Source organism: Cavia porcellus, unplaced genomic scaffold, assembly GCF_034190915.1.
Source record: "Cavia porcellus strain 051 isolate PalLab524CR breed Dunkin Hartley unplaced genomic scaffold, mCavPor4.1 scaffold_28, whole genome shotgun sequence".
Lineage (NCBI taxonomy): Eukaryota > Metazoa > Chordata > Mammalia > Rodentia > Caviidae > Cavia > Cavia porcellus.
The window spans coordinates 48,307,836-48,374,069 of record NW_026947511.1 but is presented as its reverse complement, the minus strand read 5'-3'; the positions used below and the strand labels follow the sequence as shown (position 1 = coordinate 48,374,069).

The 66,234-nt window shown below is 41.7% G+C and overlaps 2 protein-coding genes and 1 pseudogene across 3 annotated transcripts in view; all 3 read right to left on the bottom strand.

Annotated features, from left to right (window-relative positions):
* Positions 1 to 8,518, bottom strand: part of LOC100720894 (HLA class II histocompatibility antigen, DRB1 beta chain-like) — a 23,194-nt gene extending 14,676 nt beyond the window's left edge. The window contains exon 1 of the mRNA XM_063239107.1: positions 8,339 to 8,518. Coding sequence (XP_063095177.1) covers positions 8,339 to 8,438 — 100 coding nt within the window. The 5' untranslated portion in view covers positions 8,439 to 8,518. The remainder of the gene's footprint in view (positions 1 to 8,338) is intronic.
* Positions 8,519 to 24,945: 16,427 nt separating this feature from the next.
* LOC100720632 (H-2 class II histocompatibility antigen, I-E beta chain-like) lies at positions 24,946 to 42,009 on the bottom strand. 2 transcript variants are annotated; one of them, XM_013156543.3, is made up of 5 exons: positions 41,812 to 42,009; positions 28,006 to 28,275; positions 27,378 to 27,659; positions 26,045 to 26,154; positions 24,946 to 25,309 (listed from the first exon to the last, which is right to left on the bottom strand). In XM_013156543.3, the coding sequence occupies exons 1-5, from the start codon at positions 41,906 to 41,908 to the stop codon at positions 25,301 to 25,303; spliced, it is 768 nt and encodes a 255-aa protein (XP_013011997.2). In that variant the 5' UTR covers positions 41,909 to 42,009; the 3' UTR covers positions 24,946 to 25,300. The 2 variants fall into 2 exon arrangements, with proteins under 2 accessions (XP_013011997.2, XP_063095176.1); XM_063239106.1 differs by lacking the exon at positions 26,045 to 26,154.
* A 6,324-nt stretch (positions 42,010 to 48,333) lies between these two features.
* LOC100720079 (DLA class II histocompatibility antigen, DR-1 beta chain-like) lies at positions 48,334 to 59,148 on the bottom strand (annotated as a pseudogene).
* Positions 59,149 to 66,234: the final 7,086 nt, after the last annotated feature.

Here is a 66,234-nt window from a genome sequence, read left to right as displayed (position 1 = left end):
GACTGTTTCAGCAACCTAGTACTTCACCACCATATAACCCGACTTAATAGTAGTTACCATAGTGTCTGTCTTTTTCCTTGAAATGTTTGGATAAAACTTCATATACTCTAGCTTCAAATATTTCCATATCAAGAAGCCCAGAATAAAGCCTTTCTAATTAATGAGTGAAAACTTTATAAGGCTTCAAGGCCACCTCATGGGGAATCATGATTACCACATATTTTTATATATTTGAAACATTACTTACATTAGGGAAACTATTCGGTATTCACACATGCGAGATTGATTTATTTCACTTATGAGTATGGTCTCAAGCTGCGCCCATTTATTGATAAATATCTCAATGTGATCCTTCTTTATAGCTAATCAATAGCATTCCTATACACGAACAACAAAATTACAGAGAGGGAAATAAGAGAAACTGGACTATTCACATTAGCAAGCAAAAAAATGAAATATTTAGGAATTACTCTTACGAAAGAAGTGAAAGACATACAGTGAAAATTATAATACACTGAAAAAGGAAATTGAAGATGATCTCAGAAAATGGAAAGACATCCCTTGCTCATGGATAGGAAGAACAAACATTGTGAAAATGGCCATTCTCCCAAAACTGTTATACAGATTCAATGCAATCCCAATAGAAATACCATCAACATACCTTATAGATCTAGAGAAATCACTCCTAAATTTCATCTGGAACCAGAAGAGACCTAGAATCGCAAAGGCAATTCTAAGCAGCAAAGACAAAGCAGGAGGCATCACAATCCCTGACTTGAAGTTATACTACAAAGCAACAGTAGTAAAATCAACATGGTATTGGAATCAAAACAGAGCCGAAGATCAGTGGAATAGATTAGAAGATACAACCACAACTACAAACACACTCAACCACCTTATCTTTGATAAAGGAGCCAAGCAGGTTCACTGGAAGAACGACAGACTCTTTAATAAATGGTGCTGGAAAAACTGGCTCTCCATTTGCTGAAAACTAAAGCTAGACCCATGTCTATCACCATGTACTAAATTAAAATCTAAGTGGGTCAAAGATCTGAATATTAAAACAGAAACACTAAATCTATTGGAAGACAAATTGGGTAGAAACCTTGGAGACATAGGAGTAGGTAAAGAATTCATGAACAGGACTCAAACCGCATGGGAAATACTTCCCAGAATCAATAACTGGGACCACTTCTTATTAAAAAGTTTCTGCATGTCAAAAGAAATCTCCAGCATAGTGAAAAGAAAACCCACAAACTGGGAAAAGATTTTAGTGAACTCTCTCTCAGACAAGGGACTCTTGTCTAAAACATATAAAGAATTAAAGAAACTCAGACCTCCAAAATTCAAAGATCCAATCCAAAAATGGGCATCTGAGATGAATACACAATTCTCAGATGAAGAAATGCAAATGGCAAATAAATACATGAAAAAATGCTCATCATCATTGGTCATTAGAGAAATGCAAATTAAAACCACACTGAGATACCATCTCACTCCTGAAAGAATGGCCAGGATCAAGAAAACCAACAAGAAATGCTGGAGAGGCTGTGGGGAAAAAGGAACTCTCCTGCACTGCTGGTGGGAGTGTAGACTGGTACAGCCTTTGTGGAGATCTGTCTGGAGATTTCTCAAAAAGTTGGGACTGGAAATCCCATTTATTCCAGCTATTCCACTTCTAGGCATATTCCCAGAAGAACTGAAAGCATCATACCACAGTGATGTATGTGCACCTATGTTTATAACAGCACAATTTGTAATCGCCAGATCTTGGAAACAACCCAAGTGTCCATCAACTGAGGAATGGATCACTTACCCTCTTCAGATCAAATCAGAACATTTGTCAGGTAGCAAAGATTTCCCGAATACTAAAACCAGTGCATTCACTTCAAGCATCAATTTAGCCTGATCACCAGGGCCTACCAAACTAGGTCTTGAGATCTTTCCAATTAAACCACATGCTTGTGGGGAACATGGTGGCCCAGGCACGGATGTTAACTTCTGAATTGGAAACTGCTTTGGGGATTTAAAACCAGCTTCCAGGTAGGATTTGGTAAATCAGAGGAGAGCAGCTAGGCTAGAAGGGTTAGTCCTTGGATTTTTCTCCCATCAGAGATAAACTGGAAAGCTGTCCAACCTTGAACCCCCCTCCCCCAAAAAGGATGCATCAGTCCTCAATTAATTTCATAAATTTGAACAAGGCTGTCACGAAAACTACTTCAACTTGGTCTTTGTGGCTGGACTTTCTCAGTCTCAACACTCTATTTGAACAATATGGTCTCCACTGGTAGACAAAATGGCCTGTGAAATAGCGCCCCCTAGCTAACCAGCTGTCGGGCACCATTGAAAAAGGAAAGGAACCAAGAGTTGCCAGAGCCTTACATTTCCCAGCTAATGGCCTTCCAAAGGCAGGTAAAGAGGGTCACCAAGCACCCACCAGCTCAGACCAAAAGGCTACCTTCTCTGTGAACACGGGGCACTTCAACGTGGACTGTCTTCAGTTCAAATGCAAGCTACCACCAAACCCTGACAAGTTACTCCCACTCTCCATCCAGGCTGACCTGAATTGGTCTGGAGGCAATTGTCTTACTTAAAAACAATTGAAGAAATGAGCTATAAGGCTGGGAGCAAATTATTCAAAGCTCTGGTGATTAATTTTCAAGCTATGCTGTCTGTCCTTCACCCTGACAGAATTTCAGTATCTTCCTCTCCAGATTTCTTGTTTATCAAGATGTTCATGGGGTTAACCAATTAAGGGCAGCTCCAAAATCCCTATCCATTTCTTTCCAGGTAGGTTTTCCTTTGAAAAGTTACTGTCTTACACACTCTGTCAGTACCCATACATCTTTTGAGGAGACCTTGGTCTCTACAAGCTCATCAACCTCTATCATCTCCTCAACCCAAGCCACTTTCCCTGTGGCTGAAAGAGGGAAATGGGAAAAAAACCATTTGTTTGTTTGCTTAAAATAGAAGTCTTTGGATGGACCCCTATGGTGTCCCAGTTTCCCAACTGGCCTACAAGAAGGACTTTTATATTTGATTCATGATCTGACTCACTGGGATACAGACAAGATGTTCCAACAGGGAAAGCAGTATTATTGCAGGGCCTCACTCACCATTGCATCTCAGGGTTACCAACTTCATCATCATGCTCATTTACAGTTTGTCAGACGACCTTCCCAACTATAGAATGTCTTTCCCTGTCTGTGTACAAACATATTACCCTAATTTAAAATTCATTCCCCCTCAGTTTGTTTTACTTTTGCATTTTTATGTATTAGCAATGTTTGAAGTGCATAGTATTTTCATTCTTTGTGGGGAGTCGGTACATGTGTGTAACACACCTGAATTCTTTATTTCATCCCCCTGCCCTTCTCTCCTTTCCCTCTCTATCCATCTCTTGGTCCCTTCCCTTTTTTGGTACATGTTTGCAGTCTCTCTCTCTCTCTCTCTCTCTCTCTCTCTCTCTCTCTCTCTCTCTCACACACACACACACACACACACACACACACAAGTATAAGCACAAGCATGAGGACAAGCACAAGCACATAGTAGGAAACACCAGGAAAGAACAACTCTTCTTGTTTGGAACAACAGGAACGATCTGCTCACACATACTCTGCCCGACCACTTCTCCCACTTAACTTTTACCAACACCTGTTACAGTGCCTTTGATAACTGACTAATCTTTATTGTGGCCTTGTTTAGACTATGAAGTTGAAGTGATCATTAAAAATATGTACTACAAAGTTACTCGCTCATGGTATAGTTCCATTTTATTCTTCCTTCCCATAATTCCCTACTTAATTTTTAAAAACTTCTTTGGAGTATTATGTGTTCCCAAATGATATACTTTTATTTCTTTCTTTCTTTCTTTCTTTCTTTTTTTTTTTTTTTTTTTTTTTTTTTTTTTTTTTTTTGGTACCAGGGGTTGAATTCACTACCTTGTTAGGCAGGTGCTTATACTGCTGAGCTAAATCCCTGGCCCAATATACTTTTATTTCTGGACAAGGGGCTGTCATACAACTGCCTTCATAATTGGAGAATTAGAGGAACTTGCCTTTGGGGATGATTCACAACCCCATTGATAATATTGAAGGTCATTATAAGAAAGCCTTTCTTCACTTCAGAGAAAAAAGGGTTTATTCTATTACACAATCATTCTAATGGAAGCCCTCAGATTATGAGCGTGACAGCTGAGTTTTAAGTCAGAGTAACAGATTTGTATGTGAGTAGTGAGGGTGTGATTTACCAGGCAGATTTGGCCCAGGTCCTTGGCTTGATACAGTACATAGAAATCCTAGGATCCTGTCAGTTGGCGCTGCTTAACTTGTGTACAGTATGCTCAGAAACCTTCCCAGCACCATCAGTGGAGCTGTTCTGTTGCTCAGTCCATGAGGGCCCAGCAAGGACCTGTGGATTTCTTTACCTAAGCAGTCTGGATAACTGTATTGCATTACCTCCTTGTCACACAGTGTGGTATCTGTGCTCTTTTGATGATCTCATGTTGTACTTGGATAAATACATCTGGACAGAGTGTTTTGGGAAGTTCTAAACCTTACAACATTCTAAGTTCCTGAAAGGAAAATCTTAAAAGGTCCTCATGGCTGATGAAACTTCCAATTATCAGATACTTTCAGTTCATACCTCTCTGGAAATGGTTCCCTATTGACTTCTGCTCGGCAGTTCTTAGTGACCTTTCTCATATTCAGGCTAAATATTTGATTCCCACTTGAAGTCTTTGTAGCGTTTTTTTAGCAAATGTTTACCAGAGACCCCACCAGCACTTCAACCCTCTGGAATCACTAGTCCTAGGCAATGGGACCAATTTAGCTCACGAGATTTAAATTTAAATTTAATAGGGGTTGGGGATTTAGCTCAATGGCATAAGCCCCTGCCTTGCAAGCAGGGAGTCTTGAGTTTGATCCCTGGTACCAATAAAAAGGAAAAAGACAAAAAAACAAACAAAAAAATTTAATCAATATCTGGAGCCCCTCATTAGGAAATGGCTCCAGTTCCTCAATTTCCTAACCAAAATAAACTAGGTAAGAGACAGGATGGATCCAGACCAGATAACCAAGCACAGTGGCACCATGGTGGCCCTGTTGTGGCTCATAGAGACATTACTCAGTCACTGATGCTGTCTGACAACAGATTTTGATTAAAAGAAGGAAATGTTAACTTTAAGACAAGCTGACTCTCTAAGAAGAACCCCAGCTGGCTACTGAGTTAGTTTCACAATGAATTTAACTGTCCTTTACTGACTGGACTTCATACATGGTAGCCTGTGTTCCCACAGGAATCACAAACTAAACTTTGTGGCAGTTGCGTGTTCTTTCAGTTGGTGAGGTCAGCATCCTCCACAGTGTCTCATTTGCTATCTGCCCTTGACCAGTGAACTGTGACTTACAAATGTACTCAAGTATCAACCAGCCAGAAACAGGCACACGTGCATTCCTCCTTTACATTGAACAGACCAGAATGAAGACCTGGGCACAAAATTCCCATCTGAGCTGTTTCTTTTCTATTCCTTTTGAGTCCCTTTTGTTTGACAGTAAAGCCTGCGACTCCTGAGTTTGCAAATTGTTTTGTTTCATTAAAATAAAGCCCTTTCTTTCTTGAACTCTTTCTTAGTGCGTTTTTAGTTGCACAGGAAGTGCTAAAGAGCTTAGTGAATAGTGTTTATCTGCTATGATTTTTGGAAGGCAGATTTTAAAACTAAGCTATGTGGCAGAAATCCTGTCTATGCAGTAAAGTGTTCCCAAGTTCTTGGAAGAATTTCTCTGGCTGTTTGTTTATAGTAAAATGATAGAAAGAATTAACAGCCAGAATTTATGATCAAAAAGAGGTAAAATGGCAACATTTGGGAAATTCTCACTTATTGCTGTGTGAAAGATAATTTTCAGAAGAGAAGGAAATGGTATGCCTAGCCATTGTTTGCTAAATAAGTCAATAGAGACAGGAAAGCCAGGCTGTGTTATTAAAACAAAAGCAGAACAGTCCTGATGCTTTGGAAGCTAAGGTTCCTAGAGAGTTGCACATATATGATCTCAGCATCTACTGCCTTGGGATTCTGCTTTGGGAGTTTCAGTGTCCTTATCCTGCATGCCTCAAGTGGGTTAATTTGTGATTCAAGCCAACAATCTAGAGGTGTAAGCTGTGAACCTTGGTGTCTCTGATATGTACTAATTCTCCAGGTTCACAGAATACAAGAGCTATAGGATCACAGTGGTCTACACCCTGGGAACCCCAAAGGAGACTTGGTACAGGGTCAGAGCCGCTCCTCATTGTCAACCAAGACAATGTCAAGAGGAAACATAGGACAGAGGCCACAACAGAGCCCCCATTAAGGCAGCGTCTACTGGCCAATGGCATGGTCCACAGAAGTATAGGGGCCCAGATATGCAGTTGTAACTGTGGAAAGTTTAGATACTAATTTTCAGCTTGGAAGCTGCTGAGTGAACTGAGTTCAGCAGAGCACAGGGAAAGAGCTGCCTTAAGATCTATAGAATGAGAGGCGTGGAGTCAAGGAAGACTGTTTCCCAGTGTTAAGAATTTCCCAGTTGGGTTTTGGAATTAGTCGGGACCAGTCAATCCTTTTATCTTGCTTCTCCCATGGATAATGGCAATATTTCTTATACTTGTCCCATCACTGTATTTTGAAAGTTGAAAACTTTGTGTAATTTCGAGTCTCATAGCTGGATGGAAATTTACCACAGCATGAATCTCAGTTATATGTGAGCTGGGATAAGGCTCTGGTCTTTGGAGTTCTAATACTTTTAAAACTTAAGCTCTAGGGTTTTGCAATATAGAATGAGTTGTTTTGCATGGGAGAAAAGTACATATTTGGGGGGCAAGGGTCAGAATGTTAGGGGTAAATGTGTCCCCCAAAGTGCATGTCTTGTAAACTCCAACGCAGCAGTGGTGAGAGGTGGAGAATTTAAGAGATGATGTAGTTATGAGCATTCCACCTCATAAATGGGTCAATGGCTTCGTAACAGGAGTAGGTTTGTTTGTGTATGTGGGGCTGTTATAAAATCCAATTTCTCTCCTCTCTCTCTCTCCCTCTCTGTCTCTGTCTCTCTCTCTCTCTGTCTCTCTCTCCTCTCTCTCTCTCTCTCTGTCTCTCTGTCTCTCTCTCTCTCTCTCTCTCTCTCTCTCTCTCTCTCTCTCTCTCTCTCCTCTCTGTCTCTCTCTCCCCCTTGCCATTCTGTTTCTCTCCATGAGATGATCAACAAGTAGGCATATGCCAATTTCGAACTCCTAAGCATTGGATTGCAAAAAAGAAATTTAAAATCAAGATGTAGCTGGTGTAAAAATTAGAGACAAGCTGTAAGTATAGGAAATCTTACACAGATAACTAAGAAAAACAGAAGGAATGGTGAAGGAACCTAGGAAATGTGGGGGGAAAACTTCAATAGGCCAAATGTCCTTGTTTACTGGATTTTAGTTTCATAAGATGTTAACCTTTACACTCTTACTGTACCTCTGCTAGGGTACATACTTTGAGCCTTATGGAATGCCTGGATTTATCTACTTTTAATTTACAGAACAATTTCACATACTTTACCCCCATTTGTGAGTCTGTTCCAATAGGGTCAAGCCAGTGATGCGCAAGGCATAGGATACGCTCAGATGAGGGTCATTATGAAAACTAAAACGTGCTAGGTTTTCAGAAGACAGTTTAAGCACTTTAAGGAACCAAACAATAACCCACAGTTGCTCCTTATCTCTAGGTTATTTTGAGCACTTACTGTTTTGCATCACATGAAGGGTACTTTCCACAGGAGAAAGAGATTGTCCTAATCCCAACTTCATCAGAGCACCTCCAGCACAGAGGCACAGGCTTCATGAACGTTACATTCAGAGAAAAGAGAAGATAATGAAAGATACCTCTTGCTTTGACTTCACACCACACACAGGCTGCAACCTGGGAAGTTCTTCCAGGGGGAAGCTTGCAGCTCCCTGTGACTCCACATATAATTTCCAGAGAAAGCTTCCCTTTCCTGGTATAACTCAACAGGAAAGAGGGAAGCGCTGAAGAGGAAATTAGCACCATTACACTTCTGTCCTTTCAAACTCCAAAGGGAATGTGATGCAAGGCTAGAGAGGTTCTTTGGAGCAGAGTTAGGGCCATATGGGCTCCGTATAGAGATCTTAGGGAAAAGACAAGAATCAGGGCTCCTTTGTGGAAATAATTTGAGACTCAATGATAGTAAGTGGTCACAGCAAAAAACAGCAGGATTTTGTAAAGGACTTGGCACTGACAAAGTGAAATATGACCTCCTTCCTTCCCCCACCCACACGTAGTAGCTCAGCACCTGAGGTGTGCACTTACGTTGTATGTCCCTGACCAAAGCCACAGAAGGACTCAGCACCATCAGTGTCACTGTCAGAGCTGCCACACAGGAGCCTCTGGGGAGCCACAGACACAGCATGCTGGAAGACAGGAGAGAACTGGGTCAGAGAGGAGCAGACTAATCTCACTCAGTGAGCTCTATTACCCTTCTTAGGGCTCCCATTCCAAAAATACTGAGAAGCAAGATGCTTTTCATGTGTTGCTGGGTTGGGTAATTTCAGAGTCGAAGAACCAATCAGCATCAGAGTTGGATGACATCATTAGTTGATGGTCAGAGATTTTGTATGAAGATACTTTTCTGAAACTTTCAGTGTCTTTCATTGAGACATGGTTTTAATTTAGGGCTTCAAAGTTTTGATCCATTTTCACGTGAAACACATATTTGCCACTATGATGAGCCAGCTCTGTTGACCCGAAGTTGGTCTTTGACACAAAACCTTAGGATAATTAATATTTCATATGTGTTCAATCCCTCAGTCCTGGTTCCTATGGTGATTTCCTCATTTTATTTAGAATATGATTCATCTTCCTTTTTCTTCAACTTTATCTGAAGATGAGATACGAAAGTATTTTGCTAACAAAATTATTATAAAATTTTCAGGACATAGAATGCTATGATCAAATTTTAAAATGTAATTATTCTATTAGATCATTATTATATACACACATATGTATTTATGTATTACATTACTTAAAGTCTCAGACTCTGAATGCACTTTAAATGACAACTACACATATACAAGTTTACATTAATTCCCAGTCTCCCACAGTGCTCATAAGAGGTCATTCTCTATGTATTTTCACATTTCTTGTGGCAGGAGTCATTGTATTGTAATTAAATTACCAAAATCTGCTGAGTGTGTTCTGAGCACTTTGCATTTCACTTAGAATTACCTTTATGGCTTTTAAAAATGCATCATATACTTTTTAAAATTTTATGATCACCTCGGTACAGTAAGGAAAGTAAGTCTCTCATTACCACGTATGGAGGAAACAAATGAGGGTGACTGAACAACTCCTGCAAGAGTACAAAATTATGAAACTATATACTCTAGGTTGAACTGAGTTATAAAGTTTAACTGCCACAATTCCTGTTATTACATTACACTATTCACCATCGGTCTCTAAAGAGAATAATGTCCATTATATTAAAATTAGTTCTGCAACTTTGGATCTTGGCTATATTTATTGATAATAAAAACTACTAGTTTTTATAAATGATAGTGCTTCATATGATTTGGTTCAGTGACTGCATAGGAATTCCAGTTCTTTCAAAAGAATCAGTACATCACTATCATTACCTGTCTCTTGAAATGACAGTATTTGCATCTATGACGTGTAATGACACCCATGGTTCCATATCAGTTCCCTTGGTACAAAAGTTAACAATGTTCTCAAAATCCCTACATCCAGCAGTCTGACGTGTGGCTCAATAGATGAAGCCTAGGAACTAAATTCTGTATGTGGTATACATTTATGAGTTCTAGAAATGTTCTACTTTGTTCTACTTTGAATGAGCTATATCTTCAATACTATTTAATATAAGGTCAGTTTAGGTAAAATAATATGCAAAGCATCACCTATGTGAAATCTTTAGGTCAAACTTCATTCATCACTGCAAGCAAGGGAAGAAGTAGTCTTCTGCACCTCGGCTGTGGGTGACAGATGCCAATGATAGCTTATTTCTTGAGGACAAGGAATTTAAATTGGTTTCTGATAGAAAGTGGTTATCTGACCTTGACATATGAAGCCATGGGTCTGTTTTTAGTTAAATGTCACAACACCTGAGAATAAACAAGTAAAGCCTGAATGCAGATTTGTTGAGTAATACACAGATTGCAATTTGTTGCAGTACACAGGTCCTGAGTCCCATCAACCCCCACAGAATGGGACTCAATTGCAGTGAGCCTGAAGGGTTGCAATACATCATGGGAAAATGGACCTGTGTAGTCTTCAGCAAGTTACTTCTTGTAGCTAATTTCTCATTGTTGGGACAAAATACCTGAAACCCACAAGTTAAAGAAGGAAATGTTTATTTCAGGTCACAGTTTGTAGAGGTTTCAATTCATAGTCAGAGGTAGCATGGCAGAAGAGCACTACAGAGGAGAAACCATTAATAGCAGCAGATGCAGAAAGCAGCAAGCAACAAAGCTTCATACTCCATCAAGGTTGGAAGGGTATGGATTGTTGCCACCCACACCCAAAGTGAGGCTTCTGCTGTTATCCACACCCAGAATTATGCTAAACCAGTTTAGCTAACACACATCTTCAATCCGGTATCACACACCCTAATCCAGGATCACACACCCATGACCCAGCTGTCTCCTAAAAGCCTGACTGATGAATGCATGAGGCTTTAGGGAGCTATTTAAACAGAAATTATGACACTTCAGTGGAGAATGTCTGTCCCTTGCCCAGTGGTCAGGATATTCTCAGGAGTTTTCAGAAGGGAAGCACTAATCTGACACTTAAATCACAAACACGGATCCATACACCAAAGGAAAAAGTTACAATAGTAGTAGAAATATTTTTATAAATGTTGCTGAAAGAAAGCCAAATGTACTTTGAGCTTCCATTGATTATAGCTAAGAGGCACGGGTTTATGTGAAGCCCATAAATCCTTGGGTTAGGAGTAATCCTTGTTGTTTCTGTATTGATTGAGATAAACAGTCAGGAAATTCCAGATATATATAAGGTGCTGTGCCTCAGCCATCTGCCAAACGTGATTTAAGTCAAGGTTTCAACAGTAGGAGTCCATTTACTGGTTTCACCCAAACTATTAACATAACTTCCCCTTATCCCCCTCCTTTTAAAAATTATTTTGAAGGTGGTAAAATACAACAGAACAAGACAAAATAAAGCCAATCAAGACAATGCAGTGAAATCGGTACAGAACTTCACAGCAGGTTACCAGAATAACAGTGATAGGTACCACAATATATCTCGTTATCTTCACAGTAGTTGTCCGTTCAATCAGGTATAGCAAAATCACATCAAACACTGAACAACATAAAACCTATCAAAACAAAGTATTGAATAGAGCAAAAGAATTAATCAAAACAAAGCAAAACAGTGATAATATTTGCCTTCAAAGAGATGGTAGAAGGAAATCCTCCATATTTGCTATATTACATATGATCACCCTCCCAAGAGATGCTCAGACCTCTGGCCCCCATTTGCTAATGTGGGGGGGGGGATGTTTGATTCTCAGCCTGCACACCGGTAGGCTCATGGCTGCCTAGCAGGGAGGTGAGCAGGCTGCTTTGTTGCCCAGTGCCCTAAGTTCCAACATGGCGCAGATCTCGGGAGACACTGGCTGGCTGATTCTCTTCCTTCCCTTATCCCCTTTCTGAAAATATTATCTGATTAATTTCCCTGTCCTCTTCTTTCTTTCCTCTGTTCCAATAATTAATTTTGGAACATTTCAGAATTTTTATTTTTTATCAACTCATAGCCACAAAGTGGAGGTTCCATTTTAAAATATACTTTTATTAGTGCATTGTTATTTTATAAAATATTGGGTTTTAATGTGGCATTTTCTTATTTGCATGTAACATGTTTTGATCATGCATATTCCTCCTCTTACCTTACCCTTGATAGGTCTCTCTTTATTAAATATGTAGATCTTAAATTTACACCTGGATATAAATCCCAGTCCTCTCAGAAACTTTTTAGAATTTCATCTAATATGTTCACATAACATTTCATTGAAAATGTTCTTATAATTCTAAATTTCTAACATCTTGGTGGTCCTGTAATCAAAAAGACTCACTAGAAAGCAGTTTCTGTCATCACATCCATTAGGTGTTTCTCAAAGATTTTCAACAGACAGTAAGCTTTCCACAGGACTTGGTCAATGTTATGAAAAACATCTGGGTTAGGTAAACCATCATCTTATCTGTGTCTAAATATTCAAATGCAGGAAAAAATATATCAGCTTTATAATAGGGTAGTAATGATGTAAGTTTCTTACAAGTTTTCAAGAGTTTCTCCATGCCAGATCTTATGCATAAAATTTACTTTGAATCTGCATGTAAATAAATATGTGTTGCTTGTGAAAGTGGAGATTGTCTGAGACATAAAATTCTGAATTGATTATTTACTTTCTGACTTACATTCATAACTGACTTTTCCTGGCAAAACACAACAGCATAACCCTGTATGCTTACAAACAATTTTCATTCCTTTCCTGGAAACTCATTCACAGTTTATAATAATATATTAGTGAAACCTATGCATTTAAAGCCATACCTTAGAGTTATACAGTCTATCAATTAAGGGCAAAAGAAAAGTTTTGATTTACTTTTCTGGATTTTTTACCCTATGGTATTTTCTGCTAATTAAGTTTGTTCTAATACGTACAGTGTGTGTTGATATTTTAGGCATTAGCTTTTTAAACTTTTAGTCTAATTTTTAATTTAAAAATATATAAATGAAAATCATCGCAGTATTGTGATGTTATTCTCTCTTTATCTTTTCTATCTCTTTTTCTCATGTAGATGATCTTTCACTCCATGTTTATCTGACAAAAATACAAGGCAATGTAGCAAGGTGAGTTCAGGTACAAGGAAGGCAGCAAAGTTGAACACAAAGGGGCCAGGAGAGAAGGGAAAAGGTCCTGTGGTGTGAACTAAGGGTGGTGAAGAAACCATCAGGAAGGATACGTTCTGTCTGATCAATGTTATGGTTTGTGCCTGGATGTCCCCACAAAGCCTATGAAGTCAAGAAGAGAGGGCTTTTTGGAGGTGGCTGAATCTAGAGTTTGTGACTGATTCATGCTCTAATGCTGGGATTAAGGTGTGAGTGCTACACTGCCCCAGGACTGGTAGCCTGCACACAATGTGGGGGAAGAAAGAGGCTTTTGCTCCCCCGGCCTTGCTTTTGTGTCCCTCACAGCATGAGCAGTTGCTGCTCTGCCATGACACCCTAGCTTGGAGCCAGCCAATTATGGACTAAAACCTTAACTGTGAGTTAAATAAATCTTTCCTCATTTAACTTGTGGGTGTTGGGTATTTTTGTCTCAGCAATAAGAGAAAAGACACTAAGACAGAGGACAGTGGTGTTTCCAGACCTAAATTGCACGCAGCCCCTTTCCCTTCTCAGTATTTTTCATTACAGCACTATAGTAAGAAGACAGATGTATTCTCAGGTCTCCAGAGCCAAAGCTGCTCCAGAGTGCAGGCCTTCTACTAAGTGGGCAGAAAGTTTAGTGCAAATTACTTGGGCAGAAATTTGGATCCAGACTATTCCTAGTACTTCTGTCTTATGTCTTGTCACTGATCGTCCACTGTAGGGAAAGAAAATCTCTCTCAGAGAGGCTTAAAGAATGTAACCTTTTGGCTGGAGTCTAGAGTGTCCTGAGAAAGAGAGTAAGAATGTATTTAAACAACATGGAGCTAAATCTGCCTCCCAAATACCAAGCCCTCAGCCTCAGATCTGCGTACTGAGATTTACGTAGCACACAGCAGCCAGGGCAGAGAGAGGAGCACCAACTCAGAGCTTGTGACCCACGAAGCTTTGGTCCCACAAATCTGGTGTTCAGTGGTTCCTCATTATTTACTCTAGGGTCTCATCCCACCAAATCTAAAGCTTGTTTTCCTTTCTCTTAGCTCTATAAATCATAAACCTTTAGTTTTCAATGTAAGTAAACATAAAGAATTGATTTCTGAATTTGTAGGAATTTGGGGGTGTTGAAAGAAAGGCCACTTGACAATGCTGAAAACTAACCTCAGAAAGGTTCATTCCTCCTCTCCAAAAGTTTATGAAGAGTCTCGGGCACCAACAAGCTCCTTACTTGGTTGACTCCTAAAGTAGATAAATATCCCCACCACGGGAAAGCGCAGACCCAACACAAAGCACCTGACTCCACTCAGCATCTTGCTCTGTATAGGTCCAGTCTGCTCCCCTGAAAGAAGTAGGAGGTTAGTAATTATTCTCCCAAGTCCAGTTTTCCTCATTAAGATACTGATATTCAGAGGTTTGAGGCTGGAGGAAGAGTCCTTCATTGGAAGAGCTACAAGTGACCAGTTGTGGAAAGAGAGAGATAAATATCAAACAGCAAGGCCTACACACTAAATACACTTGACCACCACAGCTCTAAAGTAGCCCTGAAATGTAAGTGTCTCTAGCTCAGGGAATGTAAATAACCTGTGCAGGATGACAGAGCAAATGAAATTTTCCTATAAATGGTTCTACTGCCCTTCTTTCTGGATAGTACCCCACTGTGTGTAGACAACACTTTCTGCATGCGTCGATCTGCTAATGTGCACCTAGATTGTTCCCCTACGTTAGCTATTTTGAATTGCACTGTGTGGGAAGCCGCCTATGATGGCGCCCATTTCCTGCTTCCGGGTTCTTCCCGGCCTGAACAAGCCCGCCAAATTGTCATGTCTGCCCAGTTACCCGTGACGCTAGCCTATCAGCTTGTTAGACGCGCTTCTCTGTGATTGGATACTGCTTCCCCTTATAAGAGGTTGTTCCTGCCCCCAACGGGCAGAAGAGGAACCAACGTTGAGGGTGGCGGACCTTGTTAGGTCCGGTTCGCTGTACGCAATAAACTTTGAGAGCTGATCCTGCTCGAGTCTGGCCTCCTGTCTCCCGCGGCTCCGGTCATCCTGTGGCCCGTACGGGGAAAAAGGTAAAAGACTCAGCGACGTGCCTCTTCGGCCGGGAGGTGCGATTGCTGTCGCCTGCGGTACGACGGAGGACCTGGCCCAATAACAACGGAAGGCCCCGAGCGCCTCTTCTCTTCACCCTGATCAGCTACGTGAGATACAGCAGTTCCCGGGACAGGTGAGTACTGGATCGCCTGGGTTGGGTGGACGCACCTAACAGATTTTGAGCGCCACACGGGTGGACGCCGGTCTTTTTTTTTTTTTCTTTGCATTTGTTTCGCTTTCGCTTCGCCATTGTGGGCAACGCTGCTCGCAAACCCCTCGCTGACTCCCTAAGAGTCCTGCTGCGGACCCGAGGCATCTACATAAACCGGGTCACCCTTTCGAGTTTTCTGGATAGTGTTAATGAAATTGCCCCCTGGTTTTGGCCCACGGGCTCTCTAACCCTCCCGTCATGGGAGAAGTTAGGAGGGGATCTTAGATGCGCCCGAGAAGAGGGACGCTTGGATCCCATGGTTTTACCCCTGTGGGAACTGATTAGGGCTTGTCTGACGGACGAACAAACCCCCAGGCTTTGCTCAGCCTGACAGGCTCTTGACAAAGCTTGATCCAAGTGCTCGGAGGAGCCCGAAGTCACACCTGACTTTGGGCCTCCAGAGAAACACAAGGGCTCCGAAGCTCGCGACCCATGGTCGCCCCCTTCAGGGCGCCAGGCCCTACTGCACCGCCGTGGCCGGAAGAGGAGTTGCTCCCTGGGCTGCCACCTCCACCCGTGGCCGCCAGAGGGCACCCACAACCTATGGCACCGCCCTGGTTAGAGGGAGAGCTACTTCCTGGATTACCTCCTGCGCCCCCTTCTGGGGGAGGAGGAGGACGTTCCTTCCGTATGTGGTAAATGCTCTCCAAGTTCTGGAGACGGCGGGTCCCATTAAACCCTCTTCAACGGTAGCCTCCATATTCCTAGGTATTCAACATCAGTTATGGAATAGAACCTCAAAAGTGTTCATCTCACATATCAGAGCCCATACTAATTTACCTGGGCCCTTGGCGGAGGGCAATGCCTTGGCAGACTCGGCCACGTGCCCGATATGGGTCTTCACCTTTCCCAACCCTCTGGAAGCAGCCCAAAAATTCCATTCTCAGTTCCATGTTAATGCCCGCACCCTCATGGCGCGCTTCAACATCACGAGAGCACAAGCACGACGGTATTGCCCAGCTTGTGTGATCTCTTCACCCCAACAATCTATTGGTGTTAACCCAAGAGGACTTCGACCAAATCATATTTGGCAAATGGATGTTACACACATCCCAGAATTCGGAAAACTTAAATATGTTCATGTTTCGGTAGATACCGCCTCCCAGGTTATGTTTGCCTCGGCAGAACCCGGAGAAAGGGCCACCCACGCTATTAATCATTGCCTGGCAGCCTGGGCTGCTTGGGGAAAGCCCAATATACTAAAAACAGACAATGGTCCTGCCTATACCAGCAAAATTTTTATGACATTTTGTCAACAAATGGAGGTCACTCTTAAACATGGCATTCCTTACAACCCCCAAGGACAAGGCATCATTGAGAGATCCCATCGGACACTCAAGGGTGTCTTACAAAAACAAAAGGAGGGAATAGGCCACGGCCTAACGCCCAAAGGAAGAATATCATTGGCACTCTTTACCATAAATTTTCTCAATTTAAACCACAATAATCATTCCCCTGCCATGGAACATAGCAATCCGTCCCCAACTGACAAAGGGCTGGTTAGATGGAAAGATGTCCTTACAGGACAATGGATGGGCCCGGATCCAGTGATTAGCTGGACCCAAGGTGCGGTTTGTGTCTTCCCACAGGAACCAGGCTGCGAACCGCTGTGGGTCCCGGAAAGATTGACGCGAGCAGTAAACTCCCCACCAGTTCCGATAAAGCACAGGAGGATAAGCCCGCGGACACAAGTCAACTCGACCCTTCTGGGACCGACGCTCAGCGCCCGAGACCATCTACAAACTAAAATGTCTGGTTTGGAGCTTTTTCTATTCTGTGGGTTCCTATTAATCACCCCTGTCCGCACAAATTTGACCAACACTGTTAAAAATATGACAGCTTGGCTGCAAGACACCTACCTACCTAAGTTTCACAATTTGTCCCTCATAGTCGGTCAGGAACTTGACCATATGGATGGTATCCAACTAGGTCCAGTCAGGTTTGATTTATCAACTTTAGGCAGTGTTATAGCCAGTTTGTGGGAACGCGTCACCCCCTGGTTCTCCTGGCCCAACCTGACTACTTGGATCCTGATTGCCGTGGCCATCCTAGTGGGGCTTGTGGTTATTAAATGCTTGTTAGATCGCCTCATACAAACTCAGCAGCAGGTTAAGATCACAGCTATGGCAGCCATGCAAATGGCAGCAGGTGGCCCATCAGGCCAGCAGGCCGCCGCATATCTCCTTCACATTGCAGAACATCAGCTATAAGAGCTGAGTGGGCAAGCCAATGACGGGTAAGACGGGAAAAGCCCTCCCGGTCAACCTAAGACAGGCTCCACTCAGATATACATGGCCTATAAGGCCAGGGGTCCCTCCCGGAGTCAAATTATTGGCATTGAGATGCGAGACCAAGGGTACTGCAGTGCCATCCGCCCCAAAGGTTGGGGGGAAGGCAGGAATGAATGTCTATATGCATCCAGGTTCGGTTCACAAAAGCCTGGCCCTGCGAAAAAATGAACCACTCACCTTGAGCATGGTCCTGGTGCAAGGATATGCACAAAACAGGGTAATGCACAGCAGGGTATAGACCTCTACATTCTCTCATGCCTCGGCCTACAAGGTAGGCCCACTCCTAGGTGTCTAACAGCAACAAGGTCATAGACACCTTGGAGGGACCCACAGACCATCCTATTTTAATAAATAAAAAAGGGGGAGATGTGGGAAGCCGCCTATGATGGCGCCCATTTCCTGCTTCCGGGTTCTTCCCGGCCTGAACAAGCCCGCCAAATTGTCATGTCTGCCCAGTTACCCGTGACGCTAGCCTATCAGCTTGTTAGACGCGCTTCTCTGTGATTGGATACTGCTTCCCCTTATAAGAGGTTGTTCCTGCCCCCAACGGGCAGAAGAGGAACCAACGTTGAGGGTGGCGGACCTTGTTAGGTCCGGTTCGCTGTACGCAATAAACTTTGAGAGCTGATCCTGCTCGAGTCTGGCCTCCTGTCTCCCGCGGCTCCGGTCAGCACTGGAAAAAACTTGGGTATGCACATCTCATGAAACTGATATCTTCCACTCTTTCAAGTTGACACCCCAGGGAGCTATAACCAGATCAAATAGAAATTAGAAAATAAAAGTGAGAGAATAATGATGTATTTCTCCACTGAAAATTGTAGGATATCATGGGAAGCAAGTAATATCTAAATAAATGGAGAAAACACCTAATTTGGAGACTTTAAGACTATTTTTAGAATGTTGGCTAAGTCTAATAGAATCTGAATTGAGAAAATCCAGCTGAATATCAAGGTGGAGTTTATTGTGTGATTGCTTATTTTGTTTTGAGTCTTTTTGTCTTGAGTTTGCTTTTAGGGCTGTATGAAACATCAAGTTGTATTTTAACTTCACTTGTAAGTGCTAAGATCTGGATGTAGGAATGAACTTTCTGAAAAATAACACAACCAAGATCTACCATATTGTTTGTTACTTAGCATAGCATAGTCTCAAGTGTACACAAATGAGATGAGTGGCAGTATCCATGAGAGCTCTCCACATTCCCAGGGGGAGAAATGATGAGAAGATGAATAAAATAGAGATAGAGATAGAAAGGGGTCAGGTGGAGCTCTTCTCCAGATGGGAGGAAGAGGCTGCTCAACCATCACAATGTGCTTATTTATACACTTTTCATATCACACCCCTTTGCTTAACCAGCTCGCTTCTTCCATCCTGTGCTCTCAGTGCTGGAACATCCGTTCCCCTCCAGTGCTCCATGCCCCCATGGCATTTCTCAGGAGCTTTGTACCCTTTGGGGCACTCCTGTTCAGGTACTTGTGCTTTGAGCTCTGCACATGTGAATGATCACTAGCTTAGTGGCTCCTAACAGATGAAACTGAGACTCTAGAACCAGATCTCCTCCCCAAGACTGCTCTGATTTCCAGTAGCCACACAGACCAACAAAGTTCTCTCAGCAGTTACTTTGTGATCATTTGAACATGCATGAGAAGTGAGGTTATCAAAAAATCAATTTATCTTTAGTATACCTTTATTTTTAATATTGATAATTTTATCTCATACATAGTTATATTTTTTCATTTTTGTGTTAAATTCGCCTGTTTTCTTAAATTCTTAAATACTTCAGTACTTGATTTTTATAAGGTAAGAATTTAATGTGGACTTTTTCATTACATATCAAAAATTTGAAAACTTGTTTTAATATTTTTTAATTTTAAATTATTTTGAATTTCCCTCCTAATTTTTTCTTTGGCCTGCTATACATTGACAAGTATGTTTCTTCACTTACAAAAGCACTGGTGATTTTCTTGGAATATAATTTGATGAGTGTGGACACAATATAGTATGTATGATTTTGGTCTTTGGGAAGTTTTTGAGACTGGGTGTATATCTGTAGTATACATTCAAATTTGAGGACTTTTGGTGTAATTTAAGGAAACACAAATTCTGTAGTTACTAGATACTGAATATCATGAAAATATTGAAAATCCAATTAGGTGAAGGAAGTTGAAGGTTTTATTCACGTGTACATTTGTTTATTGATGACTGTTTGCCATGAAATTTAGGGGTTTTTTTGTTTTGTTTTGTTTTGTTTTGTTTTTTGCTGACTGTCTGCTTTCCAAGTTTCAATACTACTACCACAAACTTAGCAAATTTCTGAAGAGACTCATCTGACAGTTAAAAGAATATATATGTTATTCCATACAGGACATTATAGATTTTTTTTTTCCATACTGTGGCTTAAACCCAGGATCTTTGCACTGGGCTATATTCTTAGATCTTTTTTGTTTTTTTATTTTGAGACAGAGCCTCACTAAATCATGAAGTTGCCTAGAATAGGCTCCAACTTGCAAGCACCCGGTTTTTACATTCCAGAATGCTAGGATTACAGACCTATTCCACTATATCCAGCTGACTTCTAGTTTTCAGCTCATCACAGAAGCTCATGAGATATTTAAAAGTTTGCTGGTGGGCAAGGTATATGGCTCAGTGGTGGAGGATGGCATTAAAAGTCCCAGGTTTACTGGAGGTCTCCCAGCTTTAATCTAGCCAGTGTGTGCAATGTATGTTAGACAGAATTAGTTCTTGGTATTTGCAGGATCTTGACTGAAATATTTGTTCCATATATTTTAATACTTTCTTACAACTCCTCACCACAAATGTCAAATAAAGTAAGACAAAATATTTCTTTATCTGGAGAAATGAAACCAGGGTAAAGTTGCCACCCCAGGATTTAACAGATGTAATTGTCATTTATGAATTCCTGTAGAAAATACGCTTTGTAGAAAAATAGATATTGCAACTCAAAATTAAATTGTCATAATTTAGGCTTTGACTTGCTTAAAAATAAAACAATAAATGTACATGACAGTGGAGAAATTGTGTTCAGTTATTAATCTGAAATAAATTTTTCAACTGGAATCTGTTTTTTGGTTTACTTACATTTGGAACTGACTCTTCAAATGGAATACTATGCAGAATTCTCTCTTTCAAACAATTCACCTGCCTTTCTCTGACATCTATTCAAAGGCTTTACCTAAGCAAATCAATGAAGTCTGTGAATTCAGATCCTTATACTGATTCACAATTGAGGGTTTTTTTTTAATTTTATTTAAGAGGAAAAAGAGAAAAACACAAAATGAGGTTTTTTTTTAAAAGCTTGTTTCCTATCAACTTTGCTCAAGTTTGTTTCAACTGTTAAAGTCTATTTTGCATTGTTGACCATTGGCTTTAGAATGTTTTATAATTTTATTTAAAGAAAGACTAAACAAAACAGAAAATGGGTAAAAATAATACATATGTTCTGAGAAAAATAAACAGTAAAAAATCACTAGTTAATGTTTACATACTGTCCTTTTACAAATTGTTGTTCAAGATACAAAAGTGAAACATAAAAAGTGGTAATTCAAACAGTGAGACTGCAAACAGTTCTGTTCAACTATTCAACAAAAACTTAGTAATATGGTTGTCGGTCCTATACACTTAAACATACATGCAGTTATCCATATCTTCATTTATGTTGAGATTAAACAAACTAAAGCAGGCTAAAGTCATTCTGAACAATGAATGATAGTATTGCTGGATTTCATATCATGACACTCCAGGATCAGCACTGAATAATGTAGTGTCTTTTTTAAAAATTTTATTTAGAGAAAGACTAAAAAAATGGGGGGAGGTAAAAATAGAACTAACTTTCAAAGAAAAAACTGGACAGTAAGAAATCACTAGTTGATGATTACAGATTGTCTACTTACAAATAGATATGATACTAATGTGGAGCATATAAAGTGGGGATTCAAACAGTGAGACCAGAACCAGTTCTGTTCAATCATCCAACATAAACTTAGAAATATGGTTATCAATCCTATACACTTAAACATACATGCAGTTATCCATATCTTCAATTATGTTGAGACTGAACAACCCCAAGCAGTCTAATGTCATTCTGAACAAAGAATAGTACTATTGCTGTGTTTCACGTTATGACCCTCCAGGATCAGCACTCGGTATTTTAGTGTCTCTTTTTCTTCAAAGGATCTGTTCATTTCATCATGTGTCATAAGATCAGTTCTCATAAACTGTTTATAGCTTCTACACATACATGAGTCATAATATGTATTTCTATCTTTTCTATATTAGAGAGAGAAACAAAACAAAGCAAGATAAAAAACATATTCCTATAAACACATGAAACAAAAGACATATAAGACAATTGTGCAAAGAGTTCTACAATAGTTCCTGTGCTCTTTCTTGTTATCTTCAATAGAATTGGCTATATCATCATTGACATAGTATAATTGAATATATCAGTACATAACAATATTAATAAAAACACAACTTTGTGTATAGTATAAAACTTCAAAAGCAGGCAGTTGTCAAACCAGAATTTGTATCATAGAGTCTTGTCATCTTCAGTGTAGTTGCCTGTACTCTTCAGACTTGATAGTATCAATAATATCAGGTTTGAATAAAATCTGTTGATACCAAACAGCAATCAAACAAACCAGATTTAACTAAGATCAGTCATGATAAAACAGTACAAGTCATACAGGGCTCCAGATTAAGATAATAAGAAATTAAAGATGATTACTGTGCTATATTCTGATGTTTTTGGGATAGCTGTCTGTGCCCTCAAATCTAATGCAAGTAGACAAACTGTAACAGAATAAAATCTATCAAAAAAAGAATAAAATCTATCTAAGCAGAGTAATGTGGGTTTTAAATACACTATTAATGTCACTATTAATACACTAATACATTATTAACAGTATCTTCTGCCATCTTTTTTAAGACTCTCCCTCCCCTTTCCCTTCCCGAGGGTACACTGTGCATTTTGGGGTCTCACCAAGACCCTTGGTTTTAAATTGGGGAAGGGCAACCTGCCATTTACGTAAGTAGTTCCGAACTTTCTCTCTCCTGGACTTGATCTCTAATTGTATTCCTTTACCTATTGAAGCCTGTCTTTCCAACCTATCCACAAATACTGGTCTAGTTGCCCCTATTATTCTCTGGTTCTCTGTCACATAGAGCATTGTATTCTCATATTTGGTTTTCAGTCTATGTTCTCTTTTTCATGTTAATTATATTTCCTGTAAATAGCATCTCAGTGAGCCCTGCCTCCTGATCTACTCCATATGTGGTTCTTTTTTTTAATGTATCGAGGCCATCTATATTAGAGATTATAACCAATCTTCTCTGCCTTATTTCTGTTATACTTTTTTTTTTTTGCGATCAGTTGTCTGCTTATCTTCTTCATTCTGTTTTCTGCTCCATTCACTGAGACCTCTCTGCCTCTGTTCCTGGAATCCTAGTACTTTTCTCTCTCTCTAGAATGCCTTGAAGTGTTCCCTGTAGAGTTGGTGGTTGTGAATTCCCAGGTGTCTCTTTGTCTTGGAAACATCTTGTTTCTCCGTCAATTTCTAGACACAGTTTAGCAGGATATAGCAGTCTGGGTTGGAGGTTATTTTCTTTCAGGGCTTGAAATATTTCACTCCAGGCTCTTCTTGACTTAATGGTTTGTGTTGAGAAGTCTGCCATTGTTCTGATGGACCTTCCTCTATAGGTTATCTGTTTCTTGTCTCTAACAGCTTTTAATATTCTGTTCTTATAGTGAGTTTCTGGGATCTTGATTATTATATGCCTGGGTCTAGCTCTGTTTTGGTTGTAGGTGGCTGGAGTTCTGTATGCCTCATACATCTGAGCATCTTTTTCTATGTTTGGGAAGTTTTCCTTAATTATTTCTGTGAATAGCCTTTGTAGTTCCTTTGTTTGTACTCCTGCTTCTTCATTCACATTCTTTATTCTCAAGTTATAGATCCTCTTGTCATCGTCTAGCCTTTGTATTGTTACTGTTTGTTTCCTTCTTATTTTTAAAAAGTTTTTCCTCTCATAATCCCACATTGCAAAATTGCCCTCCAGTTTGGATAATCTATCCTTAGTTTCTTTCAAGCTGACTTGACATCTTTCCATAGAGTTTTTAATTTCCTGGTAACCTCTTTGAATCTGCTTCAAGTATTTTATATTTTGCTTATATTCTTGATCAAATGGTTCTCTCCTTTGTTTGAGTTTCTCCCTGCCTCCATCTGTGTCTTCTAGACAGGTGCTTAGCATCTCTTTTATTAATCTGCTTATATCTTGCTTTACTTGGCTAAATATTTCACTTTTGAACTCATCTATGAGGTCCCGAAGATATCTCTTTATGTCCACTGGTGCTGTGTCTGATATTGCATGTTTACCATTCTCATTCTCCTTTGTATTTTCCTGTCTTGAGTCAATGTTCTCAGGATTGGGACTAGGGGACTTTTTGTTGTTGCTTCCTCTTCCCATCTTTTTTGTTTCTTCCTGGAGGCCCCAGTTTCTTTCTTTGTTGGTCACAATTCTTCTGAAGCATGCTGGCTGTGTGACCCTTACCCTTGCAGTTTGCTAGTGATTTGCAAACAGGGGCAGTGTATGCCCCTTCCCTCCAGGTCAGTCAACCTGCTGTGGGCTGCATGGTATTACTGTGTGCAGCCTCTCCTTTGGGTCAGCCAAACTTCTGAGTGTTCTGCATTAGTGTGGTTAGTGTGTGCTGCCACCATAGGGAATTGATTTCGGATAACCTCTTGGGTCTCAGCCAGGTCGCATGACCCAGACCTAGCTCACTCCACCAATCCCATTTGGGAAGGGAACAACTGATTGAAGTCACTCCTGCCCTTGTACTTGCCAGTTCTGCCCAGTCCCAGAATGTCATATGCTGGAGCCCTCCTTTCTGTGGAATGGCTCCACTCCTGTCACTCACCACAGGTTGATGCAGGCTCCCTGCCAGCTCAGCTCTCCATTCAGCTGGCTGACCCCCAATATCTGTGTGACTGTGCCTCCAGTGAGTCAAAGCAGTGGGACTTCGGATAGCTTGACAAGTTGCCCACTGCGGTGGGATCACTGACCCTCTAGCTGTTCCAATAATAGCACCGGGAATGTATGTTTGATTGGTTCTTCTTACCTTAGTTTCTTCTTGGTATGAGAGAATTCATCTCCCTCTGTTCGGGCCTCCCCACGCTGTATTATGTTGAATTCGAAGTTGACTATCTCAGGGAGCCTCTGTTGGCTTTAGAATTTTGATTAAATTTTTTAAAATCATTTTGATTGACTAGCAGAACTCACACATATTTATATTGTAGAACAGGACATAGCTTATATGTAGACATTTGGGAAAAAACATCTCTATTTAACACATGCAATACATCACATACCATATACAAATGAATATCATTGTTGTAATACAATTTTATTCTCTTTCTCTTTTCTATTTTTTGTCCTTAAAGCTGTATAGAGCCAATGATTTTTCAATCTATATTTATTTGAGAAAAATTTAACAAAATATTGTGGCACAATGTGAATTCAGAAGCCGGGGAGGAAGTCAAGTTAAACACAAAGGAGCCAGCAGAATTTGAAGCTGATCAGTCTGTACTGGGGCATCCCAGTCAGGGACAGGGTTGCAGGAAACAACCTCAGGGAAGACATGTCCTGTGGAGAACCTGGCCCTGTGATAGTCTTTCTCTTTCTGGAAGCATAAGAATCAAGCAAGAATGCTGGCACAACTGGAAAGGCAGGGACATAAATCCTTCAGAGTTGTCACCTTCACTTCAGCTCAGGAGCCCTGCAGAGACAGAGGACAGTGGTGTTTCCAGGCATCATTCTGAACACAGCTTCTTTCCTTTCTCAAGACCTCTTGTGACAATACTGCCATATAAAGAGAAAAACAAAAGATCTCCCTGAGCGAATGTACTTGACAGTGTAGACTTTTTGCTAAGTGGAAGAAGGAGGTTTAACACCAATTGCCTCATCAGAAGCTGAATTCAATGCCGTTCCTACTATTGCCCTCTAGTGTCTTGTCACAAATATCACCTCTTGTGGGGAGAGGAATTCTGCTTCTGAGGAGGCTGAAATTAACTGCCACCAGAATTCCTGGGAAATTTCCTGGGAAAAATAATGTAAAAGGGAGAATGATGACATGTGCAAACCTTCTCCTAAACGGACTCTTCCCAGTGTTGCATATGCAATTTAATATTTATCACCATGACTCACTCCAGTCACCATGGAGACGGGAGCACAGACTGAGCACAAAAGACCTAGGAAGCTTCTGTCCCAGACCCAATGGTGGTGGCTCTCCATTATTTGCCATTGTACCAGAGCCATTATTTGTATGCTAGCTAACCTTTCTCTGTAGACATAAGGTAGACTTTTCCTTTCAAATTCCTAGGAAATTTTGAGGTCACCGATGAAAGAAAAGTTTCATATAGGGCCATAGAAATGTGGAGAAAAAAACCTGCAAAGTCCTATTTCTTGCCCAGACACATCTTTGGAAAATCTCATGCACCAAAAAACTCCTTACCAAGCGACTCCTGAGGTAGATGAACATCCCCACCCCAAGGAAGAGCAGACCCAGCAAGAAGCCCCCAACTCCACTCAGTATCTTGCTCTGTGCAGATCCAGACTGTGTCCCTGAGGGGAGAAGCCAGGTTTAGGAATTTTTGTTCTAATTAAACTTCCTTCAATTGAGACACTGAATATCAAAGGCTTGAGACTGGAGGCTGATGCCTGCATTAAGAGAGATAGAATTGGTCACTCCTAGAAAAAAAGATTAAAAATCACTCTGAAAAGTCCTAAGTCATATAAGTGAAAGAGTTGCTGGCTCAGACTGAACACTGTAACCAGAAAAGGCTGCTGCTAAACTTCTCCCCCCCCCTGCCCCCTATGGACTTGATTGTAATCCTATATCCACATCCTTAAGGACCTGTGCGCCAATGAGATACCTATGCATCTCTAATGGCCTTAGGGCGCTGCCCTAAGCTTAGGCTATTTAGATTCCCCCACTCCACGTGTCCCAGAGAGTTCGCCAGAGAGAGAGTTCGCCAGAGAGAGAGAGCTCGCCGGATTCCAGCGGCCAGCGCCAGCCAGCACGCCAGTCTCCACTCCCCGTGTTGCCGGAGAGACCACCGGCCCCGGGTGCAGAGATGCTGCGCCCCGGGGCCGGTGGCGGTGGGGGGCCCCCTCCCCGCATTCCCGGAATAAAGTCACCGCTGCCCACTACTTTCACGGCCGTCCACTCCGCTCCATTCCTCCCACGGACTTCTCCCTGTCATCCCATCTTCCCCCTTCTCTCAGACCTAACAATAAGCACTGAGTTCATAAAATGCTACAACTCTGAAATAATATGGGAAATATAAACTTTGTGTCACTCAGTGAAGTGAAGTGCTCCATCCAGGATGGCAGAGCTAATGAACAGCAGAGGTGAGAGTGGACTCCACTTACCTGGAGAAGGGCCCTGCATCCTCCTCAGATCACAATGAACAGCTCAGCAAAAGCATCAGAAACACAAGCCCAGCCCAGAGGCAGGGTCTGAGGTAAGGGCAAAGGGTGACCCCACCTGTAACCTCATGGGAGGGCTCACACCAAGGACAATCACTTTTCTGTCTCATATGCACAATTAGTTCCCTCAGTGGCATAGGTATTATGGAAACCATCACAGAACTGCACCCTGTGGGTGCACAATTAGTACCCCCAGTGGCATAGGTATTGTGGAAACCATCATAGAACTCCACCCGTGGGTGTGCTGGAGGAGAGAATATGGAAGAAATAGAATTTGGGGGTAGGGAGAAGAGAAACCTGAAAGACCATTTATAGGTAGATGGGGCATTTATAGGGTCAGGAAGCTGCTGGCTTACTCCACTCCACCGTGACAGGGCTGCTCCAGCTCACGTGCTCCACCTGGCAGGCATAAACGTCTCCACTCTGAAGAACAGTTTCTAGCATGACCAGGGTCTGGAAGGTCCAGTCTCCATTCTGGATCAGGCCTGTGGACACCACCCCAGTCTCCTGCTCCTGTCCATTCTGGAACCATCTGACCTCAATGTGTCCTGGGTAGAAGCCACTCACAGAGCAGACCAGGAGGTTGTGGTGCTGCAGGGGTTGGGTCCTTGTGGGGTACACGTTCACCTTGGGCTCAGCTAGAAGAAAAAAGGCAGAGAGAACCAGTCAGGAGGCAGAGTATTCCACTCTTGTCTACCTCCTGCTCCATTCACAGGGAGAAGCCCTGGTGAACTTGCTCAAAGTTGGCACAGGGTCTAAGAGGAATCAGTGTCATGACCCTTGAATATAATCCAGACATCAAGGATGCACTAGAATTGAGATATTTTAAGGAAGAGTGTTTTGATGTTCATATCTGTCTGTCTCTGTCTTTCTGTGCATCTGTGCCTCTTTCTCTGCCTGTGCAATCTGTGCACACACGTGGGTGCGCACATGCACGCATACTCCTTCCCCACCCTCCCAGGCTGCCCCAGGGCCCTCGCACACCTCTCAGATGCACAGTCAAGTTCTGGGAAACCTCGTAGTTGAATCTACAGAAAGTGTTCACTGTGGCCCGCTCCTGCTCCAGGGCATCCTTCCACCTGTTCCAGACCTGGGCTGCAGCCTCTCCCCGCTCTGTCACAGCTTGGAACTCCCCCACATCGCTGTCGAATCTTGCATATTCTTCCAGGTTAAAGATGTGTCTCTCCAGGAAGCGCACTCGCTCTGTGCCATTGGAGAAGTGACATTCCGATTTAACGTACTCCATGAAACGGGCTGCGAGAACAGGGGCAATCCAGTCCAAGGCCATCCTCTTGGGAAGAAGTGCCCACAATAGAGGCCTCCATAAGACCAGTGTCCCCCGGTACATCTCTTACCTCCCAGAGGCAGGAGGAGCCCATGAGGACCCAGATGTCATTGGGGACCCAGTCCCCCTTGGTTCTGGGTGAGAACAAGACCCAGGGGCTGGGCAAACACTTGCTCCTCACCACAGCCTGGAAACCTACACCCCTGGCACCCTCCACACTCTCAGCCCATAGCTTCCCTCTTTACATAGGACCATCTCCTTCACTCTGGAAAATCTCCCTCATGCTGACCCAGTGCCAGGCCTCTGCTGCCCCTGGGAATCCAAAGAAGGGAAACCAAACATCTCCATTCCACTCCTGGAGCCTGAATTAGGGAAAGTGAGGTGCAAAAGCCAAACATGGTGAAGGTTAGACAAGAGGGAGAGGTGTGAGAAAGAGAAGCGTGAATTCTGTTAACAGCGAAGAGCAGGAAGATCTAAATGACAGCAAGTGTCAGAGAGACTCGGGTTGTGGCCCTCGGGTTGTGACAGGGAGGGTGAAGTCTGTGCTGTCACCAGAGGCCTATGCAGGGCACGCATGATTCCAGCATCCTGGCAGATCAGATCCAGCAACTGGTCCCAAAAGACAGGCTGGGGAAAGTGGTGAAGTGAGAAAGGGATGTTTCCAGGGGGGTTGCTCTGGCAAGGGACAGGAGAAAAGCGCCCCCAGCTCTGACTGTGGGATGTTGGCCACAGCTCCTGGTTGATCCTGGGGAAGAACAAAAGTGGAGGCCAGAAGCACACCTAGGAAGGAACCTGCTGAAACTGTGGCCTGGAGGTCACTGTCTGGGGACCCTTCCAACCACGCTCTCTTTCCTCCCTTCAGGGCCTCATTTTCCTCTGGCTTCTTGAGGTAATGTACATTCCTTCCTTTTGCAAATGCCATTACTTTTGCCTGAAATGCATCTCCTGTTTCTCCATGGTGTACACATTTGCCATACCACGCTCCTCTCTCTAACACTGGAACGAGGGTGCTCTTGTTCACAGCACGCTCCGCTCATAGACCTGCAGGTGTCTGGTGAGTAGTGCAGGACACAAACTCGGTACCTCAGTCTGTGTTTTGCCTTGTTCTCCTCTGCTACCTTAAACCTTGGGTCAGGTAGCTGCTGAACTCTGCACTCAGACATGTTCATCTTTTGAGAAGTGCTCCCCTAAACAGATAATCCTCCTCTAAAGGCAAACATCATAGTCAGCCACCAACCTTCCCATCATACCATTCCAGGCCATCTGCCCAGCCCTACCAGTGCCCGCCATGGCCTTTAGGAGGACACAGTCACCGTCCTCACCTCAACTCACCTCTCTGTTATTTCTTCCCAGTGGCTGGTTTCTAGGAGCAATGTTTTTGACCAATATATATTTTGTCATAAGAATTGAAGCTCTCCAGGCAGCGGAGAGTTTCTTTAGGAGTTGGGGTCTTCATAACTGACCCTGAGTGAAGCTGGAGCCAGAGCAACGTGCTTTCATGACCCTCAGTGAAGGACCTAAGAGGGTTCTGTCTTCTTCCTTTATTTCTTTTCAGAACTACATGAGAAGGATCTTAAAAGAAGCACATGCTAGAAGATTATCTATAATTTATTATCTGACCTCAAAATGTCACTTTGAAGTAGTATTTCACAAAATTAGGAGAGTTTTTAAATGAGAGTTTTTTAAAAAGTTACTTTTGTCACCATTTTTCTAAATGTTAAAGAGTAAAAAGACAAGGCCTCAAGCTTGATTCTGTGAGAAGGAAAGAAAACAAAGATCCCATCTAACAATCTCTGGGTCTTCTCCCCTACTTCAGAGTCTTTTTTTTTTTTTAATTTAAGAGGAAAAAGAGAAAAACACAAAACAAACCAAAGCGGTGTAAGGGTACACGTAATACAGAACTACAAAAAAACAAAACAAAACAAAAAAAAACAAAACAAACAAACAAAAAAAAAACATAACAGTAAGAAATCACCTGTTAGTATATTACATATTATCATCTTGAAAATAGTTCCTCAAATCACAGTATCAAAGAATACAAGGTGGACATTCAGAGTCTTAACTCTGGGTTAGGTGAGAGAAAACAATGGAAGTCTGGAGTGGTTTGGAGTGTCAGAGAAAGTGCTGCTGTGATTTACATCAGAATAAGAAGCACTGATTATATGCCCTGGGAGGATTTCAACTCACCTCTTTAGAGCTACAGATTTAACCTAAAAGTAAGGGAAAGGATTCTTATCCTGTTGTGGTATGGCCTTCGCATTTAAAATTACACTCTAATTTAATATAATTTCTTCATGCATTCTGGTTATTTTCTTGTCTGTCTGCCGGATAATCTGTTCTGAATAATAGGCTAATGTTGGGAGCCGCAGCCCCGAGCCCGGTCGCCTTACTTGGCGGACGTGAGGCCTGTAGGAAAGAGTAAAGCCTGAGGTAGATTACCCCTCCCATCGAGCACGTTAGTTTCCTGCTTACCGCGTAAGCAACCCACTCAACAATATAGTCTGCCTGGCAACTGATGATGTTAGCCAATCAGCTTGCCTTGCTTACTTTAACATGATTGGACACTGTATCCGTATATATACTGGTGCCACCCCTGGGGGGAAGAAGAAGCCCGGAAGTAGAAGCCCAGAAGGAGCCGCGGGGAGCGGACCAAAGGAGGCTTCGGCTGGGAGCGATCCCAGGGCAGGCTGTACGGAGAAGGAAAATAAAAGAAAAGGTTGTCCACTGCCAGACTTTGTCGTGTGTCCTTCCTGCCGGCCGGGAGCGACATCGACATTTGGCGGCCCGCACGGGGACTGATCACCCCCGAGACGTGACAGCGGACAACGCTCCAGTACAGAGCTGCGAAACAGGTGAGTTGGGGATAAGCCTGGGCTCTGGGTGGCGCGCACCTACAGGGCTTTTAGACTCCCCTCAGGCTCACGCGTAAGTGGCGGATTCCTTGGGCCTCACGCGGTGAGTAACATATTAAAAAATGGGAAACATGCTAGGTAGCAACACTAAGAGCGAGGGTGGTTGTGGAGAAAGCTCTCAAGAGCTTACAAAAGTACGCAGGGTATTTGAGCAGGCCCAGTCAGGGAGCTCCCGAGAGGGGCCCGTCAAGGGGAACAAAGATGCTAAGGAGAAGGACGGGGCTCTAGCCTCGGAGTCGTCTGACTCCGAGGACGAGGGAAAGTTGAATGGCAAGGAGGCCAAAGAGACCAGCTGTCAGGAGCCTAAGTCGCTCGATAAGGAGTCGCAGGGTTCTTTCCCAGCGTTGCGCCGTGAATTGCGCTCCGCTCAACTTGGTCTGCGGAGGAGTAGAGAGCTCCTGAGCGCTCCCCGGCGCGAGAGGGAGGCGAAGCCTTCCGCCCCACCTTGGGGGCTGTTCCCGGAGGCGATCCCTCGCCGCGAGGCAGCCGCCCGGGAGCTCCCTTCCCCTTCGCCAGAACAGGAAGTGATGCACGGGCCCCCATTTTCCGCCCAATCATGGCCGCCGTCTTATGCTCCGCCGCCGGCGGGTCGGTATTTTTACAGGCGGCTTTGGCAGGGGGGACGTTTGTCTCATGAGGTACATCCACCACCTGGGATAGATAGTGGCCCCTACGGGATATTTCCTGTACAAGTAGCTATGGGTCAGGGACGTAATGCATGGGAGCCTTTTGAGATAAAGCAGATTAGAGAACTTAAAAATGCAGTTACAACCTTTGGGCCGACTGCGCCTTACACCATTGCCATGCTGGAGAACCTGTCTTCTGGGCCCCTCACCCCCGCGGACTGGATTCAGCTGGCAAAGGCGTGTCTGCCCTCGGGTAGTTACCTGGATTGGCGAGCCTGGTACGCAGAGTTCTCTGCAGAGCAGGCTGAGAGAAACGCCAATCGGGGAAACCGGGGGTGGAACAAGGAAATGCTTATGGGAGAAGGTCGGCACGCTGATGATCAGACTCAGTTCCCCGGCGCTGTCTATGAACAAATCAATGCCATAGGGCTCCGCGCCTGGAAGCAGGTAAGTGGTGCCGGAACAGCCTCCTTGTGTCTTTCAAAAATAATTCAGGGTACCACAGAGCCATTTGTTGACTTTGTGGCCCGAATGCAAGATGCTGCCGATAAGATATTTTCTGATCCGGGAGTGGCTCGACCGCTGGTAAGGCAGCTGATTTTTGAGCAATGTACAAAGGAGTGCAAGGCAGCGATAGCTCCTCATAAGAACAAGGACCTCAACGCCTGGATTAGGATATGCAGAGAGATAGGGGGGCCGCTCTCCAACTCGGGAGTGGCTGCTCTCCTGGCCGCGGCTGTACAGCAGAGGGGACCTCGCGGGTTAGAAGGGGAATGTAAGGCTAAAGGGTGTTTTGCCTGCGGGGAGCCAGGACACATTAAACGTCATTGCCCAAACAATGCAGATGCTAGGCCTCGCCCTAGGAATGAAGAACCATATGTTTGTGGGCGATGCAAGAGGGGATCACACAAAGCTGAGGAGTGTAGGTCGGTCTTTGATGCTCAGGGCAACCGCATTTGTGGACGAGATGCTAGAGGGCAAAAAAACGGCCAGAGGGGGCCCCCTTCACAGGCGGGCCCCCGCCCCAGAGACAGGACAGCTCAGGATGGCAGCCTTCAACAAGGGCCACCCCTGGGTCAGCAGGTGTGGACCTCAGTGTCGCCTCCAGACTTATATTAGTGCCTGATATGGGTGTTCAAGTGGTTGAAACCACCTTTAAGGGACCGTTACCCGAAAATTCCGTGGGTCTGGTGATCGGGAGATCCTCCACGGCCCTTCGGGGTCTCGTAGTAGTCCCGGGGGTCATAGACTCAGACTACACAGGACACATTAAAATTATGGTTCAATCTCTTGTGGGTACTATGGTAATCAATAAAGGAGACAAGATAGCGCAGCTCTTGCTGCTCCCCAGTCTCCACAAGAGATTTCCCTCAAAGCAGAAAATTAGAGAAAGTCAAGGTTTCGGTTCCTCAGGGGAAGTCTTCGAGGGACTCCATATAATACTTGATAAAAGGCCCATGCTCTCACTTAAGGTCAATGGCAAGAATATAACAGGGCTCCTAGACACAGGAGCTGACCGTTCCATTATCTCTAGAAAGGATTGGCCCTCCAACTGGCCCACCAACACTGCAGATAACACGCTGCAGGGCCTGGGGATGGTGTCAGCTCCTCAGGTTAGTGCTTCAACCCTGCTCTGGTGCGATGAGGAGGGTCATCAGGGCCATTTCCAACCATTTGTGTTGCAGTTGCCAGTGTCTCTATGGGGAAGGGACATCCTCACTCAGATGGATGTCACGCTTACGTCAAACTGCTCCCCCCAGGCTAAGGATATACTCAGGAACCAGGGATATACCCCCGGCAAAGGCTTGGGCAATGCCCTACAGAGTCGGACATCCCCAATACCAGTAGAGAATAAAAAAGGTAGGCAAGGGCTGGGTTTTTCTTAGGGGCCGCTGAAGAAGCTCTCCTACCCACTTCGATCAAAATCACATGGAGGTCAAATGATCCGGTTTGGGTACCTCAGTGGCCCCTGCCTAAGGAGAAGCTATTAGCCTTGTCAGAAATAGTCAGTACACAACTTAGATTAGGACACATTAAGCCGTCAACCTCCCCATGGAACACCCCCATTTTTATAATTAAGAAAAAGTCTGGCAAGTGGAGGCTGCTCCATGATCTAAGGGTGGTCAACGCGCAGATGCAGTCCCTGGGGGCGGTCCAGAGGGGGCTGCCAGCTCTCTCAGCCATCCCTCAGTCCTGGCCAGTTTATGTTATAGATCTTAGAGACTGTTTCTTCTCAATCCCCCTGCATCCAGAGGACACTCATAGGTTCGCCTTTACTTTACCCACCATTAACCAAGAAAGCCCTGATCTCAGATACGAGTGGATAACGCTGCCCCAAGGTATGGCCAACAGTCCCACTATGTGTCAGATTTACCTTGATTCCCTACTGGCCCCCCTACGGAAATCCTTTCCCAAGATAAGATGTGTGCATTACATGGACGACCTTTTGCTCAGCGGCAGGGACCCAGACATGCTAAATAATATGCTCGGCCAGTTGGTCGAGGCCCTGAGACAAGCTAATCTACATGTTGCCCCCGACAAGATTCAGGGAGGAGAAATGGTGACCTACTTAGGCGCGAAAATCTCCCCTATGCTAGTCTCTCCACAGAAGGTCACCATTAGGACGGATGGCGTTAGGACCCTAAATGATATGCAAAAGCTATTGGGAGACATTAATTGGATTAGGCCATATTTACATATACCAAATTCAGATCTCAAATCCCTGTTCGACCTTCTGAAGGGAGACCCAGATATAGCCTCCCACAGGAGGCTCACTCCTGAGGCAAGAGCTGCCTTACAGAGAGTGGAAAAAGCCTTAGGTGGGGCTACCTTACACAGAATTGAACCAGGGCGACCCTTTGATGTCTGTTTGCTACAGACTAGTCTACAGCCCACAGCGGTGATTTGGCAGAAAGGACCATTACTGTGGATACACCCTAAGGTCTCACCTGCAAAAGTCATAAAGCATTACCCGGAGGCAGTCGCTTCATTGGCCCTTGAAGCGCATGATAGAGCTGTCCAACATTTTGGCTCAGGACCACAAGCCATCCGAGTACCCTATACCGCCAGCCAGATCAAGACCCTGGCTGCCTGCATAGATACATGGGCCATTCTGAGATGTGTTTTCCATGGGGATATAAACAATCAATACCCTAAAGACCCTATCTTGTCATTTGTCACTCAGCACCCTATAATTTTTCCAAAGGTTACTGCCTCTGAGCCATTAGTCCCAGCAACTACAATATACACAGATGGCTCCAAGACGGGGATAGGCGCCTATGTGATCCTAGGCAAGCCCCCGGTTACCATACAATTTGAACCTGATCAGCCTCAGGTGGTGGAACTGCAGATCGTTAAAATGATTCTTGAACGGTTCTCAGAAGCCATTAATATTGTCTCCGATTCTAGGTATGTGGTCAATGCTATGCAAGTGCTTGAGACTGCCGGTTTAATTAGATCCACTTCCACAGTGGCTGGGCTGTTCCTGTCTATCCAGACATTGCTTCAGAACAGACACCATAAGGTCTTCACCACCCACATAAGAGCACATACATCCCTGCCAGGGCCTATGGCACAGGGGAATGCGGCTGCTGATACTGCCACTCGCCCGTTATGGATTTTTACCTTACTAACACCAATCGAGCGAGCCCGTGCCTTCCATGATAAGTTTCATGTCAATGCCAGGACACTAGCAAACCATTTCCATGTTTCCAGAGCAGATGCACGAGATATCGTGTGACTATGTGACTCCTGTGCCACATACAAACCTGCCATACCGATGGGAGTAAACCCTCGAGGTTTGATCCCTGGTGATGTTTGGCAGATGGACATCACACATATACAGGAGTTTGGGACTCTTAAATATGTTCATGTTTCCACAGACACCTGTTCTCACGTCATATTCGCAACAGCAGAAACAGGTGAAAAAGTGTCTAATGTGATCAATCATTGCCTGGCGGCTTGGGCCGCATGGGGCAAACCAAAAATATTAAAAACTGATAATGGACCAGCCTATATAGGCAAAGCCTTCAATGAGTTCTGCAAAATGATGGAGGTCCAATTAAAACATGGTATCCCATACAATCCCCAAGGTCAAGGAATCATTGAGCGGGCTCATAAAAGCCTCAAAAAAATTTTACAAAAACAAAAAGGGGGAGTAGGCCAAGGCCTGGCCCCAAAGGCACGATTATCCATGGCACTATTCACACACAATTTTTTAAATTTAAATAATGATAATTGCTCCCCAGCCGTGGAGCACTGCAACCCTTCCCCCAACCATAAAGGGTGGGTGAAGTGGAAAGATGTCCTGACAGGACAATGGATGGGCCCGGATCCAGTGGTCAGCTGGAACCGAGGCGCGGTTTGTGTTTTCCCACAGGAATCGGGACGAGAACCACTGTGGGTACCGGAGAGACTGACACGGGCGACAAAGCCCTCGACTGAAGATCAGACCTGCCCTACCGGAGATCCATCACAGACCAACCAACAAGATGAATAGAAATAGCGGTAGCCCGAAATGGACAAGAAGATCCTCAGGCATATGCATGGCTCGCTCGCCTAGCCTACGATCGAGTCTAGGGACGGTGAGCTTCCCACACTCCTCCTCTAAAAAATTATGATATAACAGGGTAGGAGAGTCAATGACGGGTAAGAGCGTACTCCCCCGGTGCGACTCAACCTAAGCCAGGCCCTACCCCATCCTGCACGTAAGCCGCTGGACTGTTAGATGCTGCCCAGGTCTAAATTTCTCTCCGAGGGGATTTCTTTACGGAGAGAAAATGAGTGCAAGCTTGTGTGCATCCAGTTTCCGTCCAGTTTGTGCCTGGCCCTAGAAAAAGGACGAGGGCCTCAGGGCCTTGGCAGACCATGGGACGGCCGACCAGGGTCTAAGCCAAGGACCTACGGTGGGCCTACACATAGGGCATAAGCCTCTGCACCCAGTCCAGGAAGGGCTACGATGCGCACATTCATAAAAAATAAAAAAGGGGGAGATGTTGGGAGCCGCAGCCCCGAGCCCGGTCGCCTTACTTGGCGGACGTGAGGCCTGTAGGAAAGAGTAAAGCCTGAGGTAGATTACCCCTCCCATCGAGCACGTTAGTTTCCTGCTTACCGCGTAAGCAACCCGCTCAACAATATAGTCTGCCTGGCAACTGATGATGTTAGCCAATCAGCTTGCCTTGCTTACTTTAACATGATTGGACACTGTATCCGTATATATACTGGTGCCACCCCTGGGGGGAAGAAGAAGCCCGGAAGTAGAAGCCCAGAAGGAGCCGCGGGGAGCGGACCAAAGGAGGCTTTGGCTGGGAGCGATCCCAGGCTGTACGGAGAAGGAAAATAAAAGAAAAGGTTGTCCACTGCCAGACTTTGTCGTGTGTCCTTCCTGCCGGCCGGGAGCGACATCGACAGGCTAATGTGCCTGCAGCTGATCCATTTTAAAAAGTGGAGATTATATCACCTTTTTAAAACTTGTTTTTTCCTTACACATTTCTGGCTCTGTTAGGTTACCCCCTGCCATACACACACACAGTTATACAAACATTCCAGGGCTACAGAACGCACTTTAGATATTAAAATGGAGCTGCTAGGCTCCAAATCTGCATAAGTTTTGCAAATAAGAACCTTAATCTTTAGTTACCTAAAGATTATATGGCTTAGTTAAGTATTTTTCTGTGTTTAACTTCTATGTAAATGTTATCCTCCGAATATCTATTTAAGTTGGCCTATAGATAAGTAGACACCTGTAACTAGCCCAAATGCCTTTTTCTTAACAATGAGTTAATTTAAATTGGTCGTTAAAATAAAGATGCCTTTAAAATTGTGAATGTACATTTTGCTTAACCTACCAGGTGAATTCATTAAAGACCTAAGGTACAATGTTCATGGCTTTCTGTACTTTAAGTATTAAGCTGTTTAGGGCTTATTTTCTTTTAGTAAAAACAAAACAAAGCAAATTATAAATATATATATATAATGTATATATGTATATATATTATGTGTTTAGAGTATTAACTATGCTAGTCTATTACCTTGATATACATAAATAATCTAAAATAATTGTAAGTCACTGTAAATGAGATTAATGTTTATAAATACTTATAACAACATTTAAGTCATAAGTTACTAAGTTCAAGTGTTTTTGGCTTGTTAACATTTTAAATACTAATATATTTACGTCTACTAAATGTATTTTCATAAATCATTAACATATAAGAGGAAAGATTTAAGGTTGCTTTCTTCATAAAGGTGCTGAGTGTTAAAAAATTCCAATACATAGTTTTAGATGAAAATAATATGTAATATTTTTTCCCTTAAGTGGGGACCCTTGGGTCTAAGGAACTGCTGGATGAAACTTCCCTCTGTGGCTAAAACAGCAAATTTCTGAATCAATTTGCTTCAGTTCTCACCACTGCTGGGTGGCTTCTCTAGTTTTCCCCAGAGTCTTACTGGGCTTCACCTAACATAGTTATACAATATTATTATATGTGATTAAATTGGTTATAATTCAAAAACTAGGTTGAGTTTTCTGCACCTTAAGCAAAAAGATTTTCTTTAGATAATGAAGTGCCAGTGATTAAACTTTCAAAAAACTAGGGAAAAAAAGGTTTTTGTTCTATCAAAAAAATTTCCTGACTTTTCTGTTAACTTTTGATTATGTAAAATGAGTTTTACGAGTTAAATTTTAAACATTTGCTTGTTCTGAAATCTTTTTAATAATCAATTTATAACTAGTAAAATGAGCATGAGCAATTATTATCTTAGGTTACAGCACACCCTCTACATAACTGGATGCACAACAAAATACGTGTACAACATCTGAGAACAAAATATGCCACAAGCCTGAGCTCTGTCTAATGTGAAGTTTATAGAGTTAAGATTATGTAAGCTTTACTTGATCTATAGTTGTTGATTTTGACTAAACAAGCATTTTTGTTACTGTATGAGTGAGTTACACATCTATATTGGGTAATAAGACTTTCCAGCTAGCAACACTGCATCCTAGCCTTCTAAAAGATCTAAAATTATTTAATTTTTGTGTTAATGCTGTTAAAATTTGTAGATCTGTTAAATATAAAAATTACATGACTATGACTATATTATTGAGCTAGATTCTAAATTTTATCTCAAAAATGAAAAATAAGTTAGTATATGGGAAAGAAATGTAGCTGTGATGCTATTTCTTGCCAAAATCTTGGTGTATTTATATGTTTAGGTGTCTCGAGAAACCTACTAAACTTAGAAAATTTTAGAAATTTTTGAAAAATTCTAAAATGCAACACTTAGGGAAACACTTTATTACATTGGTGTCTTCAATCACAATTGTTTGTAATAATATAATATTATAATAATATAATTTAGGCTTATGTTTATGTTTTCCTCACTGGATTGTAATAGTTACATGTGTCTAAATACTAGATGGTCCAAGGTGCATAACTCTAATATTTAAAAATTGGACCTGAGTTTCTTCTAAAGTACATCTATAATCAAGGATATTCTGTTTGAAAAGACACATCATTAAGAAAAACAACTACAAACTGTGATAAGGATTTTTATGTCATCTAATATTTTGTAATTTGATAAATGTAACCTATTATTGGTGGTATTTTGTACTAAAATGGGAATTTAAAAGTATGTTTGTAGAAATACTAAAAAGAACCTATGTAGCAGAAGGACCACAGAGAGGCCAGCCTTGGGCTACATAGTGAGTTCAAGGTGAGACTCTATTAAAAAAAAAAAGAACAAAAAATTGCTAGAATACTATATAGTGTTTTACACCATATAGATATTGATAGGATGGAGTGTGGCAATATTGATTTTTTGTTACAAGTTAGTGACCCTTATCTTAGGAGAAAGTATTCTGATGTTAGTTGGGAAAAGTATATTAACATCACAAATCCAAAACCCTAATTTCCAAAGTGCATCTGTTTCTAAGTGTTTGAAGGCTGGAATTGCAGATGTATATGTTTTATCATATCACTAATATTAGTATAAAGAGAGTTTTTGATTAAAAAAGAAACAAGAGTGAGAGAAAGTAGATGAGCTTGTTGTCTACCAGAATAACTTAAGTACAAGATGATGATGCTAGAACTGTGGCCATATCCTGATACAAAATAAAAAGAGGTTGCAATGGGCTTTGAGCTCTCTCTTCTGGCCACATCCACAGGACCTGTGCATGGATAGGATGACAAAATTGCACAAAAGTCAGTGCATGGTGTGAGTGCCATTATTCCTAATGCTTTCCACATAGCTCTTTTAAGTCTATCAATTACTCTACAAAGTGTCTGTTATCTTCCTTATTTTGTTTGAAGTAATTTAAAGACAGAGGGATTAACTGAATTACCAACTGTCATACATTTTTGTGAAAGTCTGAGCAAGTATTTGAAATCAGAAAATCTGGCGGTAGTTTTCTAATATTTATTCAGTACATATACTTCAGTAAAAACTGCCTGGAGCGATAGCATCCAAGAGAGCCAAATACATGTGCCCTGTGCATGGCACTGCCATGGGGAAACCGGGGCATCAAAGGAAAAACTATTTTGAAGAGAACAATTGAGGAGAACAATTTGCTGAAAAATTCAGCAAGGAGGGTATGGGAATCCTAAGCAGCATGGAATGTCTGAAAGGCAAGTTACAGAAAAGAACAAAAGTATTGCAACTTCAAAACCTGTGACTCCCCCAACTTCCAGGAAAAGTTGAGCAGGAAGATACCGGCAACATCATATGCTCAGATCTATTTCTCTTACCAATTTCCCCATTTGTATCCCTTGGAACCTTCCCTAATACTTCCTTTTAATGTCCAAATGACAGAAAATGGAAACAGATACAATGCCTGTATTTCTCAAGCTAAATCAGAACTTTTAACCACTGACCAAGGTTTCCCAAATACCAGGACCTTTCCCTTTACTTTAAATAGCACTTTAGCCTAATAATCTGCACTTCCTCACATGGACTTTGGGATCGTTACCAATTTAAACTCATGCTGAACTAGAAACCCTCCCTGCGGATATCAAACTAGCTGGCAGACTAGGGTTTCATTAAGCCACAAGAACAGTAGCTGGCACATGAACAGCCATGCTCTGGATCCCTCTGCCCACCTCTTCAAGTAATCAAAGAACATTTAGGCACTCCTTAATTATATGGTTATCCCCAAAACTAAGTAGTCTATGTTAGTAGGAGGCTTTCCAAAGATGAAATAGTATTATCTTAAAGTGTCTCCGACACAGCATTGCAAGGTTCATACAGTGTGAAAGTCAGAGGACAGTGACAGGTGATGGATGACACCTGGTTATGCACTGTCACGTGCTAGACAGAAGAAGCTATGTCACAGGTCCTGGTGACGCATCGTCTGGGAGAGTTCCTTCCGGTTTCCTTTCACTGCTCATACACTTTTCATAGAAAACTTCCTTTCTGTTGCCATAACTTGATATAATAAGGGGAAGGGTTAGACTGGAAATCATTTTACCATGATTTCTGCATTGCCTCACATCCCTGATGAAATACAATGTAAGGCTGGAAAGGTTTGATTGGAGGGAAGGTGGGTACACGCAGCCTACACAGAGGCATCATATGCAGGCCTTGCACAGAGGATAAACAGATGCGTTCTCTTTGGTGATAATCATTTAGAATTAACATGATAAAGATAATTAGTCACAGAAAAATATCACATTTAAAAATTTTATTTTAAAGAGAGAAAAGAAAAAAAACCAAGATGCAAACAATCAAAAAACAGCAACAAAATCAAAATGACAACATCAAGAAAAAAGAAAAGAGTGACATAGGTTTTCAAAACAAGATGATAGTAATTTAACAATGATTGTTATATTGCACATTGTTATCTTCAAGATAGTTGCTCAGGTTACCAGAAAAAGGCATGCACAATATTAAGTCACTTGACCTGGACATGGTAAGACTATTAGCCTTTCATTCTCCCTCCCATAGTACTTTAGCACCCAAGATATACACTTACATCTGGTGTCCCTGCTCAAAGCCCCAGGAGGGTTCAGCACCATCAGTATTACAGTCAGAGCTGCTATGCAGGAATTTGCAGGAAGCCACAGATGCATCACGCTGGAAAACAGGAAACGATGAGTGTTAGAAGAGCAGACAAGTTTTGTGCAGTGAGAGCTATACCCCTGTGTACCCACCGCCCTAGTAATGAGAACCAACGCTCTTTCATGCAGCCTGGTCATTACAGTGTCGAAGTTCCAATCAGCATCAGAGATTTTTAGCATCACAAGTTGCTAGGCAGAGATTCAGCATAAAGGTATTCCTCTGATAATTACAACTTCCTTCTTTAAAAGGCCTGTTTCATTTTAATAGTTCTGCATAGGATTGGGTCCCAAACTCTGAGCTATAGATGCTGAGTGTCTTTTACAGTCCGATCATCTTTAAAATCTCTAGAAGTATGTGTAGTGGTGACAAGTTTTGCTCCTGTATCTTGCCTATGTCATCCATGGATTAAATAGATTCTCAAAGAAAGAGATGATTGCAATAATTAGGGTCATGGGCTCCAATTTCCCCAAGCCACCCTGTTGTATTGAAAGTTGTATAACAAGCAGACCGCGAAGTAAGAGGAATCAACCCCACAGGAGTAGCTCATTCTCCCTCCTGTGGAGCCTTTGTGAATAATCAAGTTGATTTCATTTAGGTAAATGTTGCTAACTTGAATAATATCACAAAGTTTACTTTTCAAGTGTAGAAATTTGTTCATTTATAAGGAAAGACCATTAAAAATCAATGATGGAAATATTTTATTATTCATTTTCAATTACACACACAGTATCTTTGGTGTTTGCAGGATGAAAAGTAAGAAGTTCAGTAATTCATCTGGTTCTTCACTGTCCACACCACCTGGAATAACAGGGCAATGAACTAGCAGATCTGCAAAACAGAATTTTGAAAAATAAACTGGTCAGTATTTGTACTGGATAGAAGGTAGCTGTTTTTCAACAGCATAACTGACTTGAGTCTAGATGGAGGAGATCAAAGAGGATATCAGAAAGAGCAAAGATATCCCTTGCTTTTGAGTAGCAAGCACCAACATAGTAAAAATAGCTATATTTCCAAAATTTTTATACAGATTTAATGCAATCCCAATCAAACTACCAATAGCATACCTCAGAGAACTAGAGAAAACACTTCTAAAATTAATTTGGAAACAGAAGTGACCTGGTATAGCAAAAACAATTCTGGGCAACAATGACAAGGCAGGAAACATTATAATTTATGACTTTGAATTATTCTCCAGAGTTCCTCTGATAAAAACACCTTTGCAGTGGAAAAAAAGACCAAAACCCAAAAAACAACAGACCTGAGGATCAGTAGAACAGACTGGAAGATGCAGAAACAATTCCAAATGTACTCAGCCACCAAAGGTGCCAAACACGTTCACTGGAAGAAAGATAGACTCTCTAATACATGGTGCTCAAAAACCTGGCTTTCCATATGCCAAACACTAAAACTAGACCCATGCCTATCACCATGCACTAAACTAAAGTCAAAAAGGATTGACAATCTAAATATTAAAACAGAAACACTAAATCTACTGGAAGATAGAATAGGTAGAACTCTTTAAGACTTAGGTGTAGGCAAAGACTTCACGAATAAAACTTTGATCTGCTTCTTCTTGTGTCTCCAGTAATTTACAATCTCACAGTTCTCTTTCTTTTAAATTTATAGTCAGGTGAAACTCAGAATCTTTTCAGCATTGCATTTTGATATATTACTCAAAGACTCAAATATACAGGGTCTTGAAATGTTAAACCACAAATACCTTTTTTTTTCCTGTTTTCAGGGGGAGTTCGAATGCAGTCCCCCACTACCATGGATTATGCCACCGAGTTTCCCACGTTTGGGGAAATTGCAGGACTCAGTACATCCGGAGTGCGATGGATGAGCCTATGTCGCAAACATAGACACACTGAGCTCTACTAGAAAGCAGGTTCCTCTCCCTGTCTCCAAGACTGGCCTTCCAGTAACTCTGTAAGGTCCAGTGGAGAGGAACAATCAATTCCCAGACACTCTGCCCAGTGGGTTGCAAAATACCATGGGTGGGTACACCATCACCCACCCCATTGACGTGCAACTGTTTTCTTAACACCCACCGAAAGACCTATAATGTTGATCAAAGTGTATTAACAAAGAATTCCTTAAGGCAGGACAGCTTATTTATTTATTTATTTATTTATTTATTCATTCATTTATTTATTTATTTTAAAAAGCAAAATAGACAAAAGGACAAAAATAATACAGCACTTCAAAAAAATAGAAATTAATACTAGTTAATATGCTGCATATTGTTATCTTGAAGTAGTTGTTCAGGTTATAAGATCTAGGCATAAAAAAGATCAAACAATGAAAGTACAAACTGTTCTTTTTGATGGACTAACAGAGATTAGTAGTATGGTTATCTATCTTGCATACATATACATATACATACATATATACATATACATATACACAGTTATATATGCATATCTACATATGTACAATCTTTTCCTTTCTTTTATCCTTTCTCCTATCCCAGTTGTTCTTTCCTTTTGAGCACTTTCTTTCTCTTTGATGATTACATCATCTATTGTACATTTTGGATCACATTGCTCTTTCAGTTTATTATTATTATGATGAGGATTATATTTTTATTCTAGGAAGACAATATGATATTTATAAATATGAGTTTGATTTATTTTATTTATGAGTGTAGTTTCAAGTAAGGCAAGACATCTTATATAAAAATATATGTTTGTATAATTTGCTGAAGAAGGACCTAACTCTCTCAGGAAAATCTAATGTTCACTGCTGTCTCACAGCATCATCTTTAATACATTTTTCATGTCAAATATGATACTCTAAAAATCAAATATTTTGATAATGTCATTAATTTACTAGGACCCTAGTAATAGAATTCGATTGTACTGCTCTTTCCACAGTAGCCAACTGGCAAATATGAAAAGAAACAGCCATGAAATGCATATCTACAGATGCGTTTGTGTTACCATTAATCTTCACAGCATCATTCCCTTAACCGGGACCCAGAGTCTCCCCATGGCACAGAGAAACCCCTGGGTAGAAGAAGCATACAGACCTAATGCTAGAATCATAGAGCCCCATTCTGGCAGAATTCAGCACATAACCTGAGCTGTCTAAAGGAAGTCTAATGTTAAACTCAAACATGAATTTCCTCAATATGATACTTAGACACTTCATATACTTACCACATTGCACACATAGCTCCAGTGTGAAATGTTTGTTTTTTTCCTCTTGATATCTGGAGTGCTAGAAGGTTACATAATGAAAAATAGAAAGAAAATAAATGAAAGTCTAAGAGTTATAATGGAAGGAAAACGTTCATTAATTAAAACAGCAACTATTTTAAAGATGTAAATTATCTTAAATCTGTATTCAAATAATTGCACAGACCATCATGACAAGTTCATTGCTTGCTGTTTTGGGACACTTTATTTCTTCTATTTGCTATTGGGAAAGTGTATAAACTACCACTTTGTTTTAAAACTTCATTTGTAAATGCTAAGGTCTGAATTAAATACAGAATGTTTGAAAAATAACAACACAATGGACAGAATTGAGCTCAACATACCAAGATCTCCTGTACGATTCTAGTATAGTGTCGAATGTCCACAACTTGCAGCATGGAATAAATTTTAAATTCTAGTACTCAGTCTCTTCCAAACACAGTGCTCTAATCTATGATAGCCCCACAGAGCAAGAGGGGGAAAAGGGTCCTTTCTATAAATTCTGAGCAGAGAAATTTTGCCATAACACCTACGCAAATTACCAATCCCAGCTCAATTAAATATTTCCTAGGACTTAACACTGAAGCAATTAGTTATTTAGTTTTCTCTGAAACGTAGTTTAAGAAAGCTATAGTTTCTTTATCACATGAAGGGAGATACAAATTGTCCATTTTTGGCCCACTTTGAGAGGTCACATGGAAAGAGTAAAGGAGGCTACAGATTATTTGTCCCCATCCCTTTCCTGCACTGACTCTGAGACCAATACAGCTTCAGAGACTGGACCTAAGCAATCTTCCAGCTGTCACTTTTCTGTCTGAGAGAACATACTTTCCAGGCTCTGGGCCCATCAAAGAAGTCGATGCTGATGAGACCATATAGGCCATGTTAGAAACTCTGGCCCCACATGGAAGACTTTGGCCCAGAGTCCAGGTTGAGTCTGCTGAGGATCCCAGGCCAGGGACCCTCTGCGTGGGTCCCCAGGAGACTGTTCTGGAGAGAGCCAGCCCAATGAGCCCAATCAACCAGCATCACGGAAATCAGTACAAGGAAGGAAGGTTCAGTCTCTTGTTCTTCACATAACAGAGATGTCACTTGGATGTGTTTTCCAAAATTTTCATCTGCATTCACAAATCTCCTGACACATAGTGGTTAGTTCTTCTCACTATCTTTCTAGTGTTTATAGGATCTGAAATAATGTCACCTTTTAATTCCCAAATGAAAAGAATTATGTTCAAAATACATAATTTGGATTTTTTCCTCCTGATTAATTTTGCAAGTGCTACACACACACACACACACACACACACACACACACACACAGAACCAAAAAGCAAACAAAACATAACAGAAATCTGGCTTTATTCATTTTATTTCATCTATTTTCAACTTTAATGATTTTCTCTTAAATTTATTTGTTCCTTTACTTCATTTTGAGTTAAATTCATTTTTATTTTTGCAAATTCTTAAAGATTTAGATTCTTGACTTTTATATATTTCTCCTTTTAAAATATCAGAATATAAATTTATCTACTTACCTTGAAGTGTAAGGGCACAGTTACAAAAACAGTAAAGGCACGGTTATAAAATAGCAAAGTTACAGGCATGTTAGAGTAAGTCAAACATCAAATAGCGACCTCTGCCAGGGCTCCAGCTGCTTGTCACACAAGTGAAAGAGTTTTGGCCCAGGCTGGACACTGTAGCTGGAAAAGCCTCAGCCAGAACCAAGGAGCTCCATCTCCCCCACCCCTAAGAATTTACCTATGGCACCAAACAAAGACCAATGGGTTACCTGTGCATCCCTAATGCCCCCTTAGGTTCCACCCCAAACCAAGGCTACTTATATGCCCCCACTCCACGTGTTCCATGGAGAGATCGCCGACCCCAGGGGGAGATGCCATGCCCCAGGGGATCAGGGGTGTCTCTCCCTGCATTCTCAAAATAAAGGTCATTTATATTTCATACTTCTTATCTTTTCAGCCACCACTGGTCCCCCACAGTTCTATCATATGGTTTCCTGACCGAGAACGGCAGGCAAGAGACTCCTGGGGCTTTCCAGTTTGAGTCCCCTACTGTTTAGGGGGACCAGCCTGCATCCTGCATTAATTCCTCACTTCTACACTCAGGAGCTGTAAACTTGTTGCTGCCAGTTCGCAAACAACACCAACCCAATTTACCACAGGTGAGCAACCCCCCAGAGATTACCACTGGGCCAGGCCCCAGGCAGGTTTTCTCCCCCTTTCTGTGGGTTTGCATAAAGCTTTCATGTCCTTAGATAGCCCAAGGCAGAGTCTTTCTGGGTCAATCTGTGTCCACACTAAGAGACTCTCATGTCCTTTGGGTTTGGATAGCCCAAGGCAGAGTTTTCCTGGGCCAGTCTGTGTCCACACTAAGAGACTCTCACGTCCTTCAGAGCTTTTTAAGTTCTCTCGGGCAGAGTTGTTACTAAACCCATGTGAAATCAACTCATATATGTTGGTGATGGCCAATTATTATGAAACTTTGGAACCATATAATAACCAACCAGTCTATAAGTAAAAAGTGATGACTTACACTTAGCAGACCACAGTCAAGTCTGTTGCCTCATCTGGCTATAACTTTGTGAGCTAGACCCCACACCAGATTTTCATCTTGGGGACCACTTCCTGTCCCCCTCAAAAAAAATTCCTATTTATAGCTTATCACACTGATGACAAGTTTACGAAACTCTCTATCTTTAAGCCTTTGTTTTGAGAATGCGTTCTTTCCTGCCAGTGTCCCCATCCCTTTTGTTTCCTCACTGCCTCCTCCTTCCTCCCTTCCCCCACCACACTGTCAGCATCCCTTTGTTTCTGCCCCACTGTGCATGCCCACCCATTCCCCATTGAGATAAAAAATGAGCCCAAATAGTGTTGGGAGATATGCGCAGCTACTTTAAGCTCTCAAGCGCTCCAGCCCAAACAGTGTTGAAAGACACTACTGCTTTAGACTTTCATGCTGGGCCCCAACTCCACATGGTATCTCAGCTCTCATGCCACGCTCCAGGTCCACGTGCAGGATTGGCTTTAACACCACGTCCTAATTCGCGCATCTGCAGCAGTTCCTTGACATAGCAGCTCAGCTCCCTTTGGGTTGGCTACTGGCTGCGCCTCCAGGAGCAGCCCCAGCTTAATGCCATGTCCCAACTCTGCCTCGCAGCGTGCGCCACTGCTGCTGTCCCCCGTGCACCATCCCAGCCCCGCCCCCCATGCACTGTGTGCTCACTGCTGTTGCTGCTGCTGCCCTGTGCGCGTTTTCTGGGGCAGTCCCAGCCCTGCCCCATATGCTACATCCCAGCGCCCCCCCCCCATCTTCATTCTGCATGCCATGCCCCCACACTGGGCGTGCTCTAACCGCATGCCAGACCAGTTCCTGCCTCCAAGCTCAAGTGCAGCTCTGGCTGCCAGCACAGAGACACATGAAGCAAGTCACAACAGACAGTTCATCTTACTGATCTGATGCTGTATTCATGTTTTCAGATATTAAGTTCAGATTATTTCTGCTGCCTTTTTTGTGATCCAGCCATGACAAATGTTTTCTTTTAGATCCAGATATACGCTTAGAGATATATAATCTAAATGTTTAACAATTTAAATTAAAAAATAATTATGCATTCCTTTTGCTGGGAATCACTAGCTCTTTTCCAAGACAAGGGCTGTACGATATATGCAAAACAGCAAAACCAGCCCTGTAGCAGAAGCCAAACTTAAACCTTTTCCCAGCCTATCTGCCTGCCCTGGCTCAACCCTCCACCAAGCCATAATTAACTATATTCAACTGATATTAAATAACACCATAGCTGATTTCTCTCCTAAATAAAACAGTAAAAATTAATTAAACAGGCCATCCTCTAAAAATCAGATGCAAATGGCATTAGACATTTTAATAACACAAAGAGATACTTATATATATGACATAAATAACATGTCAGTTCCTAAAATTCTCTGGACCTGTCCTCCTTATGAGAAGCCATTACTAAAATTATAAATACCCTGTTGATTATATTTGACTCCTGCATGCTTACTTAATTCTACAGATACCTTCTACTATAGTCCAGATCCCAAACAAAAAGGCAAAACTTGACCTTCAAACCTTATAGAGACTTTAATATGGTTTTTCATATGACAGAGATAACATATGGTTTTTCAGTGACAGAGATAACAATACCACTTGTGACACTTGGAGTTCTGAAACAGGTAAACCTACACAAAGTGGAGCTGCCCCCCCCCCGTGGACCATGCTTCAAAGGCAGCAGAAAACATTGCACAAGAGAGTGCCCCACCCTGGCATTCTTTGAGAGCTTACCCCAGGGCTACTGGACTGTCCCAGCAACCAGAGAGTGGGTAATCCATCCTAACTTCTAGCCCTCGTGGGAAATGCCAACACTACCAGATTCATCATTGACAGATCTGCTTAAACTTGCTGCTAAAGATTGACGGGGCTCAGGGCCAACAACAGCCCCCTTTATGGGTGTCTGTCTCAGAATCCAAGTCCCACTAAAAGTCTCCGGTAAGATATTCTCTATACTTGTGGACACAGAGGCCATACATACAGAGTTCTTCCTGAGTTTTCAGGCTGCTATATTAAATCCTCAAAGTCTAGCGGGTATTAAAGATCAACCTATGCCATTTATAAACAGGGCCTATACTTTTTCAGGATACAAAAGAGCGTTTCCCACAACCAGGGGAACTGCTGATATACTGTAAAATCCTGTTACAGCAAATCATTCCAAGGACGACAACCAGGTTACAGTGACCCATACCTGATATTCTTGGCAACCTCAACAGTGATCAAAGTTGCTAGACTCCCATCCTGGTTTCACATCACTCAGGCTAAGTGGTGCCCCCTAGCCATAATCTGATCATTCTGAGTATCATCTCATCTTCTGTCACCCACCCATCTCCATTTCATGAAGGCCTCGCAGCCACAGTTAACAGGCTAAGTCATGTTTTATTATCCACTTTGGTTCCTAATTTCTTATGTTTTATTAATGATCATTTTTACAGCAATACTCTTGACAGTCTTTCCTAAAGACTCCCATATCATGCATAAGATCATCTTCATAATGTTCTATGTGACAACTGTCTTAGTTCTTTCTACCCTCAGCTGTTTGGTTAAACATGACATTCCTGAAACCCTAGGCCCTTACCTTCTCTATACTGGTACAGCCACCGCCTTTCCTGCTCCCCCTATTTTTTCCAGTTCGATTCCTGGACCAGAGACAAGTTTTAACCTACCTACCCTCTTAACTTTTACCCTTTCAGGGGAGGGGGTAATCACCTCTCATAACTTCACACTTATTTTTCAGAATTCTACCTCACACTCCTCCTAACTTCACACTTATTTTTCAGAATTCTACCTCACTGTGACAATGATCCTACATCAACATCATCCTGATATAACATGTCTAAATCAAAGGCACCTTTCCTTCTAACTCACCTTAAATATGACAGTGCCATGCCTCCTCATAACATCTTGTCTCTTTGTTTTTCCAGTCTAACATACGTGCATTCACCAGTGAAGTTGTCCTGGCTAAAACACCTGGCATCAGCTTATAACTGGGCATCAACCGTCATCCCGTCGACTCTCCTAGACCCCAGTACAGCACCTTCTTCCAGCAGGAAGCAGTTAAAGAGAAAAATATTCGCCCCTTTTCATAATAATCATAAGACAGGATATGAAAGAGTTTTGGCCCAGGCCAGGCACCGTAGCTGGAAAAGCCTCAAGCGGAACCAAGGAGCTCCATCTCCCCCACCCCTAGGAATTTACCTATGGCACCAAACAAAGGCCAGTGGGCTACCTGTGCATCCCTAATGCCCCCTTAGTTCCACCCCAAACCAAGGCTACTTATATGCCTCCACTCCACGTGTTCCACAGAGAGATCGCCGACCCCTGGGGAAGATGCCACGCCCCCAGGGGATCGGGATTGTCTCTCCCTGCATTCTCAAAATAAAGGTCATTTATATTTCATACTTCTTATCTTTTCAGCCACCACCAGTCCCCCACAGTTCTATCAAGAAGCACCCTGCTCAGTGCAGTCAGCTCACAGCAGCAGCAGTGAGTCCAGCTGCTTTTCCTCAGATAATGCGCTGGGCCAGTTTGACTGTTCCCAGCTTGTGTTTTCCTTTGTTAAAAGAATATATATTGTTTCTGTTTGGTCCTCTGACCTGAGAGAGATAGACAGAGAGAGAGAGAGAGAGAGAGAGAGAGAGAGAGAGAGAGAGAGAGAGAGAGAGAACAGAGAAAGAAAAGAAAAGAGGCCTCTATTGCGTTGGGGAAGAGAGACAGGCACTCTCTGAAGTAACAAAGGAAAAACCACAGGCTTTATTTGGAACTGATGGGTGGAGTTAAAGGGCGGGTGGGATGAAGTTTTGACAGCTGATTGGGGGAGCATTGGCAAAGGCGAAAAGCTGCAGGTTCAACTTCCGGGTTTGAAAAGAAACTGAGAGTCAGTGCTGGGAGTAGCACATGGGAAAAACCCTACAGTTTCCAACTTGCTTCAGGGACTTTGGTTGGGACAAAGTGGCCCAATCAAGGGCACCTTTAAGTTCATTTTCTCCACTCAGACTTTGCCTCCAGGATGCGACTTAATTCATATGATCAATCATGTAATAACGTGCCATCTGCCTTGTACTTTCTGCTTGCAAACTGTATTTAAACAACTCAAAAGTGACATCTTGTGGATGATTTGAACTCTGTGATAGTTCCCCAGGTCACTGGCATTGAGCTCAATAAAATTGCCTTCTAGAGTCTTCGGTGCAAAGAGCCTTCTATCTGGTTTCATGCTGGTTTTTCTGCAACATAAGGATGTTTGAATGTCAAAAATTTTAAATATCAGGGCTGGGAATTTAGCTCAGTGGCATAAGTGCCTGCTTTGCAAGCAGGCAGTCGTGAGTTCGATCCCTGGTACCAATAAAAAGATGAAAAAGACCAAAAAAAAATTTTTTTAAATATCCACTTTGTTATTACTACACTTCTCAATAATTTATGGCACATCAAAGAAAAAGTAAAGAGAAAATTTGAAAATAACTTACTGCTTTACTAGAAAAAATGATTTTATCAGGCAAATGGATTTGTAATTTGATTAGTGTAACCACAGATATAGTCGTATAATTTTGATTTTTTGAAAATTATTACAAATACCTCTATGCCTACTGTGTATGTTGGAGTTTGAGTTTCTAGGACAATTTTAAGAAATACATATTTTGTAGTTATTGGGTGTCATGATAACTCTGCAATTAGAAAATCCAATTAAGTCAAGTTGGTTGAAAGTTTTGATCATATCTAGATTTGTTTACTAGTACTGTTGCAGAATCCAAGAGATAAGATAGATCAATGTGGAAAAAGGAAGATTTATTTCCAGGATTGTGTATGCACACTGACCCAGCCAAACTCATGTCCAAAGTTCTGGGCTTTAGAAAAAAGGAAAAGTTCTAGTTTTACATATTTGGTCGAGGGCTGGTCTTTAGAAACTGAGGTTGGGGGTGGGCAAGGGGACAGAAGCAAGACAAAATAATTTATAATTTAACCTTGAAAGAAGACAGAGCCTTATGAATCCTGAGAGAACAAAGTGGTATAAACTCTGATGATAGGACTTAGTTGTCAATCTTACCTGTACCAGACAAAGAAGTTATAACTACTGAGGAGGAGGGGGTAGTGTGAAGGGAATTGTTCTTTAACTCTGCTTCAGTACTTCAACTGAACTATAGAGAATTTTTTTCTGCCTTCATTCTCTGTCTCTCAAGATCCTACACAACCAGCACAAACTTACCAAACGTTCTGAAAAATGACTCAGCTGGTGGTTAAAAGAAGACGTTACTTTGGGTTCTTTATAGATTCCTAGACAGTGTGATAACTTGGACCCCATATAAAATCCAAGAAAGCAAGAAATTAAAATTTGGGAAGCAAAGGCTTTATTAGGTAAAATCCAGGCCTGGTGATGAGTCTCCGGGAGCCAATTTGAAGACTGCGCACCTCACAGCTAAAAGTCAGGACTTTTTATCTTGTAAATACACAAACAGCTGCTGGTCACACAATGTAAGGAGGGGGATGGGGTATGATGCACTACAAAGCAGAAACGGCAATTGCAAGTCTCCCTGCATACTAGCAAGTTTAGATAAGAAGATCTTGTTTTTCTTAGCAAAGAATAGAAAAGTCTAACAGCAATTAACAACCTTAGTTACCTTACGTTAGCACCACAACTGTTCTATTTGTAGAGGGCAACAATGGTTAACATATCAATTAGGTAAGATTTTACAATTCTTTACAGAGGAGAGCATTGATTAACATATCAATCCTTTGCCCAGAGGGAAAGGAAAACACACATTTACAGTAAGGCCAAGTTACAGGTATTGCTATGATACAAAGGAAGATATTTGTGTGAAGAATGTACAATCTAACACAATGTAATGCAATTAACACAATTTGTGATGGGCTACCGGGTAGGGAAGACCCGGGCTGTCAGGAGCTATTACCTCAGGCTTTTGTTTAATGGCCTTTAGGAAGTTAAAACTTAACCTAGTTAGATTTGAAGGGAGAAGGGGAGGGGAAGCAGCAGGCGGGCTTATACAGAACAGACCTTAGTCTGCGACAGTTAGGGGGGCTTAGGTTATAACAGACGGCACTTAAACCTGTAGCACTTTTAAAATTTCTCTGGTGAGCAGGAGGCATGGATCAGCAAAGACCACTTATCTAACATTTTCTAGTCCCAGGATTCAAGCACCAAAAAAGAAATGCAAAGTAAAAGAAAAACTAAAAGAAAAATGAACCAAGTTCTCTTCACTTGGTTTCTATCTCTTTTCTGTACCAGAATCCATCTTTCACTCAAGCAGAAATTCAGCAGATACCCCCAAGGTAACTGAGAGGGTACTCCAGATTTCTCAAACAGAATGCACCCATTTCTGGAATTTGGAAATTTTAGACTTTGTAGCTGTACCTCTTTTAAGTTTTCAAAGGTGAGTTCTTCCCCCAGTGAATTTATTTGGGATTCTTGATCCCATAGTGAAAGAAATGGCCCTTATAAGTTTCTACATTTTAATTTACACTACAGTTTGTGGCTTTTGTGTTAATGCTTGTTGGTAATCTTAGTTTATTGATTTAAGACTCTCTATGTTATGTGCTGGAAATACTGCTGTAATTTATGTGCTCCATAAAATAACTTATGGTCTGAGTGGTCCTTGACACCAAGAGAGCCTCTCTCTGTGGGAAAATGAGAGCCAGACAGAAAGGTATATTATTTCCTTAGATTCCATATTTCACCTGTTGTCTTGCCCACCTATGTATGAAGTTATTTAGACTGTCAGCTTGTAGAGTGGAAGTACTGAATGACCCACACAGCCCATATGCCCGTTCATGCTCATGTTGCATGCTACCTAAAAGTTGTCTTACAGCATGTGACATTTTGTTTCTTTTGTAGGGTTATATCACAATATTGTAGGGTGCTATGGCATGAATAGCCTTAGCACACTGTTTATTTAGCAGCTGGTGGTCATTTAGACTATTTCACATTCTTCACTGTTATGACTAATTTCGCTTTGAACTATAGCACACCTATCATGTGTGCATTCTTAGTGCGTATTATTATACAGAACACCGACTTTCAGCGTGGCATTCACATACATGCATATAACATACTATGATCAGATCCACCTCCCCATTAACATTTCATGCCCTCTTTCTTCCACCCTCTGACCCCCTTCCTATGGTCCAATAGCCTACTATTTTCTACTTGCATGTTACTTATTTTTTTCTGAGATGCTATATGTTAGGGAAAACATAAAGTACTTGTTGTGCTAAGCCTAGCTTATTTTACTTAGTGTGATGATTTCCAGTTTCATATATACCTGAAAATATTATTTTATCCTTCTTTCTGACTGAATAATTCTCCATCTGTATATAAGTAACACTTTTTTTTAATCACTTAATCCACAGATGGGTACCTAGGCTGATCTATAACTTGACTATTGTGAACTGTATCTGCTGTTTTCATAAGGACATCTTGCTTTGTTTTGCCTTGTCTTTACCTCCCTTAGATATATTCCAAGGTATAGAATTGGCAGGTATAATTGGAAATGAGCAACTTTTTAGCTAAGGAATTTCTGTTTTCCACAGTATGTGTAAGGTTATACACTCTTGGCAGAAACATATTTGTAAAAGTGACCACAGTAGTAGGGATAATTGTTATGAAGCTCACACTGTCTTATCTTGCTTTCATTTTATTCATCAAAGCGAGAGATTTGTTCAAAAGACTGACTTTTGAATACATTCTATTAACAACCTGAAACTATGTTAAATAATTCTCAAATGTTTAGGATTCTAATTCTAGCCACAGTTATACTACTAAGTTTAATCTGTAATCAATGAATTATAAAATGTGTTTATTAAAATAGATGTGCTTGGGGATTTAGCACAGCAGCATAAGCACCTGCCTGGCAAGTGCAAGGTCATGAGTTTGATCCCTGGTACCCCCCCCAAAAAAGATGTGCTATATGTTATAACATGTGATAAAGTTAGACTTTCATTGGTATGCATTTAAAAACTCCTTGGTAAATATACTTGTGTTATAAAATTATATATCAGCATTTTACTCCTAAACAGAGATAACATTTTGGCATTATTTTTGTTTCACTATAGTTGGCTGGCACTTAATACTGTCTATATTTTTTAAATGACACAATTCTTATTAAGAGTTTATTGGCTTATGTGAGAAAATTAATTAAAAATATTAACGAACTAATTGTGTCAGAAACTATCATTTCCTTATCCCTGATGCATTCTCAATTAATCATTTCTTTCTTTCAAAAAAAAATTTGACATTGCTCCTTCTTTTCCCATGGAATCAGATCCATCTCCCAAAGGCTGAAGGACGGTGTGTCAGAGCTTTCGAGGAAGACACGTTGTGTGATCCTGGGCACCTGGACAGCCTCTCTCTGTGGGAGAATGAGAGCCAGGCAGGAAGCCTGTCATGACGTGGAGAAGCAGGGATGCAGGTCCTTCCTTCAGTGTCTCCATCTGTTTAGCTCAGGAGCCCTGCAAGGACAGAGGCCAGCAGTGTGCCCACATCTCACTCTGAATGCAGCTTCTCTCCTCTCTAAGGATAGCCCTGCAGTAAGAAAAGAAAAGAAAACAAAATTCTTTTTTTTTTTTTTTGGTCTTTTTCGTTTTTATCGGTACCAGGGACTGAACTCATGACTGCCTGCTCGCAAGGCAGGTGCTTATGCCACTGAGCTAAATCCCCAGCCCTGAAAACAAAATTCTTAAACTCCCTGACCCAGTGCCATGTCAGAGCACAGGATTTTCTTAAGTGGAGAACATAAAACTTAGTGCACTGATTCGTCCTGATCAGAACATTGCATCCAAAAATCTTTCACATTTTCTGTTTCATGTCTCTCCCTTTTATGGTCCCTTATAGGGAGAGCGAATCTGTCTGCGGGAGAAGATTCGAGGACATTACCTGATGGGTGAACTCCAGAGTGGCCTGGGAAAGAGAGGGAAAATAGAGACTTAAAAGGCATGATGTTATGAAAAAGGAAGAAAATGTTCAGTTGGGATGGGGAACTACTAGGGAGTGGGGAAAAGGGAAGGAAGGGAGAAATGGAAACAAGGGTTTTTTAAATGAGGAGGGGAAGAGAGATTAAAGAGAGGATAAGGCAATGGGGGAGAGAAATTGGAATAAATTATGTAGAGGTACAAGTTCCCTCTAATGAAAGTGATCAACATATATACTTAAAATGTCCCAGAAAAGTTAATTAATAAAAAATAAAAAAGAAAGAAAGAAAGCACAGTACCAAGGGCTGAAGTCTCTGTCAGGGCTGAGAGTTAAAGACTTTAGCAGCATTTTTACAAATTTAATTTAAGGATTCACTAAATAAACCTTAGGCAACAAAGCAAAATGAAGACAAACAAACAGAACTCATGAAGGCAAACCTCTCCCTGCAGACAGCGCCCCCACTGTCAGATCCTCCACCTGAACTTTCTCTAACATCACAGCCCCTGCCAGCCGGGCAGAGAAAGGAGCACAAACCTAGAGACTGTGACTGAGGAGGTAGCTGCCCCATAAATTCCATGTCCAGTTGCTCTTCCTTCTTTACCCCCTGCACTCCAGCTGATATTTCTAGGTTGCTCAATCTGTGTCTCTGCACCCCCTAGATTTCAACAAAGGACACATAAACAATTGATTTCTGAATCCTCAGCCAATTTGAGGTAACCTGAGAGAAGAAAGGCTTCACACAGAGACACCAAAATACCAAGAACTACAACAGGAAAACAGCCCATCTTCCATGAAGAAATGACGTGGAAAGTCTTACCCCACAGTAGGCGTCTTACATTTCTGATTCCTGGAGTAGATGAGCAGCCCCAACCTGAGGAAGAGCTGACCCAGCACAAAGGCCCCAGCTCTATTCAGCATCTTGCTTGCTCTGTGCAGATCCAGACTCTGACCCTGAGGAAGACACTAAGTTTAAGGATTTTTTTAAACCTCAAATCCAAATTCTGTCACTGTGCTCCTGACATTAAGAATTTTAAAATGAGAGAAAAAATTCCTGCACTGAGAAGATAGGATTGGAGATTCCTGGCAAGAAAGATTTAAAAATTGCATTTAGTATGAGGCTCATGCACTGAATTCATTTAAATCTCACAGCCCTATATTATCTCCAGATGAGTGCAGTGTCTGGAAGTGGAGTAGCCATCTAGGATAACAGAGTTCATGAATAGAAGAGCTGAGGGTGGACTCCCCTCCTGTCAGGAAGACCTTGCATTGCTCCTCCCTGCAAACCACAATTACAGCCCAGAGCAGCAACGACAAAAACACAGACCGAGCCCAGAGGCAGGACCTGGAGTTCAGGCCAATGGATGACTATCACCAGTGATAGCATGAGAAGGTTCCAGCAGACACACTTCTCTTGTGTATGGCAGGCAGTATTCCATGCTGAAGGGACACAAGTGCTTGCAGAAGCTCACCCAATCCTCCCCTCTATGAATGGTCTAAAGGAGATGAGAAATGACAGGGGAAACCTGACACTCGGGTAAGTGGAGACCCCTAGTGGGAAGGAAGGGAATTGAAGAGGTCAGGGGTTCCCCACTCACTCCACTCCACTGTGACTGGGCTGCTCCAGCTCGGGTGCTCCACCTGGCAGGCTCTGGGGAACAGTTTCCAGCATGACCAAGTTCTGGAAAGACCAGTCTCCATTCTGGATCAGACCTGTGGGCACCACCCCGGCTTCCTGCTCCTACCCATTTATGAGCCATCTAACCTCAATGTGTCCTGGGTGGAAGCCACTCACAAAACAGACCAGGAGATTGTGGTGCTGCAGAGGCTGGGTCTTTGTGGGGTCCGGGGTCACGCTGGGCTCAGCTAGAGGAAGAAAGGCAGAGAGCACCAGTCAGGGAGGCAGAGCAATTCTTGGTTGGCTGCCTTTCTGAAACAGATCCAGGTCCTCATAGGTTCATCACGCCTGCCTGGGGCTCACAGGAACCTCCGTCATGAGCCCCCAAGTTAATCCTCATATCAAGGGCACTCTAGAATTTGAGGAAAACATTAACACCTTTCATAGTCTGTCATGATCTTTCATTCCTGCGTAAACTGTTTTCAAGTCTTTTCAAAGAATTTGAAGTATTAACACTGATTTCTGGAAGCAGACTGCCTGGGTTCAAAACCAGCATCTCACTCTCTCTGGTTTATCCTGAAAGAGACATTTACATTTCTTTGTGCCTTGACTTTCTCAACGATAATGAGATAAGGGTACAGATTCACCATGTAGTGTTATAAAATACATGAAGCATAGACTAAACTTTAGCCATCAATGTATTTTCTCGGTTTATTACTCTCCTGCTTCCTGTGTGAGAATCAGAATCACAACCCGGCCTCCCTAGCTCAGTCACTGGTAGGTACTTGCCCAGGTCACTGTCAAGGGCAGGAACTCCTCCTTGTTGTAGGTGTGTCTGACTGCCATCTGAACATGCTCAGTCCTGTTGGAGAAGTGACACTCCCATCTAACATACTCCAAGAAACGCGTTGTGGAAAGGAGTGACCTGGCCATGGTCCTCTTCCCGGGAGGAAACAGACAGCTACACACATGCCAGCACCCAGGGCTTCATCCTTCATCTCTATGTAGGGCGGGACACAGCTCTCTCCCTGTCATTCCCAAAGCTGCCCCTCTCTGCTGGCCCAGTCTCAGGCCCAGGGGTGGAGGGTGGTTCATTGCTCAACCTCACCCTCACCACCTCCTGCTCATTTAAAGACTCCACCCAGAGCACTCCTTGCCTGCCCCTTATCCCTGAGAGCTTCTCCCTCCCCTGCATGGGACCCTTCCCTCCAGGCTGCACAGGCATGCACTGCCCCTGCAAACCCAAAGGCAGAAAATCAGACAGCTGGGAGTTTACACTGGTGAGGAGAGCAGGAGGGACAGGGGGACCGTGTAGGGATGGGAGAAGGCAGAAGTGTGGCCTCTCTTCCAGGGAAGAGCAGGAGGACCTCAATGACAGCAAAGTGCCAGGGAAGGACCCTGAGGAGACTGTGGACTGGGCCAGGGAAGGGTCAGTTCCGGTGGGCTGGAGGACAAGGCCTACATTTGATGGAAAGTCTATGTTTTAGGGGAAAATTAAAGGTAAGGCCACGTTCAAGAGTTGAACAAACTGTGCATTTCATCCAGGAACCAGAAAACAATAGAGTATGGAAGCACAGAGTTGGGGTAGAGAGGGGTAAACATGAGGCCAAATGTTTGATGAACCAACCTTGGGGCTGATGCCAGGATTCTGGGTTCTAAGCAATAGGCAGCTTTCAGGAGATTAAATTAATGATCCCATACAAGGCCACAATCCCATGTCTGAATTTTTCAATTCAGAAGGCCTCATGATTTTAAAAATGCCAAATTAATTTTAAATGAAGCAAAGGTAAAGGCGTACCTCAGAAATCTTACAGGTCACATGCATTTTCTTAATTTCAATGTGTAGAACCATACACACATATCTTTCATATATGTATAATATATACAAAGAAGTGGTGATTGAAGGAATGGTTAATATTTACCCGTTAAAAATTTCTCAGTATCTATTACACATTTTGGCTGTTGTTTATATTCTTGGTTTCTCACACCAGAGAAACAATGTGACATTTAAACTTGCATGTTCTGTACAGAAAGGATTCACAATAGAGGCGTAGGTGGGGAGGAAAGAAGGGACATGAAAAAAAAAAAAGAAAATAGAATGAAAAAATGGCATCAAAGCTTTTGCAAATAAAGAGGGCATGAGGGGTAGAAAGGAGGCACAGGTAATGGGAAATAAAGAAATAAGATGTATTTCATACAGGTACAAATTCCTTATGATAAATGTGATCATTATTTATATTTAAAATGTGCCTATAACGTTGACTGAAACATATTTTTCTTAACTTGGAATCCTTCAGAAAATTCTTTTTAAAAAATGAATCAAAGATCTGGATATTAAAACAGAAACACTAAACCTCAGGAGCCGAGGGCATAGAAAAGGATCTCTAAAAGATCCTAGGGAGGCCTTGCAATAATACTTGAAACACAGAAATATAGGGTCAAGCCAAGGGGTAAATTTAGAAATCATGCCCCGGGGGGGGGGGTGTCATTGAATGGGAGAAATTCCGGTGTTTGTTTCACTATTCATTTTGAATTTTGCTATTTTTAGCAATTACTTATTCCAGTTCTTTTTCCAGTTCAGTCTGTTCTTTTAAAAGTTCAGTTTGGTCTCTTAATTCCTTCCTAGGATCAAAAGCTGAACGTGCTGAAGTGGGGGCTGTAGTGCCATTACAGTATGGAGGAGGGTGCGCAGTGAAGGCCTCGCTGAGGCCACCTGTGGAGGGGTGGTGCTGCAGTGTGTTAGGGGATTGGGAGTTAACTGGCCAATTATGACTGTAGCATCTTGAGGCCTCCTCTGCCAAATCATTCCAGTCCACATCATTATCATCTATTTTAGCCTCTAAAGGTAGCTCAGAGTAAAGTTTGTTTTTTGGTTGGGTTCCCTCTAGGTCATAGAGACTGGGTTTTTGCCTTGGAGGAGTATCAATCCTTGTCTGTTTCCCTTTGTCTTCGTTCTCCAAGGCACCATTTATCTCCTCATTATCACTATCAAAGGACTTAAGGTCCTCATCTTTGTTAAGTCTCTCAGTCCCTTCCATTTGTTCAGTTTTGCCTTTAAGATTTTCTCCTTGTAATATATTTTCATCCTTTTGAACAACATTAGCAATTACTGGATCACTTTGTCTCTGAGATAAAATTTCATCTATTAAGCCTCAGTAAGAAAAGGCAGTTACTGGGACCTTTTCAGGCCCAAAGACGTCATAGTAATCTCTAAGTGCAGAACCAACCCTTTTCCACCATTTGGAATCGATGGTCCCTTCAATAGGAAACCAAAGACAAGCTTGTTTTATAAAATTAAAATATTGACACAATTGCTTAATTTTAACCTTTACTCCTCGTGCCTTGAAAGCCTTTCCTAAACTTTCAACAAAAATCTCATGCTGGCTCACTTGTCCCATAATCGCTGTTCATTTACTGAGGTTCAGTGTGGCATGTCAGGCTCCCACTTCATCAGGTCCTCTGTTTTCTTTTCCTTTTTTCTACTTTGGGCCCACAAACAGCGTCCCTCATGAAAGTCCCCCATTCTCAAGCCCGACATTGCCACCACTTGTCCTGACCCGTGGGTAAGTCAACGAGACCCTAGAGGGGAAGTGGGGATTTGGAAGAGACAAGAGACGCAAAGAATGGAGACAAGACAGTGCTCTGATCAAGTCTTGTTTATTCAAAGAAGGAGTAGCAAATATATAGGATGTTGGGTTCTGACACATCAGCAGGTAACTTAGCAACAGTGGGAAGTTCTAGTGGACCGGATATTATAGAGTAATTCGAATCTCCCGTGTGCAGGCTCATAAGGTGGGCAAATTAGCATAATTGCTGCATGGGCCAAACCACAGGGACATGTGACAGGCTAGGTGAGGAGAGATGGAAACTTAACTACCAAATAGAAACTTAACATTAAGATGGCTGTTGTCTTATTAATATAATGGCAAATTGCAGGGTTTCCCACAGAATAGAGGGTTGAATGTCTTCCCCACAATCATGTAATTCGTGAAAAATCAAACAAGTTTTTTAAAATTGGGAAATCTGAATGTAGTATTCTAGTATTTTACCACTACACATCGTATATGAAAAAAAGGCTGGAAAAAGTTAATTCTACAATTTCTGTCTGTGTTGCAGATAATCTATAAATCTTAGTGAAAGATTACAGGAGTTTCAAAATTCCTAAATCTTTTTCTCCCAGTCATTTCAATTTCTGAGAAATTTTCAATAATTTTAATCATCCCATCATTTATACTTTTATTATTTTTTTAAATAATCAGAGCTAGTTAACATATGCTATGTGCCCATCACACATTATCTTCAGATGTTGTCCCAAACCAATCTAAAATCTAATCAGTAGACCGGTTGTGTGTAGCAACACTACTAATTTCACTCTGTGCAAATACAGTTGAATTTTTAACTCTTTCATTTTCTTTTCTCTTCACTGTAAGATATATATGTGCATATGTATTATATATAAATATTTCATATATATGTATAATATGTGTACATATGATTCTGATGTATACATGCATATACACTGAAATCTTCCTCAGTTATCATGTACAGGTTTGCAGTTACTCAAAGCATGAAACTTTAAATTACCTAACTGATTTCTTTGCCCTGTCAACCAGTCCCCAAGCCATTAGTAGTGACCCCTCAAGTCCCCTTCCTGACTGTGTCCCCTCCAGTAGCCCAATTGATTCCCATTCAGTGGTCATAATCCACTTGTGCTCCTTCTGTGGTCTCTAGCTCCCAACAGGCAGCTGGCATTCTGCCTTGGTCAAAAGTGGAGCTCTCAGGTTTGGAATCAGGGAGGAGGTATATCCCAGCACCTGCCCATTTATAAAAAGGAGGAAGGAGCTAAACCAAACTCCCCTTTCCCTGGAGAAATGATGACATAATGGAGTGAGTTCAAGATCAGAAAAGTTTTCTCTTATTAATCACAGATTCTCTATACACCTTCTTGACAAGAAAAATAACTGAAGTTACTAATCCATATCACTTGTCTGTTTCCCACTGTGCTCAGTGCCCTTCATCCATGGTCACCCTGTTCAACACCAGCTGCATCCAATTTGGTGTTTCCATATTAAGGAAATAAAAACATGGATGTCTACTTAAATGTGAAATTTAGGTTTAACTGACCATCCTGTATCTTAGCAACACTATCCAAAGTGTGATAGGCCCAAAGCTTTTTTACATTTTTCAACACAGGCACAGGATACTGCACAGAGAATGAACTCATGTGCAACTTTTCAGAGAATAAATGCTAAATGAACTTATGATTCAACGTTAGAAGTTCTGACAGGTTTTTCTAATGCTAAGAAATATATAGCATATATATCTCTGTGAGTAGAGCCTTTTCCTGTCTCATTCACACAGATTTCTATGATTCCACAACACCCAGGATACAATCCTTGCTCAGAAAATTATCTGTGACTTAATGCAGCAGCCAGTGCTCTGCTGCATTCATCACTGTGAGGATGCGGACAGGAGGAAATGGCTCAAGCTCCAGCATTCTTTTACTCTGTTGACAGGGCTCTTCTCTCCCACTTCCTGTGAGACACATAGGCAAACTTCCTCTTTTCAAATCCACATAATTATACATATTCACAAATACAGAAAGGCAATCTGAAGAAAAAGAGGAGCATTTCCTTAAATTTTATCTTTTCCAATGGATCTCTTATAAAGCTGAAGCTCTGTGGAAATATCAAAAACATCAGTGAAAGGAACCCCACTGCTGGTGAAGGAATAGGAAAGGTGGGGTGGTGGAGGTGATCCACCATGGTTCATTACGAAAAAGGAGGGCACAGTAAAAAAACTTGTGAAATTTGGGCTAGGCGCCCAGTAGGCCAATAAGTTTCTTTTCCTCACTTTTCGTCCCATAAGATAACATCAACGATCACATTCTCTTTGGCTTCTTGCTAGCATGCATACTTTAAAGCACAAAAAGGTTCTGATGTTATTTAAATATAGATTCTCATATTCTTTCTTCCAAGTAGTTCAAACCATTCAAGTCGGAGACTGTAGGATGTGAGGAGAAACTGATAGTATCAAAAGTTTCAAAACAGATTAATACAATGAGCATGGGCCTATGACAGGGTTCCAGACCTGTGCTTGAGGAAACAAAGGACATTGCACAGATAGTCACAGTCTACAGGGTAATTTCAAGTACAAAGAACTTCTATTCCCACTGCACAGTGTTAAGAACAGGAGAAAGGGAGAGCTCTAACCCCAACCTGCATCACAGCCTCCAGCACAGAGACAGAGGCCCAACCACTGGAGTTCAGAGAGCAAGAAAGAAAAGTGATGGACAGTGCCTCTTGGTACTTGCCCATACATATAGAAGCACTGCTTCCTACTCTAGTGAGCCTGAGACAAGGATCTACTGGACAAAACCATCCAAATTTAGATTCCACCTAAAATTTTACAGAAATCTTTTAGCAAGGTCAATATTTAACTGCTTTACATCTGAAAAGAGAATAAAATTATGTATATAAAATAGAATGAACTATACACATAAAGTTCTGTTTTTTTAAAGAGAAGTCTCACCTTTTTCTGACATAAGGCAATTTAATATAAGAAAGTGCTGTATTTGGAAAGTACTTTAAAATTACTATTCCTAAATCTCTCTTTTTTTAGGTAAAAATAATAATACATATGTTCAGTGAAAAAAATAAACAGTAAGAAATCACTAGTTGATGTTTACATATTGTCATTTTACAAATAGTTTTTCAAGATACAAAAGTGGAACATATAAAGTGGGAATGCAAACAGTGAGACTGCAAACAGTTCTGTTCAACTGTCCAACAAAAACTTAGTAACATACATGTAGTTATCCATATCTTCATTTATGTTTAGATTAAACAAAATAAAGCAGGTTAAAATCATTCTAAACAAAGAATAATAGTATTGCTGCATTTCACATCATGACACTCTGGGATCAGCACTGGGTACTGTAGTGTTTTTTTTTTTTAATTTAATTTGAAGAATGACTAAACAAAACAGAAAGCAGGTAGAAATAACACATAATTTCAAAGAAAAAAATAAATAGTAAGAAATCACTAGTTGATTACAGATTGTCTTCTTACAAATAGTTACTCAAGATACTAAAGTTGAGCATATAAAGTGGGGATTCAAACAGTGAGATTGCAACCAGTTCTGTTCAACTATCCAACAAAAACTAAGAAATATGACTATCAATCCTATACACTTATACATACAGTTAACCATATCTTCAATTATGGTGTAATCTTCAATTATGGTGTAATCTTCAATTACAGTTAACCCAAGCAGGCTAATGTCACTCTGAACAAAGAATAGTACTATTGCTAGGTTTCACATTAGGACACTCCAGGATCAGCACTGGGTATTTTAGTGTCTCTTTTTCTTCAAAGTATCTGTTCATTTCGTCATGTTTCATAAGATCGGCTCTCATAAAATGTTTATAGATTCTACACATGCATGAGTCTTAACATGTATTTCTATCATCTCTATATTAGAAGGAGAAACAAAGCAAAGAAAAACAAAACAAAACATATTCCTATAAACACATGAAATGAAAAAAAATTTAAGACCATTGTACAAAGAGTTCTACCATGGTTCCTGTGTTGTCTCTTGCTATCTCCAATAGAATTGGCTATACCATCAGACATAGTATAATTGAATATATCAGTACATAACAGTATTAAAAAAACACAACTTTGAACATAGTATAGAACTTCAAAAACAGGCAGTTATCAAAACAGAATGTGTATCATAGAGTCTTGTCATCTTCAGTGTAGTTGCCTGTGTTTTTCAGACTTGATAGTATCAATAATATCAGTTTTGAATAAAATCTGTTGATACCAAACAGCAATCAAACAAACCAGATTTAACTAAGATCAGTCATGATAAAACAGTATAAGTCATACAGGGCTCCAGATTAAGTTAAGAGAAAATTAAAGATGATTACTGTTCTATATCCTGATGTTTTTGGGATAGCTGTCTGTGCCCTCAAATCTAATGCAAGTAGACAAACTGGGACAGAATGAAATCTAT

What these genes read in the sequence shown, in the direction of transcription:
- LOC100720632 (XM_013156543.3), bottom strand. Translation starts at nt 41,908, where the DNA reads ATGCATCTGTGGCTTCCTGCAAATTCCTGCATAGCAGCTCTGACTGTA. An exon ending in TTTGAGCAGGGACACCAGAT is followed by an intron (nt 28,276 to 41,811) that starts GTAAGTGTATAT and finishes CTGTTCTCGCAG; the next exon opens with CCCGTTTCATGGAGTACGTT. An exon ending in CCCTGTCACGGTGGAGTGGA is followed by an intron (nt 26,155 to 27,377) that starts GTAAGCCAGCAG and finishes TTCTCCCCTCAG; the next exon opens with GGACACAGTCTGGATCTGCA.